General features: G+C 33.2%; 1 protein-coding gene across 1 annotated transcript; it reads left to right on the forward strand.

Moving 5' to 3' along the window:
• The first annotated feature begins 6,350 nt into the window (after window positions 1–6,350).
• Window positions 6,351–57,445, forward strand: LOC145292148 (tRNA wybutosine-synthesizing protein 5-like). Its single transcript, XM_080138277.1, has 10 exons — window positions 6,351–6,848; window positions 23,847–23,913; window positions 29,208–29,330; window positions 33,338–33,384; window positions 39,393–39,485; window positions 41,777–41,980; window positions 46,416–46,485; window positions 48,571–48,636; window positions 49,102–49,173; window positions 56,458–57,445. The coding sequence occupies exons 1-10, from the start codon at window positions 6,421–6,423 to the stop codon at window positions 56,545–56,547; spliced, it is 1,260 nt and encodes a 419-aa protein (XP_079994403.1). The 5' UTR covers window positions 6,351–6,420; the 3' UTR covers window positions 56,548–57,445.
• The last annotated feature ends 14,644 nt before the right edge of the window (window positions 57,446–72,089 follow it).

A 72,089-nucleotide genomic window follows, 5' to 3' on the forward strand; every position in this document is an offset into this window, starting at 1 on the left:
CTATAAGTCGTTCCTTCATTTCTTGGGCATATCAGAATCTGCATTTCATTATCTGTGATTTGCATCTGGTTAGAAAGTCATTGAAATTTTTTGATTCTGTTTTATTTGCATTGACACAGATAAAAACGAACAATGTGGAAATTCACTTGTGGTTGCAACCTTTCTTTGAATTTTTCCTAATAACTTTTGGGTTATTTCTGTCGGCTTCATTTTAAAATGCTCACATTTTACATCTTTTAAGTACTTCGGCTACCGACAGTAATAGAATGTGGTCAACCTACTTTTCTACTGGATAGTTTTGACTGGAAAATAAAGGTTACAATGCTGAATACTCCTGTTAGGTCTGTGGATGTCCAGCATGTAGTTGCTTCGTTTGTGACCATTGTTGTAATATTTAATTGCCAGACGGTAATAATAAATTATTTCCTAACTTGTTTCATTTTTTACAAAGCATGAAAGGAAAACTTACTTTATATTTGTTTTCTATAGTGTCCATGTGATGTGCACATAATGTTTTGTTTATTTTTCCTTTTATGTGTGTGTGTGTATATATGTATATAAATTCGATTAATTTCAATGTATTCTGGATAGTTTAAAACATTACATGTTTTATCACCGTTAAGAAGTGCGCAGGAATAGAAAGAAAAACAAAACAAAAAGGAAAGCAAACAAAGAGGAGGAAGGGGCGCTGTGAATTTAGACGGTTGGAAATACAGTTGACCAGCACCTGTCCAACTTCATTTTGAACTGATCCATTGTTGGTGCAGCGACAGCATCTAGCAGCAGTTTATTCCAGGGAGTCAATATACGGATAGAAAATGCAGCTTTTAGCCGAAATCTCTGATGAAACAGCTTCAGTTTGTGTCCTTTCAGTCCACGTTCAGGTGCCAGAGTGAAGAGAAGATCCTAAGGGAGGTCATAATGAAGGAGGTTATTGGCCAAAATTAAGTCGCTCCTCAGTCTTCGGCACTCCAGCCAGAAAAATTTCAGTTACCATAGACGGGTCTCAACCAAATCACCAACATCACTCCAGATGCTGAATGTCATGAACTAGGTATGGAAACGACGCCTAGATTCTATATTCCAATATAGGTCAGATGAGCGATACATACATAGAGTGGAATATCTCTGGAGTGAGGTTGGCAAAGGAGCATTTGATGAGAAAAAGATGCTTTATTTTCACACACACACACACACACACACACACACACACACACACACACACACACACACACACACACACACACACACACTCTTTCTCTCTCCTTAACTTATTGGCAGCCTGGATGCAGTGACTTGAAGGCTTGAAGGCGGAATCAACCAGCATCCCGAGGTCTCTGGTCTCCTCAACATCTGCCAGAGAGTTTTTTGCAGCGCTAAAAGTAAGTAGCAACTGCAATGTGGCAACATTTACCGACGTTAAGGTTGAAATCCCACGCAGTTAACCACTTCCACTGCTCTATAACAATGGCTTCATAATTGATTAATATATTTCTTCAAAGACATTTTTTAATCATTGCTTTCCTTTGGAGGGGAGGGGACAACATGCACACCGTTCACGTGTTTTTCATTATTTCTTTTCATTGGTGGAGGGCATCGGTTCTTCACTTACTGACCTCGGCATCAAATAAGACAAAGCAAATTTTGCTGAGTCTACAATAATATGCTAGAGAACCATAGTCTCAACTGTTTTTGAGGAGAGGGATCTTTTTACAAATCTGTTCTGGCTTTATATCAACTTCCCACCAGGCAACACCGGTACATGGGTTCTGCTAATTTATAAATAAAATTTTAATTTTCAGCACATCAGGGATATTTTAGATAGGATGGCTTCTAGAGTAAATGTGGTATTGTGGTGACTGTTATGATTCTACCTAATAGTAGGATAGACAAAGTATGATAGACAGAGGGTGATCCCACTTCCTGAACTTTTTATGATATTTTTTAGTTATTTAAAATATCAATTGTATTTTTTTTAAATAATAAATAATTCAAAGTGTAGTATCTGTTCTGATACTAAGCTTCATCTTCATGTTCTCGGTTAATAAAGGAAAATGCTAAGGCAATTGAATTTTTCGCCCAAGTCCAGATTGCGTAAGTGACTTTTTGAATGGTTTTATTTTGGTAAATATGTTCAGAAAATTGTTTTCAAATTGCTTACAGTCAAATAAATTAATGAATTTTAGTTTTTTTTTAAATTCATGAAACAACATCAGATTTAGTTATTTGAAGTAACAACACTCATTTTTTTTTCAATTAATTCTTGTTTTTCTGTATTTCTTGAATAATTACTATTAAATCAAATTTAGTCTTAATATACATCAATTTGTGTTCTATTCTTTTATAAAGTTTTAAGTTTTCTAAAAATAAAAACGGGCTATCATTCATTATCGGCATCCTAACAGTATTTATCAAATAATGATCACGGACTATAATGAATACATTATTTTTACTTAAATCTTAGTGGAAATGTATTATTTTGTTTAAACAAAAAATACCTTTACTAAAGTTATGGTTTTCAGTAGTAAAAAAAACTACATGAATTTATTTTTGCTATGAAAATAAAGCATCGTAAATTGTAACAATATAAAAAAATTACTTTTTACAGGAACATTATGAAAAAAGCCCATAAAGTCTGTATTAATGAATTCGATATACCTTGAAGAAAAATTAATTTCTCGAACTACCGACATCATTGAATTAAGTATTGTTTATTTAATATTGCCACACACAAAATTATAATTGCAAAAAATATTTCTACTTTTTTTTAATTACAGGTTTTGCATAATTTTTATATGTACGATTCTAATATTTTCTTTGCTTACCTGAACGTGAAACTTTCGGTATAACATAATTTTTATATAATCTTGAAAAATAAACCTTTTTTTTATTATTTAAAAGCAAGAACATAGAAAAATAATTAAATTAAAAAATGGTAAAAATTATACAAACGTTCACGATAGGAATGTATGGATGCACATTTGGGGTAAAAAAAGAAAAACAGCACCCCTACCTCTCTTTAATTACCTGACGTCATTTACAGAAAGCTTTTTAATTGTCTGAAATATTGAGCTTCCGTATAATCCATGTGACGAGGACTTTGTTTTTGTTTGGTTGAATGAAGCAAGAATCTCTCGCTTTTAGGAGCTAATTAAGCTATTTCTGTACAAACAAGGTGTTTTTTTTTTATTCATTTAATTCAATATTAAGTATTTTACTTTACTAATTATCTTTGAAATAGACCCAGAAAACTAATATTTATCTTTTAAAGGATTTTTAGAATTAATTTATTTAACTTCAAAATTTAGCTAAATTAGTTAGCTCACCATGAAAAAACATTTTTCATCTTTTTTTTTGTTTCCTTTTACAAATATTTTTTTTCTTTTGAAAATTAACTTTAGTCTTTAATCTTGACCCCAACCCTAACCCTAACCAATGATTTTCTGTAACACAAATATAAATAATCATTATGCTCTTATTTTTTTAAATTTTCTTAACAATCAAGTACTCTGATGGTGTTCTCGCCCACTAACCTTACGCACACACACACACACACACACACACACACACACACACACACACACACACACACACACACACACACATTAACGTAACATTTTTTAATAAATGACAGAGTTAGAAAATGTCAATAAATAATGAAAAGCAAAGAAAACACTATTTTATTATTTAAAAATTATTGATTTGTTTAGTCCACATTTCACATGGTCAGTTAACTTTACTACAACTCACTGTTTTTAGTGTTTATTTTATTATTACTTTTTATTAAAAGATAGTTTAAAAATAATAAGTTGTAGTGGTAACAATGAAACCAAAATTAAATTTATTTCATTGTAATCATACGCCAACGAACCAGTTCCATTTTTGAATATTTTGCAAACCTCATCATAATTCATATTGTTCAACATTTGTCTTATATGTCCGACAGGGTTAATAGGGAGCTTTACGCATTGCACATCTTCAGCTACCAAAGTCCTCATGTACGGCATTTTCTGATTAGGGTTTACAAGGCAATGATTCATCCCCACTTGGAATACTGCGCGAGCCTTTTCTAGTCTCACACAAAAACATGCATTCACATCTCAAGCTATATTACTTGTCATATACATATGCGCACACAAACATACGCGGCCACATCCACACACGTACACATATTCATGTTCGCGTACATACTCACACACACGCACACACACACATGGACAACGTCACTTCCCCTTTCAAAGGAAATCCATACATGCGCAAAAGACCACTGGAAACAATTATAAAAGCAAAAGCAATAAGCAGCATCTTCCTTTTCCAACTCGCCTTCCGAGGTGAGTGGTCGGCGCACCAGCCACCGCCGTTTTGGCAGGCGCGCGCACGCGCGTGCCTCACACCACTTGCTACTATGTGGGACAAAAAGCTAACAAACAGTATGTACACTTTATACGCTTTCTCTCTCCATGAACTGGATTGACATTCTCAGTCTTTCTCTCTATATATATACAACTTGTCCCTGAGAATACCTTCGCGTAGCTGACTGCTAACTACTATCCTTTGTCTTTGTCTACACGGTGGACTATCATTCTCATTTCTACTATATTACTCACTTCTCTTCCCACGTGCGAACAAACAATAGTGAGATGAACACACATTTCCTTTTCTTTCTACACCACCAGTCCCGCAGCAAACGATGGTTACACCCGCGCGGACATGAACACATGTTATATCTAAAACATTCATTCTTTCAACAGTAAATAAACGACACATTTATCTTATCCATCAATTGAGTTTTTGTTTCCTTCATTCCATTCGTTTCATTATTTTCTTTTGTAACAGGATTAGGATTTATATATCCTAGTCCTCTACAATACTGGTCCCTAGTGTTCGTCAGAGTTGGCAAAGTGCTCTTGGATTCTCTTCAGTATCTACAGCATTGTGCCATCAGATATATATACTACATATTTCCTGCCATGATGCCATTCCCACTAGAGTATATGATCTGCTTGGATTAGATCTGCTATATACTCACTGGAATATAACAACTGCTTTTGTTGCCTACAGATTATTTTATGGTTCTTGCCCACCACAATGTTTAAATACTGCTCTGTGCTGTGGTTGAACATTTCAAACCTGTGACAATATACATTCACATTAGACACTCTGCATAATCACACCAGTGTTTGCTCAGAGATGTACCAGCGATTTCCTTTCACACTGTGTTCTGTGCCAGTTGACATGGTTAAGATTCGGATTAAAAATTGTTATAAAAATAAATACAATTTAGGCGCGCAGTATGATTATGATTATGTTGGCGCGTGAAAAATAAAAAATAACTCCCACGCAAATTCCGGCGTGGCCTTATATATTAAATCGACTCAAAACGAGCGGACGTAGTACAGAGCACCCCACGTGATGTTTCCGTCCAATGGGATTTCTTCAAGGACATTTTTCTAAACTTTTCTTCTTAAGTTCGCTGGGAGCCGGTCCAAATAGTATTTAAGCACACACAAACATCAAATCTCTCTCTCAACTGCACTTTCATTCAGACGTTCCACGCGTGTTACTATCACTCTTCCATTTTCACCGCTCCGCGCGCTTCATACAATTTCACAGGCGAAAATTACCTATTGCCTCTCTTACCATGTTTTAACATATGAACAGTTCAACAAAAAAAGACATTCTCCTTTTTTTATACGAACACTTAAAAAGGACTTCTGAACTCATTATAAAGAGAATTATATTTTATTTGTTAATGGTTGGTTTATTTGGATAAACCATCCGTTTGTTTTGCATGTAAGTCTTCTTCTTTTTATTTTTATTTATTTGTGGAGGAAGTTAGTTCCTAAAAAGGCCTGACGACCCCCACAGTTCTGAACCTGCTGCCTCAAAATTGTGTGAGTGAATATGTATCACTGTCACATTTTCAGAGGTCTGTATTGTCTAACTGTCGTGATATTCTTAAGTTTTATGCATTCCCTAATTAGCTTAGTAGCCTTTCTCTATTGGTAATTATTTTATGACCATGGCTTAAAGGAAAAATTGAATTAATAAAATAAATAACAATAATGAAATTAAATATATAAAAGCTAGACTACAACTGTGTTACACGAGATCAGTCTAATCGTGCTAGCAAACGACAATAAATCACTCTTCCTTTTCCAGAAAAGGGTGATAATGCCTTGAAGGATGGTCTTATATTAGGGAATACAATCATGTTCAACTTTGATATTGATCATATAGCCCATGACAGAAGTACACAAACTTCCCGCCGCTTAATAAACGTAGACAATAATTATGAGGTAACTTTTTATAGGCTACACCGCCCTGCAATGTTTGTTAAGTTTATTTTTACACCGGTTAAAGACGGTTAAAGTTATCTTCCCTTCGTTTTACTTTTATCTTCATTTGACAAAACGGAGAATGAAGCAATGTTTATCTCGACAGATATCAATGGTTATGTTCCTCCTGGACTTTGTAAACTTCGCGCGGGCGACTCGGGACCTGACGTTAGAACCGGGACATTTGCAAAAGTTTGGTTCTGGTCGCCCGACCTTTCCTGTCGATGAGATAGAGGGGTTTCCAAGCCCAGAACTTTTCTTCCGCAAGTACGTACAAGCTTCCCGTCCTTTGAAAATGAAAGGAGCCGCACGGGAAACGCCGGCTTTCCGACTTTGGACCGATGATTATTTCATGTCGCTCGACATCGATCCCAACTCCACCGTCTTCGTGGAAAGTGCGAAAAAAGAAAATCGGACGGGAGCTTCAGTTCATGTCCACTTCAAGAAATTCCTTCAAACTTACAATGATTCGGATAATTACATGGTACAAGATGTTCCCGTCTACCTTAGGTCGGTACCTACTATAAAATCTTAGGTACTCGTGCAGTCGTGCACTTATTGATCTGTGCTTAAATAATGTTATTATTTAAAAAGCCATTCTTAACATGGGGAGGGTGTTTTGTATCTATTCTGTGCCCTACAGTTGAATAAAAAAACATATCATAAAACTTTAATTAAACTTGGAAATACGATTTAAAAAAAATAGCGCGGATCAGTAAGTGCATTAGCACCAAATCTTATTAGTGCTTGTACACATCAGTCCCCATGGGTGTTGATATGAACTCGGTAAAATCCGATAACAGATTACGACGACGCAAAATAAAACCGAGGTTCCTGAAAGGGAAACCGAACGAAAAACAATTATTTATTTACATTACTTTTAATTTACGGTTACAGTCAATGATTGTTTGCTATTTTTTAGTTCTGTGGAGGGAGCAGACAGGGTACCGGTGACGACCCAGATATAGTCCATTCTGATTAATGATTATTAGGGCTAGGACATACAGCATATTCTTTTCATTGTTTTGACTCTCGAGTGTGTATCCGTTGATATCTTACATGCTTTTATATAGAGTGATGTGTTTCTCAGTTGATTAACTGTGTCGGATATATACTCGAGAGTCAAAAAAATGATAGGAATATTCTGTTGTCACAGCCCTAATGATTATTTCCTCTCAGCGTGAAAATCCTTCCCTCCCAATGGTTTTTCTAATCAATAACGCGTACTTATGCAAAAGACGAACCGTGCTATCTTTTTTTTTATATAGCATTTTCATGTTAAATTGAAGATTTACGGTATGTTTTGTTAAATTGTTAGGTGAAAGTATAGAATAATTACAAAACGCTCTTCACACTAAAAATGAGTTTCTAAATGCTCTTAAAATATATTTATTTTTTAAATTAAAATTTCGGGCGTCTGCCTGCTTGATCAAAATTTTCATATTTTAAACTATAGAAGCTGGCACCCACCCACCCACCCCTAAAATATCTGTATTTTTTAAATTAAAATTGCAAGTGTCCCCATCGGTTAGATAAAAATTTTGGTACTCCTTGGGTGTTGAGTTCCATGGCGACCAGCATAAAAAACACGCGTCGCTCCCTTCCTGACGCAAGCGCACGTAACACTTTTTTGTAAATGTTTACTTTAACTACAACAGAACACCGACCAATAAAGTGTTTGGTATAGGTTTTCGGGGTCGCTGACAACGAATCTGATATTCAAACCCGTCGCAAATTTACCGTTTGCATATTTGATATTCAAATCCGTCGCAAATTTACCGTTTTGCATTTTGTGCCAATTCCCCGCCATCGTTTATTCTTACATGCGTTCGCGCATGGATGCGAGTAGTAAGGTGACTTGTCACATCGCGGAAGAATTTTTGCAGACATTAGAAATAACAAGTTTTCAGAAACCAAAAAATGTGATTCATTTTTCTGTGATGCGACTGGTGCTGCTGCTGCGTAGTTTTAAGTTTTTTTTTAATTGATCTAAAAAAAATTAAGTTTTTATGAGCGATTTACAAAAGCATTTTTATTTATCGTTTTTTTTTTTTTTGTTGGGGGGGGGGTATTCAATGTACAACATTTAACAGGTGCTTCTGCAGTTTAATTTACCGTTTTTCCGAAAGTAACGCCCTCCCCACCACCACCAATTTACCGTGAGTAACGCGCCGACATACACCGAGCAGAAGAACTGTTTAATTTTTCACAAAATTAAACAGTTCTTCTGCTCGGTGTATGTCGGCGCATTACTTACGGTAAATTGGTGGTGGAGGGGCGTTACTTTAGGAAAAACGGTAAATTAAACTGCAGAAGCCCCTTTTTTACAAGTTCTATAATTGAATACCCCCCCCTTCAAAAAAGAAAAAAAAAAAACGAAAAATAAAAATGTTCGTCTAAAAATGGAGTACTGCTGCCACATCTGGGCAGGAGCTGCTAAAAACAGCCTATCCTGCCTTGACAGAGTACACAATAGACTTCATGGCTTGGTGGGGGATGCCCTTTTCTCTTCCCTGCAACCTCTTTCCCACAGAAGAGACGTAGCGAGCCTGTCTTTGTTGTATCGTTATTTCCATGGCAAGTGCTCGTCTGAGCTCCATTCTCTGGCCCCTCCTCGCCAATCTTTTTCAAAAAACACCCGACTAGCTGAAACCACCGTCAATAATTTTCCCCACTCCTTATCTGTGCCTAAATCAAAACGTAGATTCTACGAACAAAGCTTCTTTCTTAGAACTGCACGTGGCACGCCTGTGGAACTCTGTTCCGCTTGCCTGTTTTCCTCCCGACTTCAACCTGGATGTCTTCAAGTCCAACACAAACAAATTCCTGATGAACCGCCCCCCCCCCTCTAAGTAATGACACCCTTATCAATTCTCCAATACTATTGTGACACTATCCCATTGAGTACTGTACACACAATAACCCCTATCCCCGAGTGGCCATTGGGCCTTGATAAGTGGTGAACTCCATGTAAAAAAAAAAAAATGATTTTGTAAACCGCTCGTGAAAACTTATATTTTTAGATCAATTAAAAAGCATCAAAAACTATGTAACACAGAAAAATGAACATTTTTTTTTTTTTTTTTTTCTGAAAACTTTATTTCAAATATCTGCTAAAAATTTATTCCGTGATGTGACAAGTCACCTTACTACTCGCATCTATGCGCTAACGCATCATGTAAGAATAGTATATAAACGATGGCGGTGAGTTGGCACAAAATAGTGCGAGGGTTCAGCAATGATATTCTTTATATAAAAAGTGGCGACTATTATTGTACGCGCGAACACGCGCATATTTCTGGCACTTGCGCGACAAAAATATGTGCGCTTTTGTGTGTGGTGGCCACCACTTTTTATGTAAAGAATTACGGCGAAAGTGCGCTGGTTGAGGTTGACCACTGGAAGACATGCCTTTAAGAATTTGGGATTAAATCGTTAGGTTAAAGTACAGGAGAGTTATAAAAAAACCCTTCCCTCCCCATGTAAAATAATAGGTTTCTAAATAATTAACCCAAAAACAGAATACGTTTGACAACAAATACCCAACTTCTTAAAGCTGGTCAACCAGCGCATTTTTACCCTCGAAAACTTAAAGGTGGAAACCAAGTAAAAATTTACTAAAAATTCTGACCGGAAAGAAAGCCAATTCGGTTGATTATTTGTTCTAGATGCTTCTTCGTTTTTAGAGCGAAAATCGAAATATTGAATTTCAAGTAAAACTAATGGTATCTACTTAATTGGCATGTCGAAATTAGTGGCATATCCAAAAATTATGAAAAACAATAAAGTAGAAAATAATTATTAATGAAAATAGTTTTCAAATTAAATTGCAAGTTATACACCTGTAAACGGCATGAAGTTAGGGGACGTAACCACCCTCCTCAATGTAAACAGAATTTTTGTGAAATGTTAAATGGTATTCTACTCGGTAAATTTGGCACGTTACTTACGGAAAAACGGTTCATTAAACCGCAAAAATGTGGAGGAGGGGGTGGTTAACACACATGCGCATTAATACTTTTTAGTTGGGAAAAAACATGGCCTCCAGTAAAAACAATGAATTACATTAGATAATAAGTCTTTAATATCCAGAAAACTACTTGTCTGCCTCAAATTTAAATGTGATATTTGTTTCCAGCATACCTGAAAACCTTTAAAAGTTGTCAAGTTAATGGTGAATACTGAGGTGGAAGGAAAGTTGTTTTTTACTTTCTTTTAAAATTTTAAAATTTTCTACTCTATCAAATTTCATAATTTTTGGATATATTACTACTTTCGAGAAGACAATGAAGTAACTAATATTGTTTTTGCTTGAGATAACATTAAAAAAATGACACTGTAGCCTAACCAAAAAATAGGTATGGGCAAAATGAATGTCGATGCTCAAAATGTATAAACATTTTGACCCCTCCCCTTTACTTAAAAATTCACCAAAAATTAGGAAATTAACCAATTTTAATGAAATTTTCAGTATTTATCAAATAATGATCACGGAATATAATGAACGAATTATTTTTATTTAAATCATAGTGAAAATGCATTATTTTGTTTAAACAAAAAATACCTTTACTAAAATTATGGTTTTCAGTAGTAAATAAAAAACACAAGAATTTATTTTTGCTTTTTTTATATAAATAATGCATCGAAATTTGTAACAATAAAATGATTTAATTTTTACAGGAACATTACGAAAAAAGACCCTGAAGTCCATATTAATGAATTCGATAAAACTCAAAGAAAAATTAATTTTTCGAACTACCAATATTACCATTAAATTCAGCATTGTTTATTTAATATTTTCTCAAAAATTATAATTGTAAAAATTATTTCTACTTTTTTTTTACGCTTACATTTTTAACGTAATCTTTGCATGTAAGATTCTAATATTTCCATTGCACACAAAAACGTATAATTATCAACGTAAAATAATGTTCATATAATCTTGGAAAATAAAGTAAAAAATAAAATTAAATTGACAAACAGGAACATAGAAAAATAATTTAATTAAAAAATTGGCAAAAATTATACGAACGTTCCATGTGGGTAAGTACTAGTGTTGTGCCGATGAATCGGAATCGGGAATCGGTTAAATCGGTAATTTTCGGGGAATCGGAATCGGCATCGGAATCGGAAAAATTTGTGTATAATTTCCGATTCCAAAATCGATTCTTTGAATATTTTTCAAAAGTTAATTTTCAATTGCTTGTGCCGATTATAAATATTTATTTCTTTTAAACTATTAGTAAAACTAAACTCTATAGATCTACGTACTCGTTATAGAATGAAGTTCTCATTACAAAATCACGTAATTTCATTAAATAGTTTTTGTTTTACGCTCCCTTGACTAATTATCGCAGTTTTTTTGGGAAGATTCCGAATTTCCCAAATCGTTTTTACGGCATAAAATAAAAACTATTTGATGAAATTACGTGATTTTTTTATGAGAACTTCATTCCATAACGAGTACGTAGAATATATATTTTTTTTATTTTCGTTTTTTAACATAGTGTAAACTGCACAAGCACCCTTTTTTAATACGTGAAGACAGTTTAGAGCTTCATCCTAGATCTAAAAATAATTTGGTTTTTAGTGGGTTTACAAATATCGTCCAAAAGTAGAATTTCAATGAGGGGGGACTTTTAAATGTAAATATAATTTCTTTTTCAATCTGAAAAATTTCTAAATGTTTTCTCTTTATCTATTTTATCCAGACTTTGATAAATTCATTGTGAGATATTCATGTATATTTTTAACTTTTCCGAAACCCCGAGAAAAATATGCGATGGTGTCAGACAATGTGGCTCCAGGAAAATAAAATAAAACTCTATTCGTTTGAAATCTTTTCATATTAAACTCCTTGAGAAATTTGGCAAGTGGGTGTGAAAAAGTATTGTTGTCGAAACCAACGGCATCGAAGGTGTTAATTACCCCATAATACTTTCAACTCAACTTTTGAGTGAGATTGGCGGGCTTCAGCGAGGCCTCCGTGATATATATATACACACACACACACATATATATATATATATATATATATATATATATATATATATATATATATCACGGAGGCCTCGGCTTCAGACGGCATTGGCGCCGTCGTAGCAATCCTTAAGTATAAACTTAAACAATACCGGCAGAATCAAAGAAAATCACACTGGAAGCATATTTCAAATTAAATCAAAGGCCAAGCCTTTTCACAATTTTGCCCATTCCTTGTTGGTCCCCCCGATTTATCGGAGAGGGACTATAGTTTTCAGTGGCGTTCGTTCGTCCGTTCATCCGGATGATTCCCGGATAACCGTCCATTACTTTTTTCTGAAATTTTGCCACAAGTTGTACTCCAATACGTAGATGTGCACAACATCGAGTTTTTTTTTTTGAAGAAAACTCTCGTTGCTCCCCCAGGGGCTGAAAAGGGGTCAAAAATGCCCAAAATGGCAAAAATGACACTTTTGGCCCCATAACTTTTTTCCCGTCCATTAGATTTTACTGAAACTTGTCCAAAATGTGAAGGCAATTGTTGCAAATGTAAATTCAGTATCGCTGACCCTGGCAAAACTCTGGTTTGCGCCCCCCGGGAACTTTTAGGGCTAAAAACCACCCCTTTTTTAGGCTCTTTTTTTCATATTTGTCTAAAATGTGATTATGTATCTCTATTTAGTGTTTTTTTATGGTGCTGAACTCAAATTTACATGTCTTAAGGCCTGAAACATAGCCGTTTGTCCATTTTTACAAGTAATCAGCTTCCCCATGGGGGCAAAAGAGGTAAAAAAAATACCTCAAAATGACTCTAAATAGACAAAATTGACATATTTTTCAGAATAACTTTTCATCCATTCATTAGATTTTTCTGAAACTTGGCAAAACCATGGGCATACCTGATATACACCTGATGGAAGTATCACTGACCCTGGGAAAAATCAGAGTCACAAGCCCTGGAGGTTTTAGGGCTAATATTGGGTGTGGAGCAAAAGTTGAACTTAGTCATTTTTCTGAAAACTTTTGAAAATTTTTTTTTCACTCAAAATTGTTTTTTTATCAGTTATGTATCACTTTTTTATCACTTTATTCGATCCCCCCTCCTCACATAGAGGGGGACCATGCATGCACGGCTTGTTATATTTGTCAATACCGATTGCCGAGTGAGGGAGCAGCAAACATACCGACAAAACCCAACACTTTTATATTCTACTTTTCATTTAATTAGCAATAATGTTTGATATTATTTTTCTGGGCAAAATATTTCTTTAATTTTAGACAATTCTTTCGCTACTTTGAAAATAAACTGCATTCTTCTAAAGGTTACCTAGCGAATTTTCGCAAAGTTTCAATTTTTGTTTTGTTTATTTTACGCATATAAAATAAGTTTAGATCTTCTTTAGTTTTACTAATAGTTTAAAAGAAAGAAATATTTATAATCGGTACAAACAATTGAAAATGAACTTTTTAAAAATATTAAAAGAATCGATTTGGGAATCGGAAATTAGGCACAAATTTTTCCGATTCCAATACCGATTCCGATACCCCCAAAATTACCGATTTATCCGATTCCCGATTCCGATTAATCGACACAACACTAATATAAAACGATTAGGAATTTAAAATAGACGGTCAGTTTCACAAATAAATATAACGTAACATGAGCTGTAGTGTGTTACCAATTTTAAATTATGTGCGCTTATTGGGGATAGGGTGTCTACTTTTTAAGCGATTACACATGGTTTTACAACGTTGCAAACCGAACTTAATTTAGTGGGAAACACTTTAGTTAATATCCATAAAGAATTAGGATGGCCAGAAATGATGATCATTTTACGTTAAATTTATATTCGAAACTGATCTTACACTCTAAATTCTAAATGATCGCTTTTCTTTCCGCCAATAAAAAAAATTTTCTAACACGTAATCTATAAAAGTAATATTTCATTTTGGTTTAGGGATTTAGCTGCGAGAGAAAGCACAGAAAGCTCACGCAATCTCACGTTAAAAATGGTTTTCATAATAGTAATATTATTATTTAGAAATTCGTTCATAACAATGAGATGTGGCTTTGCTAAGTGGCGTTGTTAAATATATTGTTCTTACATCGTTTTCTTATTTTGCCTACCAATCTTCGAATATTTTCCACTATTCATGTAAGTAGCATGTTATACAGTAAATACGAACTGGTACAATATAGCTTTGTTTTAAAATCAAAATAAATGTTTTGTTGTGTTACAATTTTTAATCAATTACAAGGCACACATTTGAGATAAAATATACGCGGACATTAACCAGGGGTTTATGTAATAATTTGAAAATTTACGAAAAAACAAACAAAAAAAACTCTAATTAAATATGTATAAATTTTACAAGAATCGGAATCGGGAATCGGAAATTTTGAACGGAATCGGAATCGGGAAAAATTTTGGCATCGTCCCATCACTAGTAAGTACGGATGCGCAGAGTTGAAAAGAAAACCAGTCTGTTTTGCCCTACCTTCTCCTCTTTTCAACTACCCGCCTGTTTTTGTCCCTCATCTTTAAATGTCACGTAAACATTATGATAAATTTTGACGTAAGTCTTTAGTTTTTTAGTGGGTAATTTTTTCAATGATTATGAATTGTTTTCTTAACCAATTGTAATTCTGTATTAATAAATAATGGTGCTAACTTTTTTTTTTTTTTCAAAGAATAAATTGTCAATAGTATAATTAATGAATTTTTAATGAATTTAATTAACTTTTATGCATTTTTAAATGAAGGAAGGAGGATCTTCGACTCCACAAAAAAAAAAAAAGTCGCTCGGTATGCCGGAATAAAGACATAAATTATGTCTAATTTGTCCTTCCATAGATATTTCAATTTTGCCGCGAGAATAGATTTTGATACGATTGAACGAGTCTCGTTGCTACCAGTGATACATTTTTGGATAATTATTACTATTTTTGCAAAAGTTAAATACATTTATTGTATTAATTCATTATCTTAAGACTTTAACTTAATACTTAACTTGGAAATAATTCCAGAAAGCTTATATTTTTCTTGCCAGAAAAATGTAAACGCGATTTTTGTCATGAATTTTTACGTGAAATTTAGGGTTTTCAGATTTGAGACAAAATTTGTCCATGTATTTTTTTATTTCACACTTTTTTTCTTTGAGAAATTAACTTTAAACTATAATCTTTCAAATACAATAAAAAAAAGTAGTCCAAAATTTAAAAAATTATGATTAACCGGTGTTAAAAAACCATACCCCCCCCCACCAAAACAGCCATTAATTGCCCGTACCTGATAAAAAAGTACCACATATTTAAAAAAAAAAAAAAAAAATTTTTTACAAACAAAGAATTCATATTTGATAAAAAAAAAAGAAAACCTTATATTAGTACAGTGTAACCCGGATATAAGATACTCGAATATAAGAAAACGGCTATAAGAGAGATTTTCTCTCGTCCCAAATTAGAGCCTGTGTTAATGTACAGTGTAACCCTGATATAAGAAACCATGGTACCTGTTTAACCCAGATATGAGCGCCTTGGGGACTGTGTAAGAGGTCTCTTATATCTGGGTTAAACTGTAATAAAACAAAATACGGTTAGTGTGAAAATTTTGTACGAATCGAAATGGACTATATCTGTTAACAGCATCCTCTCTGCAGCACAGAAACCGAAACTCAAAAAACAGCAAACAATTTTAATTTTAACCTCTTCTATTGATATACTTATGCCGTTGCATTATGAAAATGGGGATGACATGTACAATGCACACATCCCTTTATATATTTTTTCTTTTCATCTTTCTTTAATTTTTTTTCAACAGATTATTATTGCTGGGACACTAATCTACCAGATTATCAAAAAAAATTAAAAATGCAAAAATAAAATTTTTTTAATCAATATTTAAATATTTGTAAGAGATCCTCAGTTTCTAATACAACTTTCTAGTAAATTGATCCCCCTTATTGGAACCACCCAACGAAAGCATGTACACTTTTATATTATGTATATTGTTTGCTTTCATCTTTTTTTTTTTTTTTTTTCCAGTGGATTATTATCAATTTCACATAAATTTAATGTAAAATGATTCCCTGTTTCCAGCCATTCAAGCATTTCAGAACAATTAACTGTTTTCTTTTTTGTTACAAGATAAATTCTGTATGTTTTTCTTTTTGGCAGGGGAGTACTTTACTAGAGTTTGCATGTTGCTTTACGACCTTGCTAGTTGAAAGGGTTAATATAAGAAAATTTAGTCATTAGCCCTGAAACGTTTGAATGTCCTGGAATTATTTTATTTATTTATTTTTTTTTTTATTACATTTTCACCCCAAATAAGGCACATTGCCACTTTGGTGTAGGGGGCTACTATCAGGGGCAGCAACTACTGGGGCACTATGTTGGGATTTGGGCAGCAAGATGTCAGTTCACGTTGCACTTGAACTTCTGCATGTCAGTACAGTTAGGGAAGCAGGAACCTGGAATGGAATTCCAGAGTCTCGCGGTTCTGAGGAAGAAACTACGGGAGTAGAAAGATCTTTTACATCTATGGATCTTTACTGTGTGGGGGTGGGATTTAGCAGCCTGTCGGGTTTGTCGAGGGTGTCTACATCGTGGGAGCACAAGTGTCTGCAGTTCGTCAGAGCATTCACCATTAAAATACTTGTAGAACAGGCAGAGGGATGCAACATTTTTTTTTTTTTTTTTTTTTTTTTATTCAATTTTCACCCCAAACAAGGCACAGTGCCACTTTGAAGCAGGGGGCTACTATTAGGGAATTAATTAGCGGGGTCATTATGAAGGGAGAAGAGTAGAAAGATGTTTGTTAACATTACACTTGAACTTCTGCATATCATTGCAGTTGGGAAAGCAGAATCCCGGAAGGGAGTTCCAAAGACCCGCAGTTCTGAGGAAGAAACTATTGGAGTAAAAGGCTTTCTTGCACCTAGGGATCTCCACTGTAAAGGGATGAGACTTAGTAGCTTGTCGGGTTTGTCGGGGGTAGTTACGTCGGGGAGGTACAAGTGTTTGCAGTTCGTCAGAGCATTCACCATTAAAGTATTTGTAGAACAGGCAGAGGGATGCAACATCTCGTCGATGGGACAGAGGTTGAAGCCCAGATGACAGTTCAGGACCTATCAGGTTTGCGACTCTTTTTTGAACCCTGTCCAGGAGCGAGAGACAAGCAGCAGATGCACCAGCCCAGATGTGACAACTCGTTGATGGGACAGAGGCTGAAGCTTAGATGCCAGTCCAGGGCCTATCAGATTGGCGACTTTTTTGAACCTTGTCTAGGAGCGAGAGACTAGTAGTAGATGCACCAGCCCAAATGTGACAACAATACTCCATACATGGGCGAATGGTGGCCTTATAGAGGTAGGATACTTTCAGGTGTCAGTAGTTTTCTAGCACAGTAGAGAGAGCCTACCTTTTTTGCAGCGGCCCTGGCAATGTTTTCAATATAATTGTTCCAACTCATGTTTCCTGTGAACGTTAAGCCAAGCAGTTTGAAAGATGTACTCTCAGACAAGGAGTCACTGGCCATTGCTATTGGTGGCAGAGAAGGTTTCTTGTAATTATTGAAGGAAACCAGTTAAGTCTTGGCAGCATTGAATGTGACCATCCATTTATGTCCCCATTCCACTACAGATTGGAGGTCATCCTCTAGTGTTTTTGCCATTCCTTTAGATATGTGTTCATTTGTTTTCCTGTCATGCCTGTAGTGTCATCAGCATATATATACCCATCTCAGAGGCAGTTTTGTCGGTGAGGTCATTAATAAATATTAGGAACAATAGAGGTCCAAGGATAGACCCCTGAGGCACTCCCGCATTTATATCACACTGTTTAGATGTACAACCGTCGAGGACAACCTGGATTTTTCTCTTATCTAAGAAGGATTTAATTATGTTAAGTATTCTACCAGTGATACCGTATGATCTAATTTTCCTGAGGAGACCCTTGTGCCATACCCTGTCAAAAGCCTTAGATATATCTAGAGCTACCGCTCTGCCCTCCCCCGCTTTGTCCAGTGAATGGTATATACGTTCAGAGATTAAAGTGAGGATGTCAGCTGTGGAACGGGCTTGTCTAAATCCATATTGTTTGTCAGTCAGAAGTTTAGCATCGCTAAGGTGCCGGACTAGAGCATGGTTAATTATGGTCTCAAATATTATGTCGAAAAGTGGGAGGAGGCTAATGGGGCGATAATTTGATGAGTCAGTCCTTTCGCCAGAATTCTTAAATATTGGTACCACAGAAGCAGTTTTCCAACAGCCCGGAAAGCATGATTCATTAAGGCATTTGTTGTAGAGTTTGGAGAGAACTGGAGCTACTTCGGCTGAGCACTTTTTTAATAGCACAGCTGGGATGAGATCAGGTCCATATGCTTTTGAAGTGTCAAGATTTTTTATGATAGCGTGTACCTGAGCAGGGGTGATTTTTGGATCATCTAGCGTGGCGTCTGTCTGCAAAGGAAAGTCAGGCAGAGGGTGGTTGGTAGGGTCCAGTGTGGAGTTCGAGGCAAACCGGCTGGCAAGCATATTTGCCTTGTCGGTTGCTGAGCAAACAACCTCGTGATTGTGGTTAGCGGGGGAATTGTTGATTGCCCATTATTTACTACACTGTTGTAGATTTTCCAGAAGTCACGATTTCCTAATATTTGTGCTTCGATGCGTTTTTTAGTGGCTTCAGTAAATTCTCTCTTAGCTGTCTCTATTTCTTTCTTAACGTTACTTCTAGCTTCTGTATACTTCTGTTTGTTTGAACTGGACTTATGTCGGTTAAATCTGCGGTATACATGCTGCCTTTGAGCAATGGCAGTTGCGCAAGTCGAAGTAAACCATTGGGGAGAGTGGGGCTTACTATAAAATTTCCGCATGGGAACATGTGCTTCCATTGCTGTTTTGAACCATTCAGTGGTCTCATTTGCGCACTGTTCAGCAGGAAGAGAAAAAATATTTCCCCATGGGGCATCTCTGATAAGATCTCTGATGGCTTCCCAGTCAGCCTTTTTATAATATCTCATTGTTTTGAGTACTGGCTCTTTAGTTTTGGGTCTAGAATTTAGGGTGATTTCTACCCTTATCACTGTATGGTCAGTGTTCCCGGTTGGCTGTCAGCATTTGTTGTACAATCCTCAGGAACTGTAGTACGAAACAGATCGAGAAGTGATGCTTGTTGTTCTTGCTGGTCAGGGAAACGGGTTGGAAATGTAACCATTTGTGATAGGGAGTGAGATATAGCAAAACTATGTGTTTTGCTGCCCGCTGCATCTGTGTGAGTAGAGAATCCAAGCCAGTTTTTGTGGTGAACATTAAAGAGGATCATTTTACATTCAGTTTATATACAAAAAACAGATCCCCTACTCTAAATTCTAAAATCATTATATTTTTCTTTATCTTTGCACCAAATTTTTCTGGTGTTCATATGTAATCACCTTAAAAAGTAAAATACCATCTATTTGCATATTATGATAAAGATGCTAATGTACAAATTTTCCATAAAATAGTTTCTTTCTTGAAATCCAATGAAAGAATGCAATAAATTATAAAATGAATAAGCTGTCCACATTATTGAAAAAGTTTTAAAAAAAAACAATAGAAAAAAGTAATAAATAAAAAGCAATTGTTTGCAAAAAAAAAAAAATACAACAATGTAAATATTAGATTGTCAAGAAAGTTCTTGCAAAATTTTTATTTTGATTTCAAATGATGTATTTCCAAATAAGCCTTTGTTAATTTATATATAATTTTTAAGAGCGTTTTTCTCTCTGTCTAATCGTTTTAAAACGATTATCTTTTCAAAACATTTAATACAAAATGGAAAAAAAGTAAATTTGCATAATTTTCTCATTTCAATTCAAGCGAGGCCAAAAAGCTGCTGAAACAGCTCGCGATATCAATGAAATGTTTGATGCAGGAAACACTAGTGAACACTCAATACAATAATGGTTCAAGAAATTTTGTGGTGGCGCCAAGTCTTGAAGATGATGAGCATAGTGGTCAGCCATCGGATGTTGACAATGATCAATTAAAAGCCTTAGTCGAAGCAAATCCACGCAGAACCGTTCAAGAACTTGCTTATTACTATAATTAGCCTAATATGTACAACGATTTCCAAGATTTGAGAGAGATTGAATACAAAAAACTTGTTAGATGTGTGCCTCACGAATTGAACGACAACCAAAAGAAACGCCGTTTTGAACTGTCATCTACTCTTCTTTTACGCAATAAGAACGACACATTTCTCAACCAGGTTGTGATTTGCAATGAAAAATGGATTCTTTATGACACCGACAAAGCTCCACAACACTTTCCAAAGCCAGAGTTGCACCAAAAGGAGGTCATACTGTTTGGTGGTTTGCAATCGGTCTCATCCATTGCAGTTTTTTGAATGCAGGTGGAGTATTGTCAACAAATTGATGAAATGCATCAGAAACTTTGACAACAACACCCAGCATTAGTCAACAAAAAAGGCCCAATTCTCCCCTACGACAATACTTGACCGCACGTTGCTAACCCAACCCTGCAGAAGTTGAATTAATTGGGCTACGAAACTCTGCCTCATCTGCCATACTCTCCCACCCTCTCACCTACCAATTATCACTTTTTTAAGCATCTTGACAACTTTCTGCATGAGAAATGCTTCTGTAACCTAAGCAATATCATTGCCACCAGAATGCAAGTTTTTTACATTACTGGCATAAATACACTTGTTTTGTGTTGGCAAAAGTTTAATTCTGATGCTGCTTATTTCCATTAATAAATTTTTGTTTGAGCTGACAAGATATGTTCATCTGAATTTAAAAATTAAAAACTGCAAGAACTTTCTTGTCAACAGTTTTTTTTTCATGTTTAAAATACCGAGATTGTTTGTATAGATGCAATTAAATAGAACCCACTCCATATTGGCACTTATGCAGAATAGGGACAATGTTATTATCGGCATATTCTGGTCATGTTACATAAATAACTGGAAGCTGCCAAATGAAAACTTAATGTTTTTTTTTGTTTTAGCGAAATTGGTGGCTAATTTTTACGCAAAATCATTGCCAAATTTTTTAGGTGCTAAACAAAAACTTATTTTTTATTTTTATTTTTTTTTTTACTAAAAAAATGAAAATTTCATAAAGAAAAGGAACAGACTTACTATTGAAAGACACAAGCTGGGTTTTAACACAGTTGAATGAAACAATCCAAGTTTTACCCCAATTTACACTTTAACCCAGATTGACTTCTAGATCAATTCCAGATTTTAACTAATCCGAAGAAGATGGACAAGAAACACTAAAATAGAGAATGGTATCATCAGCATAAATGTTAATTTTTTTAATAATATCCTGTGGAAGATCATTTATATAGTGGAGATTATTGTAGATTAGATTCCTGGGGAACATCAGCATTCATAGGAAACACGAATGAGTGGATATCGTACAGAATTAGAGTATTACTGTGAGATACGAATGCACTAAGATTCATTTTTTATTTTAATACAATGATACATTGTATCTATATTTACACCCTAAGATGGAATGGAATGGAAACATCACTAACCCTATGTGAGTTTAACCAGCTTCCACTAAAGTTCCATTAGAGTATGAAATTCAGAAGCAGTCCCCAGTCGCATGCATATCCCCATTAGGGGAGATGACGACGTTAGGTTTTTGCAACTCTTGAAGGGAGGTGTCGACATCCTCCTACATACAGCACCTGAATTCCCAAATTGGTTACCCATCTGGTACTGACCAGGTTTAGTGTTGCTTAACTTCAGTGATCTAACAAGAATTGGTGTATCAACATGATTATGCCATACACTGACAGAGAGCACAGCAAATGATGTATATCAGAACGTATACAACACTTTACTCCTAGCCAAAATGCCAGAGTTTTAAAGCTAAAAAAACTGTCAACGTCGGCTTGAAAAATCATGTGATGCCATAGGTAGATAGCAGTGTTTGTTTGACTTCCAGAGTTGATCTGAACGCTCACCTGGCACAGTATGTTCATTGTCGTTGTATAGAAAACGTGCTGTTGTATGTTTACGATTCTCATTTGTTTTCCTTCATTTTATTAACATTTATTGTATGAACCGTGAGTCATGGGGATGGAGATAAGAAAAAAAACAAAAACAATAATTTCATTGGAAATAAAGCACGAGATGATTAGTAAAAAATGAACAAACAATTTTATTCTTTATTTTTTATTCATCCTTTCTGCTACATTAAGACTTAAATATTAAGCATTTAGTAAGTTTATTCAACATCTTAATTGTGTATTGCCCCTTTTTAGTTACCATATCGTGTGTGTGTGTGTGTGTGTGTATGGTAGCCTTGCTGTTCTCCCTCTCTACTCCTTGCACGCATCCTGTATGATAGCACTCACCTAAGCAGTGAGTACAACTCTATTTTATTATTGTTTTAACATTTATCATTCCATATCAATTTCTGTGTCATTACTGTTGCATAGTGTAATTTAAACATAATTTGAGCCTGTTTTGGGTAAATTTCTTACCTTTGGAATGGGTAATTTTTTTTTTTTTTGTATTCAAATGGGACTAATTATTTTGAGATGTAACTGGACAGAGACAAGGATTGATTAATTTCAAGAGGATAGAAAAAAAGTTCAGGAGCACAACGCTCGAGAATAACAATAAGAAATGAATCAGGACTGGAAAACTTAGACTAGTCAAGATCAGAAAGAATCTTAGAAACCATCTTCAGAATGATAGTCAAAACAGCAATCAATTTTCAAAAGAAAATCAGAAAGAATGGTGCCAGAATCATCAGCAAAAAGACTAGTAAAGAGATCAACCTTATCCTAAAAAGATGAAATAACTTGAAGACTGTCAAAGAGGAATACCAAACTTGCCACCATTAATGGCACTGTTGTAGATTGTTGAAGAATCATAAAATCAAACATTTTGAAAAGAGATAATCATGAATACTTTGAAAATAGGCAACCTCAGCGATTGTTCTTGTGCAGTTCTATTATCATCTTGAGTGTTAGTCTCACAAAGTTTCAGCCAATTTAAATTCTAACCTTCATCAGGTTTATCTTAAACTCTGAAATCTTTCAGTCGAGGTCTAGAATTTGCACAGATGGAACTCTTTTCTTCAACCATGATTGAAGAAATGTCTCAATTCAAAATACTATTAGTATCGCTTGCACTGAGGATTGAACCTTCAACCTCAAGAAGATTGTCACTTAGAACAGTATTTTATCCATTGCGCAAAGATATACCTGATGAAAATTGGAGTTTGCATCAACTGATAAGTTGTGAGAACATCCAAGATAAAAACGGTAATAAGACTAATACAAATTATACGCAAGTTTTTTGTTTTTGCATTTTTTTGCTTTGATTATTTATTTATTTATTTTTTTTATGAGTGTGACAACTGTAGGAAATCAATTATTGACAAAAAATAAGTTACTATTCACCCGAGCAATGCCGGATAAACCTGCTTGTTGTAAATGCTGGATGTCATGTATGTTTGCCTAATTCCTCTTGCCATTCATCTCTTTCTTTTTTTGCAGAAAGGATGTTGTGATCCCATGCAGTATCCAGTGTGCTGATCTTTTCAACAAAGGTCTTGTCGCCACGGTAAGTCTTTCCCTTCCTCTCTTCTCATTTATTGATTTTAATTCTCGCAATAAATAAAAGAATAAAAATTTTCCACGCTTTTGTGGCCGTAAATGTAATCTTTTCAAATTGAACTTCTGAAACAAAATATTTGGTTAAAGTCAAATTACCTCCTCCGACACTTGCCCTATTCCAAATTTGTGTTTGTAGGATGTCATCGGTGAACTGGTTCCCACCAATATAAATGATTGCACTTTAAAAATAATTAAATTTAAAAAAATAAGCCTTTCTTCAAGCAAAGTCCCCTGACAGTTGCTGCAGCCCTGTCAGACTAAGCAGTGAAGACTCAGAATAATTTCTTATTTGAATTTTTATAATAAAAATGTTTATGAAACAAGGTTTTTACTTCTTAGTTTGATAGTCCTGCAGCAACCACCGGGGATTTTGCTTGAAGAAAGCTTTATTTTTTTATTTTTTTTTTTTTAGTGTGCAATTATTTATATTAGTGACAAACAGTCCACTGATGATGTTCTATGAACAAAAATTTGGAATAGGGGTGTCAGCAATCGTCAGGAGACGTAGCCCAAATATTTAGATGAAACCTTAGTAGTGTAATTGACACTGACGTAGACTGTTATGCCAATGAGTCATTACTTATGAAGGCCAAAAGGCACTTGAGGATAAGAGTTAATTCTCAGTTGGATAATTAAGAACACTGAGAGGAGTAAAAACAATGAATGAACTGGACAAGATTTTGAGTAAGTAAACAGCTCAACAAGTAACTGTTGATATTGTTCTTGAAAATGATCATGTAGTTTGCAGTGAAGCAGTCTCATGATAATGTCTTCCATAGATGGGAAGGTTTCTGAAAGAAATTCTGTTCATGGAAATTTTGTTTAGCATTAGGTACACAGAAAAAAAACCCAGTTATTTGTAGCGGTGATAGGGAAACGAGTTCTTACTGTGAACGTTTTAGAGGGAGGAACCAGAGATTGAAGCTTAATCAAGCACCTTTCATGGAAATAATGATAAAGTAGAGAAAGACTAGCAACATCTCTTGTCAAGGTAAGAAAAAGTAAATATCGCTTTCTTGGATGTGGTAGCAAATATTCCTTATGGATCTGATTCTCATGCAGGTATAAAATTATATTAGGAGTCGGATACTTTCTGGAGTGATAGTTGCCACATATGGATCAGTGCATCAACTATTAGTCTCTATTCGACAGGATCCAAAAAAAAGAATCTCCAATCTAGTAGGTCCTGCACTGTCAATCAAACTACAATCTCTCTCCCATCATCGCAATCTTGCATTTGTTCTACAAGTCCTTTAATGGAATGTCTTTTCTTCTTACTCGGTCTTACTTCCCTTTCTTCTTTTGTTCACATATTATCCAATGTGCTGACCTTCTCAACGGAGGTCTTGTCGCCACGGTAAGTCTTTTCCTTCCTCTCTTCTCATTTGTTGGTTTCAATTCTCGCATTAAATAAAAAGAATAAAACTTTTCCGCGCTTTTGTGGCCGTAAATGTAATCTTTTTCAAATTGAACTTTTGAAACAAAATATTAGAAGTTCTGCCATGTTTGACATTACATCTGAGATTAAAGCAAATTTTTATGGCTGGATGCCCTTCCTAACACCAAGGTGATGAGCATTTTGTTGAGACACGAGCTTATCGTGGAGTGTGCTCCAACAAACTCAGAGCATGATGCCCCTTCAATGTAAATATCTCTGACTACCCTGACAAGCAGCAACATTCCACACCTTCACTGTAGAGGTCCACTGATGCCCGAGAGCCTGCTACTCTAATAGTTTGTTCCCTCGAACTGCTAGATTTTAGAATTCCTTCCCTGTTTCTTGCTTCCCTGACTTTACTAACATGCAGAAATTTGAGTGTAATGTAAACATATCTTGCTTATCTTCTTACATCGTGTCTCTTATCAACATAACCCCAAATAGTACCTATTTACTATGCCTCCCCACGGGACAGAGTTAGACACCAGGGTCGTTTTTTAACGTGGAGAAAAGGTACAAAAATAAAAATTGTCTCAGTCGTGAAGGATTTCTCCTCCACCGAAAGAGAACAAGAAATAGAAGTGCAGCATCTGAAGAACAGATACTACACTTTGATCTTGTCCCGAAGGCCAAGTGCATTAGTAACCCCTTATATCTCCCTTCTTAGAGTTGTTTTGATAAGTTATCTTTTCCTGATAACAAGAAGTAACCAAGGCTGATTTCCTCTGATAGCTTTATATTGCAGACATGGGAGCAGCGATTTGCTTTTTGTGTGGATCTCAATAACAAGCTGGAAAATTCTAAAGTGATGACTGCCAGACGAATTATTCAAAACGTAGCATCTTCCTTCTTCATATTAAGAATGGCTTTCTATTTAGGAAGCCATTCATAACATGAGAAAAAGAGGTGATTTCATATTGACATAATGTATTGAAAATGTTTTGTTTTTTGTTTGTTTGTTTAAAAGAAAAACTTGATTTAATGATTTTTATGCATTCATTGAAACTTGTCTTCTGAAAACTGATTGCTTCAACATCTTCTGGTTGTTTACATAACCTGGTTGAAGATGCTGACGTGACATGGGCAGAGATTGGGTTGTAAACTGGATAAGTATCAAAAAGCCTTAGGAAAATAAACATTAGCTGACTTAACTTTAGTAAAATAATTTTTTTTTTTTTTTTACAAGGGATTCACCACTTATCAAGGCCCAAAGGCAACTTGAGGGTAAGGGCTAATGAGTGTATGGTGATCACTGGACAACAAAATTGTCTGTAGTGGAAATTGGGTATGATTTGATTATCTAAAGTGACAGCACAAAAAGAACTTGTTTACATTGGATTTGAAGATAACCATAATATAGTTAGACAGAAAACAAACCAACAGAACAGTTTCAGAGGTGGGCAGATCTAGGAAATAAGTTTTGTTCACAGAATTTGTTTAGATTTAAGCATAGAGAGTGGAGGAAATTGTTGATAGTGGTTGTAACTAGACGAGTGCTTTTTGTGAAAGTTTGAAAGAATGTTTAAGATGGCTTGGATATTTTTGAGTTTGAATCATATCGGGAAAATCAGATGTGAAGAAATCTTTCTCTGATATAGGAACTCGTTTTCTTGTATTCAGCTCATAAAGGGGCAGAACTTCTTTGTGTGTCAGGCTAGAAAACGCTAGCCTAGTCCACTAGCAAATGGACTTAACAAAAGTGGAAAGTTTTGAGTTGTCAAATTTTATAGGAGTTGAGAGTATGTGTCAGGACTAATAAGCTTTTTTGAAAATGTTTGGTTCTTATATAGTATTAGTCACAAGTTAAAATTGAATTCCAAGTAAAAACATTTTGATGTTCGGACGTGTCATGTAGAAATAAATTTCAACAAAAATTAGAAAAAAAAAAAAAGACTAAGTATAGGATCAACTGGAACTTTTTATTAAAAATAAAAATCAGTCATATCATTTTTTTTTTATCCAATACACCATTAATGAGAGCAGAAATACTGGATGTCTAACACATATGCAAATGACGAAGCTGTGGTGTCATAGTGAGATCGGAAGAGGAGGAAGGAAAAAAAAAAAAACAAAGCAAAAAAAAGCATGTGTCAGACAGAGGGAGAAAGGCTTATAAGCACGGCAGAATCTTTTTTGGCCACATGACGGCATGACAGAAACTTTTAAACAATATGCAGGACTCATTTATCCTCCAAACTTTTAAAGATTTTCAGATGATTGTAAACAGTCGAATGAATTACATCAATAGCTGCAGACTAAGAAACTCTTAATTAACCCCGAGGAGAAAAGCTGAAATGTGACCATATTGTCGCTGGCTTGGAAAATATATGTCAGTGGCTTGGTGTGGAAACGACCAGTAATAAATACTTTTTGCTACAACTGGAAAAAAAACTTTGTCCTTTGTTTCTCTGCAAGACTTCCATACACAATGTTGAGTCTGTGTTAAAATGTAACTACAACATTACAGAGGTATTCATAAAGCAAGGGAAATAAATCAGCGCTTTATGTAACCAAGTAAAACTGAAAGACATAATCTGACAAAACTGCAAATTACAATAAAATTGCGCTATATGGGCTTTTGTAGTTCAATTAGCCAACATGGCTGACTGATGCTCACGTTATGTGTTAATTTAACATTTCAAAATCCGATTATAGGAACAAAATGTATTTTAATAGTTTTTGACGCAAAAAAAAGACTTTTTTTTTTTTTTTTGCGTCTTTTTTTTTTTTTTTTTTCTCAAACAAATTTTTACCAAAATCTTTTGCATTTAACAAGAATTTGACTAAAAACAAAACATAGGAATCGAAAAGTTGTAACTACATGCTTTTATTAAATGGGTTCATCACATTAGTCCATTTTGAAGACATTATTTTAATTATTTTTAGTTTTTAAGAATAACTTTTTTTTTTTTTTTTTAAAGTACTTGCAACTCCTTTTTCTTTTAAAAAAATTGATATTTATTTTATTAGTTTTAATAGTTTTTGCATCAAAAACCATTAAAATGCATTTTGTTCTTGCATTCAGATTTCGCAATAAACACATGTAGTCACAACTTCATTTGCTGTTTTCTCTCTTTTAGTCAAATTCTTGTTAAATGCAAAAGATTTCGGTAAAAAATTATCTAAAAAAAAACAGAAGACACAAAAAAAACTTTTTTTTTTTTTTTTTTTTTTGCATCAAAAACTATTAAAACACATTTTGTTCTTATAATCGGATTTTTCAATTTTAAATTACCGTGTGACATCAGCATCAGTCGGCCATGTTGACTAATAGACCTACGAAAGCCCATATAGCCTAAAATGGATATTTACTTGTAATCAAACTTCTATTTGTTTAAAAATGAATAATTTTCAGAGGATACCTATTTCTTCATTCAAGTATATCAAAGAGTTTTTTTGTTTTTTTTTTACTTTGAATCCGATTTTCACTTATGACCAATACTATAGAAGCACCTGATTTTCTTAGATGTGATCAGATACCAGAAAAAAGTGAGGGGAGTTATCAATTGTAAAAGCTAACAATTCAAACATATGATTGATATTTTTAGTTTCAATCTTATTAATATTTTATTTTTTATTTGTTGATGTTAGTTTTTTATTTGTTGATGTTAGTTTTTTATTTGTTGATGTTAGTTTTTGATTTCATTTGTCTTTTTTTTGATTTCATTTGTCTTTTTTTTGATTTCATTTGTCTTTTTTTTGATTTCGTTTGTCTTTTTTTTGATTTCGTTTGTCTTTTTTTTTGATTTCGTTTGTCTTTTTTTTTTTTATTTCGTTTGTCTTTTTTTCTTCTCTCTTTTTAGGTGATGTGGTTCAGCAGTGGCGGCACCAAATCTGTCGTCCATACAGATGCCGTGGATAATCTGAACTGTATCTATCGAGGAGATAAGGAACTTTTCTTTGTCGATCCGAAATACAAGGAAAAGGTATGAACCCGTTCTAATCATCACCCCTTTTTTTTTTATTTGTAGTTATTTTTACATCAGTAAGAAAGAGTAATGTAAAAAAAAAAATTAATGATATGAAAATGATAACTGGAAAACTTTTAATTTCCGTAATATTTCAATTATTCAGACTACTGTTCTTATTTTGAGTGTTATTTTCATGAAGTTTTGGTTGATGTAATAACCAACTTTCTTCGGGTTTATTTTGTTAAAATCAGGAATCTTTCTGTCAAATAGACTCAATTGTTTTCAGCAATTATTTATTTTTTTTTTTATTAATGTGCAATACTTCTATTGAACATGACTTAACACGAACCCTTCTGATTATGATCTGTGGAAAAGACTGGAAATGACCAAACCGTCACCGAACAGTTAATTGGGACAAAAGATCAGACATAAAGTTCAATATATTTAGAGTTTATTTACAGCTGAGGAGTAGGAATGATTTTTTTTATTTAATGATAATTTACAGACTGTCTTCAGTTTGCGACAGTTCATGACAGGCTGTGGCTTAGAGCAGACGAAAAGATGAATTGGTCAACTGCCTGAGGAACATGGTCTCAACAGACAACTAAGATATGGATGTTAACGTTTGGAGGGTCGTTTTCCGTAATGTCTGCAAAATGTGTTCGAGTTGTGTTTTCTTTAGTGAGTTCTCTTGTTTTGTATTTTTATATTTGTGAGCCATTATGCTTGCCCCATCGGCAGTTGTCAATGTGAGAGATGATGACATGGCCAGAATAGATGAAAGACAAAAAGACCACAGCACACAACTGCGTGGATTTGGTGATTATCAGGAGAAAGTACATGGAATCACATCAGCACCTTTTTCAAAAATAACTGCAGATTTAATGTTGCTGATCAGATTGTAAAAAGAAAAAAATGAGATTTGCATTAAGATGACTTTTTTGACGTTTTCAGTCACTCCTCTCGTATGCAAATTATATTCATGATTTTTAAAAATGTAACTAGCCCTTGCTCCACGTCCAGACGTAGCTAGCGCTCGCTCCACACCCAGACGTGGCTAGTCCTCGACACACTATGGCTAACCCTCGACACGTGGCCAGGCACAGCTAACGATCGCCACACAGCCAAACCTAATGACACCAATTCTCAAAAGTTCAACTCAAATTATATTTAAAATTCTTCATAACAGTAAGATAACAATGTCCAACTCTCAAATCCTTGTTTAAACTTCTCTATAACATGATGACAATTTTTAAACCGTCTTGTATTAATAATTCTCCAAAACATGGCAATGCAAACTTTTAAAAAATCTGACTCTCGTCTTGTAATTAAAACTTCTCCATAATCTGACAATTAAATAGTCCAACTCTTGACATGGTTGCGTCAACTTCACTCTTTTTGCCAAAATAATTTGTAATCTAAAAAGAAAAAACTTGAAAGCACTTCTGCAAAATTCGCATTACTAGGACGACTTAACTTCAACGTGCTCGGCCAAACACACAACCTATTCTCATTCACAATTCATCCTTATCACAGCCACTCCTCTCACATGCAAATTATATTTTGAAACCATACACATTTAGAGAAAATCATCTTATTTTCATGCACTAAGGGTTAGGTCCATCTTTATCGTAGAGTGGACACTTACTTTATAGTCGACGATACTGAAATTACTAATTTCTACATAAAGAAAACAAATAGGACACTGTACATTTTAATATGAATGGGAGTCAGTTGCGTTGGGTATAAAATAAGCATGCACATTTTACATGACATTTGTCCAGTCTTGAGAAACAATGGCTATTCCCTGTAAATGTAGCTGTGCATATAATTGTGAAGCAAGGATTACGCAATCTCCAACCACACCTTTCTTAATCGATACTGCTTTTTTTTTCTTTTTTTTTTTTTTTTATTATTACATTTTCCCCCCAAACAACGCACATTGCCACTTTGGTGTAGGGGGCTACTATCAGGGTCAGCAACTACTGGGGCACTATGTAGGGATTTGGGCAGCAAGATGTCGGTTCACATTGCACTTGAACTGCTGCATGTCAGTACAGTTAGGGAAGCAGGATCCTGGAATGGAATTCCAGAGTCTAGCGGTTCTGGGGAAGAAACTACTGGAGTAGAAAGATCTTTTACATCTAGGGATCTCTACTGTGTGGGGGTGGGATTTAGCTTGGTGACAACTGAAAACAATGTCCAGATAAGCAGAGAGCATATGCAGCATCTGGTCACCCATTTAAAACTAGCCAGGCTCAACATTACTTAACTTTGGTGATCTAATGGAAACTGGTGTGTCAAAATGATTACACCAGGGGAGTGTAATAGTGAACTGCATAATAAATACATTTTTCAAAATTTATTTTCATAATCATAGTGTGGTATTTAACAATGGTCTGTACTATTTTTTAAAGTTGAAAAAAAAAAAAAAATTGTCCTTAAGCTTCACCGGAAGTTATTAATTCACAGAAATTCTTCTGATGCTACCAAATCAGGCTGTCTGAAGATACTGACTTCTTGGCCTAAAATGCACCAAACATTGATGCTATTGTTTTTTTTCCTTTCCCTTCACAAAACTCAATCATGTTCTGCAAAATTAAAAATAAAACGACCCTATTCCTCTACAAAACAACCAAACGCCATGAATAAATATTTGAAGATATAATGAACTTGAAGCATAAAAATTCTTTTCAAAATTCCTGAATTCAGTATTAACTCAAAAATGGTTGATATGCCATAACACAAAACCAGAAAACCTATTACAATCTAAATAAGGTAACTATAAGAGGGAACCAGGCCAAAAGAAAAGCAAAAGCATGTGGAAGAACGAGAAGGAGAAAATATATGCAGAATAAAAGAACAGAAATAATCATACCTAAATTTTTTTTTAAATTTTGCACAAACGTTAGTCATAGTTAAAGTAAATTTTTGCTAGAACAGATTTTCCGGGATAACTCTGGTTTCTTCCCTAGGGAGCATTATAGGGGTAAAATTGCCCTCAAATCATTCATCTGTTCGGACTTTTCTCAATAACCACACCTTGGATTTAAAATTTTTGCACAAACATTAGTCAAGGTGAAAGTAAACTTTTAACTCCTGGAGGGAAACCCTGCATGCTCAGCTTGTTCAACTTAACACCTGTCTAGAAAAACATAGTGTTGTCTTCAACTAAATATATACATATTCATTGAAAAAGGAAAAAAAGATTTTTATATATTAGACTTTTTAGCCCCATTAAAATAGGTAAAAGGTTTGTTGACCGAGTGTTTTCTACTAAATTGATGGTTGAATATGGTTAAATTTGTGCTCATTTTTTTTTTTTTTTTTTGCATTAAATACTAATCTTATTAATCTTTAATTGTACATTGAATGGATGCTGTAATACTTAGTTTGCTGCACCTTATCATAACAAAGGCCCATACAAAATTTCAGCTAGATTCGTCCAATAATTTCTGAGAAATTGTGGAATGGACAGAAACAAAGAGAAATATAGATTCATGAATCTTTCATCTTTACTTCTAGGCTTCCTTGGAATGATTGATTTGAAAAAATAAAATATGACAATATTTGAAAATATTTGGTGCATTTGTAAAGTAATATTGCATTTATTTATTCTTTTTTTTTTTTTTTACTCAATTATCTTGAAGTCTTGAAATAAGGACGAAATATAAAAATAATTTTATTTTCCTTTTTCATTTTTTACATCACATTGGAAAAATATTTCCATAATTTTCATCATGTGTATTCATATTTAAGGATTGTTATATCAATCATAATTGTCAAAATAATAGAAAACATATTTTGAAAGAGTGGAGGGAGATTTGTACATGTTTTAAAGAAAAAAAGACTTTCTGACTGAACATTGTACGTGTGTGTATGGATGCGAAAATATGAAATTATGACAGAATAATCTCTGCTGTTATTCTAAAACCAATTTTGTGGAATTGGTTCCAAGTGATGAAATTTAAATTTTGTTTGTCTCAAAATCTTTATTTGCTTTTTCTTTTTTTAAATTTCAGATCGTTTTAAAAGAAAATGGTGCTTATTCTGATATTGATGTTGACAAGTAAGATTCCCTTTTTTTTCTTCCCATAATTCCACTTGTTTTAATCATGATTAAAAGGTATCAGATTGACTCTTTAGGCACAGAAATACAATTTATTTCATTATTTTTGGAGTCTTTTTACTTTCCTCTTCAAATTTTTTGAACAAATCACTATAACTTTGGCAATTGTGGCCTTGTAAACCAACACAAAACTTACCTTTAGAAAGTTGTTTTTTAGGAGTAGTCCGGTGAGCTGAGAACAAATATTGCATTTAAAATGGGTCCGGCAACTAGTTTTCACGATACTGAAAACATACTTTTTCGCATGTTTCATGTAGTAATGTAATACAGCAGCTGTCTTCTATCTTGGTACATAGAAGAAATTCTTGGGGGGGGGGGATTTTTTTAAAGTTTTTTTTTTTTTAAGGTAGGTTTTGTGTTGGTCTACCCAGTCACAATTATCATAATTTTAAAAATCTTTTAAACATCTCTTCTGAAAGTTTCCAATAAAGTCTATAAAAGTTTAAATATTTGAGATCCACTTTGTTGTCATCATTGTACTCTTGTTGGAAATGTATTAATCTCTCTGCATATAGCAACCATTTTTTCTTTTTTCTTTTTACTTTTATTCACCCCAAACAAAGGATATTGTTACTTGGATGTAAGGAGTTACTAGTTGGGACAGTGTCTACGAGGACACTATGTGGGGAGTTGAGAAGCAAGATTACATTTAAATTTCAACATCTTGCTATAGTCAATAAGCAGGGAACAAAGAGGGAATTCTAAATCTAGGAAGAAACTATTAAGGTAGAAAGCTTTCTGATATCTACATACTTCTACAGAGAAGGGGTGGGATTTTGCTGTCTGTTGGGATAGTCGGAGGTTTTTACATCGAGAGGGCACAAGTGCTATGAGTTTGTCAGAGCACATTCCATTAAAGAACTTGTAAACAGGCTGAGGGATGCAACATTGCAGGCAATGGGATGGGTTAGAGTTTGGTTCATAGTGCTGGACCTATTTGATTCGAGACTCTTTTTTGAAGAGAGAAACTAGTAGTAGATGCCCAACAATACTCTATGCATACTGTCATGTATGAATAGAAAGAGCCCATCTTAGCAGCAGCCTTGGTAATGTGCTCATTATATTTGTTTAAATTCATGTTTCCTGTGAATGTTCAACTATTGTTTATATATTATCGTATTAACAAATATGATGTGTCTAAAAGAAAAAGAAAAAGTTGTTTAGCATATAACATTCAAAGTTTATTTACATAGTGACTATGACTGGCCATTAAAGGGTACCTAAAGAAATGTAAATCCAGGAGAGTCTATGCAAACAAGAAATGCAATGTACAATACAAAAATGTTAGAAATAAAAGCATGTGAATGAGTAGACATGTAAAATTAAAAGACAAATCTGTATGCTACATGTACCCGTGGTGGAATGCTACATGTACCCGTGGTGGAATGCTGCATGTACCCGTGGTGGAATGCTGCATGTACCCGTGGTGGAATGCTACATGTACCCGTGGTGGAATGCTGCATGTACCCGTGGTGGAATGCTGCATGTACCCGTGGTGGAATGCTACATGTACCCGTGGTGGAATGCTGCATGTACCCGTGGTGGAATGCTGCATGTACCCGTGGTGGAATGCTGCATGTACCCGTGGTGGAATGCTACATGTACCCGTGGTGGAATGCTACATGTACCCGTGGTGGAATGCTACATGTACCCGTGGTGGAATGCTGCATGTACCCGTGGTGGAATGCTGCATGTACCCGTGGTGGAATGCTACATGTACCCGTGGTGGAATGCTGCATGTACCCGTGGTGGAATGCTGCATGTACCCGTGGTGGAATGCTGCATGTACCCGTGGTGGAATGCTGCATGTACCCGTGGTGGAATGCTGCATGTACCCGTGGTGGAATGCTGCATGTACCCGTGGTGGAATGCTGCATGTACCCGTGGTGGAATGCTACATGTACCCGTGGTGGAATGCTGCATGTACCCGTGGTGGAATGCTGCATGTACCCGTGGTGGAATGCTGCATGTACCCGTGGTGGAATGCTGCATGTACCCGTGGTGGAATGCTGCATGTACCCGTGGTGGAATGCTACATGTACCCGTGGTGGAATGCTGCATGTACCCGTGATTGAAAGAAAATATTGTTTCAAAAATCAGATGAATTGATCAAGTAGTTTTATTTTTAAATAAGAAATAAAATTTTATGACTAACCAAGGAGCAACTGTTTTGTGACATCATTTTAAAAACAGTTTCAAAAAACGAGGAAGATGACTCAACGGAATTCAAACTTGCAAGATTTTTTCATGATACCATTGAATTCCTATTAATTGCCAAAAAAAAATTATTAATAAAAAATCAAACTAATTCATCAATTTACGTGATTTTTAGAATACAACATTTTCTACATCATTCAAACTTTTCTTTACTTTTACTTTTTTCGTTTAGGAGACATTCTGGACGATCTCCAATAATTGCATTCCCAAGACAAAGATGGCAGAAAGGGATACAGTTGATGTAATAGAAATCAGTGTTTGTTGAGATAGTTGACAGATCGATTTTTTAAATATGTCGTTTTAAGCAAAAACAATATTATATACTTGTCATGTCAAAAATAGTAATATATCCAAAAATTATGAAAATTGATCAAGTAAAAAAGTTATTTCTAGTAAAAGTAATTTTTATGGGAAATTGGGTAAAATTGTATTTTTCTTATATGTTATAAAGTAGATGAAGAGTTCATACACAGGGAACATAACTCGGAACACATTGTAGATGACATTCATGGTGTGCAATATTTGTAGTCTTCGCGATAGATATTTTCTTTTTTACCAAAAACCCAATAGCAGTTGTTCTATTTGAACTTTCAACAATTAAGTAATATTGTTTTTGCTTAAAATGACATATTTAAAAAAATCAATCTGTCAATTATCTCAACGAGCACCAAAGTCCCGAAGCTTGAAATGAAATAGGAGTCTTTTATTTCAAAATACTTTTTCTATAAAAATATAAATATTTCTATAGTATAGAAATATTTTATTTCAAAAAAATTTAATTTTAACACGTGTGTTATCATGAAACAATAAAAAAAATTTTTTTATTTTTTACATTTCTTTAGAGTTTTTTTAAAAACTAACGAAATTTTTTGAAATAAAATATTTCCATATGAATGTATTTTAAATATTAAAAAAAATAACAGAAGAAACGTTAAAACTAAAATAATCTTTTGAAATAAAATATTTCTATATATCTGTATTTAGTTTTATGCTTAGTGACTTCCATTCTTGTCAACAGCATCCAATTCCGCCAGCTTTGTTTTTGGAGTGCAATTTTTTTTTTTAAAGATAGTGTATTTATCAAAGTTATATATGTGATGAACACATAGATACATTCTAACCTTCTATAAAAGTATTATTAATACATGTGGAATTGTTGAGATATTTCAACAGCGTGTATGCTACGATTGTAACAAAAGCTGTTTTCCAATTTATAATACTTAATTTCTTACTAGCAAGGAAACCCGACGTCACCCGGGATTTAATGATCATCAGTGAATGTTTCACACTCTCATATTTTTGTCATCAAAATCAGTGAAATCATCCATTTTTCAATCAAATTGTCTGATTTCCTGCTCTAGTTGGGGACTCATTGCAGTGCACAAGGAGAAAGTTTCACATGTCTCCCCACAATAACTTAGTCCACAGTACATTGCACCGTAGAGAACCTACTCTTGATTTTATGAAATTATTTTCCTATATAATGACTTTAATTAATTTAAAATGCAAAAGTCAAGTATCATGGTTCAATTGTGCTCCAAACAGAAACATTCATTTTGAATGTGCCCCTGTCATATCAAAGAACCTATTGTTGCTTTTATATGCCTGGTCTTTCAGCTTGTGCAGTTATAATTGCTTGAATTTAAGTTTAAGATGAAAAGATCAAGTATCATATTTTAATTGTGCTTTAAACAGAAATATTCATTTCGAACACACCCCTGTCATATCAAAGAACCTACTTTTGATTTTATATACCGGGCCTTTCTGCTTGTGTGGTAATAGAACTTCTCAAATGCACTTGTGATGTTAGGCTGTATAAAGTGTTAATTTCGTCAAACTCACTTATTCATTCTTTCATCAGATTTTTTTGATTATTGATACCTATCGAAGACATTCTGATACAAAACCTATCTAAGAACACTGCCAAATACATAAAGTACATTTGTGAAGTTTCATAAAAATCGGGCAGATGTTTTAGAGTTCGTAGGGAATGAACTCACACACACAAAACTCCTTAATATGATAATAGAGATAACAAAGCTAGCTACAAATATAAAAAAAGAAAAACCAAACAAAAAATGGTCCAATCAAGCGAGGCATTCATAATTTGACTTTATGTGAAGTGCAAACATGAAAGAAGGGTGGATCTTGTTTCGGATTAATCATTAAAATGATCTAAATTACAAAGCAAATAACAAAAATGAATTGAAAACGTTAAATGTTTAAAATGCTTATTAAAATATTTAAATATTAAAATGTGAAATAATTATTCCTCTTTAAAAACAAATTTATTCCTTCAAATTGCAATCATTTGCATATGAATCAAATTATGGTAGAGAATGAAGTAGTCTGAAAACAGGAATTTAAAAAAGCTTAAAGCTTAACACAACCCCCAAATAAAATCGTCAGTTTTGGCAAATAGGGACATTGATTTATTTGTTTATTAAAACATTTTTAAAAAATGCACCAAAAAATAAATACTTTATAAAATAAAATATGTATTAGATACATTTGAAGCCAAAACAAGACATTATAATAAAATAAACATTTATTTTTGTTTAAAATTTATAAATATATTTCGAAAGTTATACTTCATCCTCAGTATTTCTTTTTTTCTTTTTTTTTTTTGTCATGTTGTTGTTGGAGCAGAGAATCAGTAAGTAGAAGTCCGTTTGTTGTTTTTCACGGTAGTATTTTCAAATGTCAGAATGAAAAAAAATACTTGGGATGAAGTGTAACTTCGAAATATACTTATAAATTTCAAACAAAAATAAATGTTTTGTAATAATGTGTTGTTTTGGCTTCAAACGTATCTAATATGTATTTTATTTTATTAAAACTCGATCAACGCTTCTATCAAGGAACACTCACCCCTAACAAATAGTTTTCCCTTTTTTTGTCAAAATAAATCTTTCCTGATATTAAAAATCGAGTTTGCAACAAAAAAGCAACACAACTGAGGTTTATTATCCATTTGTTTATCATGTACACGAGTTGATCGGAAGACACCGATATAAATCTGAAGTTGTTTAGATCATTTACTAGGGTCCTTAAATCCTTATTGATCCCTTCATTCCTCTGCTTGTTTTACAAGTATTTTAATGGTAGTTGTTCTGATGAACAAGCCCTTGTACCCCCTCGACATAAATACCCCTAACCCTAACCTGACAAGCAACAAAATCTCACCCCTACACAGTAAAGATCCCCAGATGTAAGAAACCCTTCTACTCTAATAGTTTCTTTCTTAGGACTTCCGGGTCCTGCTTCCCTGACTGTACTAACACGCAGAAATTAAAGTGTAATATAAAGACATCTTGCTGCTCAACCCCCTACATAGTATCCCTGCAAATTATGTCCCAGATAGTAGCACCATACATCAAAGTGGTACTGTGCTTTGTTTGTGGTGAAAATGCAATTTAAAAAAAAATCCCCCCCCCCCACACACACACACTTGGGAGTCACCACTTATCAAGGCTGAAGGCACTCGAGGATAAGAGTTAATGAATTTAAGGTGGTGGTGTAGTAATTACTTATGGTGTAAATTGGGTAGAATTTGATTAAGGAGGACAACTTAACAGGAATTTGTTTACATTAGACTTGAAGGCTACCATGTTGTATTTAACTGGAAAACAATCCAGTAAAATATTGTTCCAAAGGCAGCAATTATTTTCCATATATTATTTTTTTTTTTATTTCTGACTTTCTTTTTTTTTTCAATTTTTCTATTCCAGGATGGATTACACCAAATATCCTGAATTGGCCAACATTGAATATCATCATGTGAATATTTCAGCTGGCGACTGTCTTTATATTCCTTATCTTTGGTATGAAATTATCTTTTTGTATTTTGCAATATAACCACAAATGATATTCTAGTAGGCATTCAAAAAGTAATGTTTTTTTTTGTTTTTTTTTTTCATTCCACTCGAATGGATCAGAGGGGTTTGCAAATTGCATTGTTATGATTACTGAACTCGCGCATTCACAACCTGAAAGTTTAATCTCTTTTGCAAATATTGATGGTGTGAGACTCTAAGAAAGCAACCCCTGTCATGGACATGCTTCAGAAGCAGAGAGGCATTATTAAATTCCTGGCAAAAGTACATTGGGAATGTTGTTGACTATGTAGAAAATTAAATTCTAGAACACAAAAGCGTGCTTGTTTTAATGGCACCACTCCTGCCTTCATAGTTCTTCAACTTTTTGAGTAAAAAAAAATAAGAGGCTTTACTTTTGTCATAACCCTTAGATGACAAAGTGTGCTCCGGATGCCCATGCACAGCCATCATTCATTGCTGGCAAAAGTGCATTGAGAATAATAGCGACTAAAATGTACAAGGGTCGTTCCAAAAGTAATGCGTTACTTTTGGAACGACCCTTGTACATTTTATGTGTAGGCGGTGCAGACCATAACTCTTGCTGAAAATAATTACGTACCTTCATCTGAGATTAAACATAATTATTAAAAATAACAAGCTTTTCTTTCTATATTAATAAAATTGTAAACCAACTTTGTATGTTTTTCTCGCCATTATATAAATCAGATTATTATGCACTAAATTATATTTTTAATTTATTTATTAAAATCAAATGCAAAATGAAATTTTAATATTATTTAAAAAAAAATTTCAAAATGAAATCGACCAGAATGCATTTTGGTGTCTTCCTCAACAATCTGCTCTTGTAATTTTTTGTCAATAATTAAAGAAAACAAAAAGAATGGCTACTTTGTGACCCTTCAAATTTTAAAAGGAATCTGAAAAGAAATAACACTTAGAAAGTCATTTCCACTTTCAAAATTTTTGGCAATTCTTTTATATATTAAAAGATTTAAAGTTTTGGAAATTATTTATATTCAATAATTTTCTAAATAGTAATTCAGACGATATTACTTTAACAAAATTAGTTATAAGAGGTTAATATAGTTTGCTTGAAGTATTGTTTCATGTGCAGGGCTCTACATTGCGAGTGATTTCTTTTCAAAATGGCGACTAGAAATAATGAAACGCTTATCTTTTGGTGATTGTGTTTCTTTTACTGACACTCTTCCAAAGCTCACTACTGAGTGAAAAATATCTTTTCAACTTTTTTTTTTTTTTTTAATAAAACGAGCAAAGTCAAATTATTTAAACAATAAAAGGTTTAACAAAACAATATACTTTTTTGTTAACAAAGGCTGTTTAAAAAACATCTGAGGAAATTCAAATGTTTATTACGTTCAAGTATCAACATAAAATTCGGTGTATATTTAGAATTACACTTATTAAAAAAAAAAAAAAAAATCTTTATGATGTACATACTCGTCATAGAACGAAGATGTCATATTCTAAAAATCATGTAGGTTTGGCTAATTACTTTTCTATTTTGCTAGTAAACGAAAATATTTAGTTGTCAAAGGTCAGCTAAAGATAAATTTGTCCGTAGTCTTGGTGTGTATATAAAGAAAATTTAAATATATAGAAAGCAATACAATGCAGATGTGTAACAGGGAGACACAAACTGAAGCAAATTTAGACATAATCGTGGAATAAGATATACAAATTCACCTTTATTAATACAATATGTATTTATATATGCATTTTTTTAATATTTCACATGTATTGTTTTCTTACTTACATCAGCATGGTTAAATTGGGGATTTGTATTGTAATATTTCAGGAGACATGCCTCTGTCAGACATGTGTTTGACTTTCAAACATGCATATTATGGCTATTGTAAAAATGAGCAATTCTACAGAAATTAACCTCTAAGAACCTAATGTCTTCATCTTCCCTAACGGATATATACATACAGTTAGGGACCGCTTGTGAATTTGATACTTCCATGAAACGTCCTCCTTCGGAGGAAGCTGTTTCAACCTGTGTATGGTGAGTGCTGCTTTGGTATGGGTTGTCAGACACATCCATAATCTCTAGCGTAATTAAACGCTTAGTGATTTTGGATAAGAAATACAATTAAGACTATCATAAAGCTCATCAAATGTCATTATGATGATCGTCGGAGCAGGGGTGCAACAGTGACAACTAATCAGCCGTGCCACAATATTACTTTGATTATTCAAATGCTTTGCATGTTTCACTGTTACGAAAATTCTCTACTTGTCTTGTTTTTCAGGATTCACCAAGTCCGTTCGTATGGCAGCAATGTAGCCGTAAATATTTGGTGGAATCACGACGAGGGCTTGAAACTGGATCCTCAAAAATGCCAAGATGAATGTGATCCAACTCTGAACTTGTCTGATGTCAATTTTGAAGTGGATCATGAAGTTTCAAATGATGATGAGGAGGAGGAGGAAGAGGATGATGAAGAAGACTGGAAGTGAGTCTTTTATCAACATATCATGCTACCCCATCCCCACTCTTTTCTTTCTTATTTCTCCCTTTTTTTGTGTTTTTAACTTCTATTTTCATTTCTATTCTCTTTCTAATTTTGTTATATTGTAATGTTGTCTGTAATCTCTTTTGATAAAATTATTGCATGTAAATAATTTCCAAAAACATTCGCTATTTTAATACATGATGATTTGCTAAGAATTTTAAAGCCTATTTAAATCAAATGCTTTCTATTTGACAGCTTAAATACTTCTAAATTCTTTTCAAATTCCTAAAGGGTCATGCAATAATTTATCATTTGCTTGCTTTTTCAATTATTAACAAGAAATAAAATGGTCAACTTGTTTACAAAACATGGAAATACATTTTGGTAAATTTAATTTGATAATTATTTTAATAAGATTTTTTTTAGCTGTTTTTTTTTTTAGTATATTTTTTCTTGCAATAAATATTCAGTTAATAATAAATTAATAAACGACTCAATTCTTATAATTTTGAGAAAAGACTAAATAGACGTATGAGAAGTTTTATATTTTTGTTAATTTAGACGTTAATATTATGAAAGCATCCAATTATTAATCTTTGTTTTCACAAAATTCTTTCCTTGCTAAGTCTTTTTATATGCAAATTGCTCTAAACAAGACACAAAGCCACTTGATGTAAGGAGCTTAGAAAATAATACTGCTTCAAAGCAAAAACTAGTCAATGATTAGTGTTAGATGAGTAGATTCCAACCAAAATAATAGAAATTCTTCCTCCTTTGTCAGAAACATCACTCATGGAATTTGAGGATTAAAGAAGAAAATATGAAAAGAGAAAGTTACAAGGCTGCCAAAAGTTTTAACTACCCTGGAGAGTTGCAACTTTGTTGATTGACGTTTATGTATTAAATTACCAAAAAAAAAAAAATGGTACTTGTGCAGAAAATGATCCATTTTTCTGTGAACATTGCTTCTGCATATTCTGGCAGCTTATGTAAACCACCAGATTATGGTGAAATGCTCAATCGATGAAAATCGCTTGACCAGATAACAATACAACAAAATAGTCTACTTATGCAGAGAACGGTTTTTCCATGTAAATCTTTCCAAATAAATAACCTAGTGCCTAACCTTAACAGAAAATATATGGAGGAGACCAAAAAGAGACAAAAATGTAAAAAAAAAAAAAAAAAAATCCTTGAAACAATAGCATTTCTTTAAAAACAAAATTACCCCCCCCCCAAAAAAAAAAAATAAAAATATTTTCTTTAAAAAAATATAAAGAAAAAACAAATATTTTTCAAATCTTTTCTCACAAAAACAACAAAAAAAAATGTAAATTATATATATCAATATGATAGTGCGTATGTTATTTATTTCATTGTTATGGATTTCCATTTTTTGTAATAATTTTACCAAGAATTCTTCATAAGTGTTGGTTTCAGTTTCGATTATAGCTGATGATACGCAAGTCATTTATTTTTTTATAAATTATTTTATCAAGAATTCTTCCGAAGTTTTGGTTTTGATTCAAGCTGATGCACTCAAGTTGTATGGATATAGTTTTTATTTTTGAAATCGCAACTATCTAATATATAAAAATCGATAGAACATTAACTCTATAATGATATATACAAAATCTGCAAGAATTAAAATATTATATTTAAGCGTACTTTACGACCGGGCTATGCTAGCTTAGACAAATACTTTTGCAGTTTTAACAAAACAGCTACAATAATATCAGGGCATCTCCATTTACACTGAACATCCACAGAATCCCAACATCAATATATCACATATGAAAGAGTTCGCTGTAGAATTTCTTGCTATTGAAGATAATCGTTCATAAGGAAAGTTTGCTTTGCTTAAAAAATAATTTTTATATTGAATGACAAAATCCATCTTTTGAACATTTCCATCTCCAACCATCAATTGACTGTGAGTAATAGTTCAATGCCCATCATAAATTACGGATTTCATAGAATTGGTTATTAGCCGATGCTTGGCAATCCATTGAATCATTTCGAAATTGGCAGACAATTTCATGACAAGTTGGAATATTGTTATTTATTCAGTCTGCATTAAATCATTGTCATAAACATTGTTTACAAGACTTGTTGGACGCATTCTAAGAACTTGGTGGCCATTTTCTTTCTAGCCTGCTGTGTCTACATATTACTTTATGTGACTATTAAGTTTGCCTTTGTGTAAAGCATCCCCTCTTCCCACAATGCAATGCATAAAAGATGAGTTTGTCTTTGTTTATTATGAGCCAAATACAAAGTAAAAAATGTATTTTTTTTTTTTTTTTTTTACTTTAATACATCCCAATGATAGGCTCATAAGAGTAGTGGTTGATGGGCAGAAATCAGAGGCCCACTGTATTAATGCTGGAGTCCCTCAGGGATCCATCCTGGGCCCAACTCTCTTCCTGATCTACATCAATGATCTCCCAAAACACATACTTAAATCATTCGTTGACATCTATGCTGATGACACGACCATCTATGGCAACACATCAAAGGCCGTAAATGACAAAGTTCTCTCTGATTCTCTCTTCTCTGATCTTGAGCATGTGATACAGTGGGGGAAGAGGTGGCTGGTTACTTTTAATGCATCTAAAACCAAGCTCCTATCTTTACATTATCAATGCTCTGATCCCCATCTGGCATCAATTGAAATGGATGGCTCTTGTTTTGGGGAGGCTCCATGTTTTGACAAGCTTCTGGGTTTGACCTTTACTCCTGATCTGAAATGGAACACATACATCAAGTCTGTTGCCAAGGTCGCTGGGAAAATGGTGGGATCCTTCTACCATTCCAGGAGATATCTCACTACTGATGCAATTCTCTATCTATATAAAACCCGTCTAACTAAAACCACCGTCAATAATTTTCCCCACTGTTTATCTGTGTCTAAATCAAAAAGGTAGATTCCATGAACAGCGCTTCTTTCTTAGAATTGCACACCTGTGGAACTCTCTTCTGTTTGCCTGTTTCCCAACTGACTACAACTTGGATGTCTTCAAGTTTAACATAAACAAATTCCTGTTTAATCACCCCCTTAAATAAGACACTTTATCAAATCTCCAATGCTAAGTATTACTGCGATACTATCCCATTGATTACTGTACACACAATTAAGCTTATCACCGAGTCGCTTCCGGGCCTTGATAAGTGGTGACCTCCATGTAAAAAAAAAAGAAAAAAAGTATATTAAGGAACATAATTCTACTTAAAGTTATGACTTATGTCCATTTGCCTTTGTTTATTATGAGCCAAAGACAAAGTAAAAAAAATGTCTTTTTTTTTTTTCTCTCCCTGCAGGGTATCCTAAGTAGGTTGTGCAGTTTGTTATAACATTTAAATTTTTGCTTTTCAGTACGTTAAAGTAGTAGTAAAACAAGCATTAGGATTGAACCCTGTTGTGTTGCGACAGGAACTGGAACTTGGTAGATAGTGTAGGAACAGTCAGAGGGTTTGTGTTTTTTTTTTTTGTTTTTTTTTTTTTTTTTGTTTTTTTAACCCTATCTGAGGAATCAGATAATAGTTGCCCATATGTAAAAATAATACTCCATTGGCAAATTGTGGCTTTGTAGACATGTATTGATACCCATGGATGTGTAAAGTTTTCTAGCGCAGTGAAGGGAGTTCAATTTCCTGCCAGCAGTTTTAATGTTAGGCCAAGGAGTGTGAATGATGGACTCTTGTGTAGACTGCTATTAGCCATGGTAATTGGTGATCAAGTAGGTTTCTTATAATTGTTAATTGAAAGGAGATTTGCTTCAGTAACATTAAATGTGACAATCAATTTTAGTCTCAATTAAATTACAGATTGGGACTAAAATTCTAAGGATTTTGTTTTGTTGAGAAATGAGAAGATATTCAGAGAAATACACTCTGATTATAGAAACAGGTGCCTTCTATTATATTTGCACATCTTTCTATTAGATGTTTGCATAAGAGAATAGCTTAGAAGAACTTTCCTTATTGCTGGATGAGATGACTGATGAGGAGTTTGATTTTAAAACCTTTCGCTAATCTTTTCTTTTTTTTTCTTTTATTCATTTTTTTCTTTAGTTTTTTTCTTTTCTTTTGTTTTTGTTTTATTCTTTTTCCTTTCCGTTTATTTTTTTTCCGTTTATTTTTTTTCCGTTTATTTTTTTTCCTTTTCTATTTTTTCCTTTTCTATTTTTTCCTTTTCTATTTTTTCCTTTTCTATTTTTTCCTTTTCTATTTTTTCCTTTTCTATTTTTTCCTTTCATTCTTTTTCCTTTTTCATTTTTCATTTTATTCTTTTTCTTTCAATTTTTCACTTTCATTTTTCTATTTTAAAGAATTTTATTTATTTTTTAACCCCTCCTACCCAAATATTATTCATTTTTGAAATGTAATTTTACCATTTTCATATTTTTGCATTGTTTCTTGTATTTCCTTTCAGGGCTTATTTCCTTGATATTCTGGAAGAAGAAGATGTCACTTTAGAAGAGATGTCAGAACTTGTTCTTGGAGTACGCAAGTTTAAGAAAATCACTTTTTGCATTCAATGCTTTTTTTTTCTATGAATAAGAAATCATTTTCGTCCATTGAGAAAGAAGAAAAACGTATTTATAAAAATAAGTCTTTCTTTATTTGTTTTTGTATCCATGTGAAGTCACATTCTTTTTAAATTCTTGAGATGCGGATTGATAATTTGGATTATTTGCAAAGATTTGTGGCATAATGGATGAAGTATTTGGTAAAATTCAGTTCTGAGCAACTCTTCTATAATTGTGAATTAAGACTTCTACCCAGTCATGGCTGACAGAACAAGAGCATGCTACTCTTATGGATTAAATAAAGGATTCTGTTTGAAATTCTGTTCCGTCTGCCTGCTTCCCACCTGACTACAACTTGGATGTCTTTAAGTCCAACGTTAACAAATTCCTAATGAACCGCCCCCTTAAGTAAACACTTCATCAAATCTCCACACTAACATAATGTACTTGCAATAACCCTTATCCCTGAGTGGCTTCCGGGCCTTGATAAGTGGTGACCACTGTGTAAAAAAAAAAAAAAGATTCCTGAGTTCGACAAGATACACTCAAAAAAGGTTGGAGGTTATATCAGCCGAAACGTTGTGAGAATAACTCTCAAGATGAGGTCTGCTGTTGAAATAATTTAAGTAATCTAAATAATTTAAATAAAGTTCTGTCATAAATTATGAACAACTTCAAGTTAAGAACTAATACGAATGATGAAGTTCATGAACTACATTGTTTTTTTGGATGTTCTTTATCGCATGTATTTAATCTTTAGTTTGTGGACAGGGTATGCCTAGTGCAATCTGAGATGTCTTCTGCAATTATATTACTCACTCAAAAATCAGTATAGTTCGTAAAAAATAAAGTATTATTTAAAATTGGGTGCTTGTTAAGATAGTCAACAGATTGATTATTTTTTTAAATGTTTTAAGCAGAAACAATCTTATATACTTAATTGTCATGACGAAAATAGTAATATATCTAAAAATTACGAAAATTCATTGAGTAGAATGTTATTTATAGATAAAAGTAATTTTTACAGAAAATTGGATAAAATTACATTTTTCGTAGACATTATAAAGTAAGGGACATAACTCGGAACAAATATTTTAAATTACTTATTCATGGCATGTAATATTTGTTGTCTATGGCAATAGATTTTGATTTTTACTAAAAACACAATATCAGGTGTTCTACTTGATAAATTTTCGTAATTTTTTAATATATTACTATTTTCGACACCACAAGTAAGTACGTAATATTGTCTTTACTTAAAACGACATATTTGACAAATAGGTCTGTCGTACTTAAAATTGCATTATAAAAAAAGATATTGATATTCTCGACTAACTATGAAAAAGTATTGAAGAATTTTAAAATAAGAATTTTATTTTTTGATGGTTTTATGCAATTACATGAAAGGTGATGAAATTTAATTCTACAGCAAAAAGCTTTAATCGATATGCTGCAAAGAAGGTAGGTTTCCTCTACCGTGCTAGAAAATTACTCTCACCTGAAACACTCTATAGCTCTACAAAGCCACCATCCAACTATACCGAGAGTATTGTTGCCATATTTGGGCTAATACATCTACCACTTGTCTCTGCCTTATAGACAGCGTCCAAAAAAGAGTATCCAATCTTGTCAGGCTCACACTATCAACCAAGCTCCAACCTCTGCCCCATCACTCCAATGTTGTATCCCTGTGTCTGTTTTACAAGTACCTTAATGGAATGTGAGCATTTGTACACTTTCAATGTACATACCCCTGACAAATCCATTTAGCAACAAAATCCCACCCCTTCACTCTAGATGCTGAAAAGCCTTCTACTCTAATAGTATTTTCCTTCATACTGCTAGACTTTGGAATTCCATCCCTGCTTCCCTGACTATACTTTAAAATGAAATGTAAACTGACATCGCACTCGTGTCCCTATATAGTCCCTTGTAAACATTATCCCTAACTCGTTAGACCCAAGTACCAATATGCCTTGTTTTATGTGAACAAAATGAAATGAGTATTAATTCCACCAATTTTTATCTCGTTTATTTTTTGTTTTTGTTTTTCTGCAGGATGCTTTAGCTGCAAAGTTGAAATCCATGAAAGTAGGTCATGGTTACGTCGACATGATCCACAAGGTAAGCATTTTCATAAACAAATTAATTTTAATCCGTTCACACCTCAGATTGTAGATTCTTCGTTCTGGATTTTGCGGAGTATGAATCCATTGATTGTTTCATCTTTGATACTTTAATTTTGTTAAAAATGATTTTGAATTCACAAAGTTTTTTTCTGATTTTTGTTTTTTTTTAATTTATGCTAACCAGTAATATATTTTTTTATTGATTTTTATACTCTGATGAAAAGATATCTTTGCAAGTCCATGGATTAAGGATTATTCTTGGTTGTGATTCATTTGATAGATTAATATTGTGATTTATTCAATTTTTATTTTCATCATCAATTTTCTTATTTTACACACACACACTGCTTATATCTCATACATACATATATATATATATATATATAAACAAATATCAAAATTATCTGATGAGTGTGAAAGACATGAAATATATTTGAATATATGATTGTTTTTCTTTTAGATTTTTAATTTATTTGATACTGACAAGGATGGAGTAATTACTAAATCTGAAGCGGAAGGAATCTCAGAAAAGGTTTGATTTTTCTTTTCTTTCTTTTTTAGTCATCTATATATCTATAAAAGTGAAAATGTCTGTGTGCTTACACTTTCCTACCAAATAACTCTGTCAGTTTTGGTCTACAGACTCGAGATTTGACATAAGGAGTATTGAGATTTGGGAAAATCTTTTTAATCCTTTTTCAACGAGAAATTTGGCTGTCAAGGGGGCAAAGTTCAACGATTTGACCTTTGAAAACTCTACCAAACTATTCTGCCAATTTTGGGTCTAAACACTTGAAATTTTAAATGTAGGTTACTTGGACATCGATCAAACTTTATAATTTGATTTGAGCCAAAAAAAATGTTAAAGGGTCAAAATTGGAGTCAAAGTTAAAAATGTTGACCTCTGCAGTTTCTACCAAATTATGCAGCCAATTTCTGGTCTAAATATTTAAAATTTTACATAAAGGGTATTTAGAGATCGGGCAAGTTTTTAATCGGTTTGGGTAAAAAAATTGAGCTGCCAAGGGGTCAAAGTTCAAAAGGTTTGACCTTTGCGGTGTCTAGCAAACTACTCAGCCAATTTTGGGTCTAAATATTTGAAAGTTATACATAATGGGTATTCAGATATGTAGCAAGCATTTTAATCAGTTTTGGGGCGAAAATTTGGCTGCCTAAAGGTCAAAGTTGAAGGAGTTCACCTTTGCAGATTCTACCAAAGTCCTCCAATTTTGGATCTAAACACTTGAAATTTTAAATGTAGGTAACTTGGACATGGGTAAAACTTTGTATTTTGATTTGAGACCAAAATAATAAATGTTAAGGGGTCAAAATTAAAAAAATCAATTGATCTCTGCGGTCTCTATGAAATTACTCAGACTAATTTTGGTCTAAACATTTGAAATCTTACATAAAGTGTATTCACACGTAGGGCAAGTTATGAACAAGGGCCCGAGCAAAGCCGGGCTGAACTGCTAGTATATATATATAAATAGTGATATTGAGAAGAAAACAAATCTTTGGAGTATTTATAAAAAACTTCTAAATTATGACATCGACAATTAAAAAGAAGCCAAATACAAATAATTTTTTTAAATCTTGAAATAAAAATATTACATTAAGTCATTAGGGGGTAATTCTATGTTATTAAAAAAATAAAATGTGGAAAGAGGATGGAAAAGGGTCATTATTTTAAGAGTACTTGAGGATGAATGCAAGGATGAATGCATGTGATTTCAGGTAAAAAAAATATTTTAAAAAATATGTTTCATGGAATTTTTCATGGACATATATATTAGGTTGACAAGAAAGTTCTTGCGGTTTTTAACTTTAAATTCAGATGAACATATCTCGGCTCAAACAAAAAATTTATTGATCAAAATAAGCACCATCAGAATCAAACTTTTTGCCAACGTAAAATAAGTGTATTTATGTCAGTAACGTAAAAATCTTGCGCTCTAGTAGTGATGAAGTTGATAAAGGCGTTTTTGATGTTGCTTAGGTTTTTGAAGCATTTCTCATGCAGAAAGTTGTCAAGATGTTTGAACAAGTAGTTGAGAGGTCTGGAGAGTGAGTTATGGTGAATGAGGCAGTTTCGTAGCCCAATTCATTCAACTTCTGCAAAGTCAGTTTAGCAACGTGCAATCGGGCATTGTCATGGAGGAGAATAGGGTCTTTTCTGTTGACTAATGCTGGTTGTTGTCAAAGTTTCTGACGCATTTCATCCATTTGTTGACAGTACTTAATAGTTCCACCTGCATTCAAAAAACACTAATGGATGAGATCAGTCGAAGATCACTAAACAGTCAACATGACCTCCTTTTGGTACAACTCTGGCTTCGGGAAGTGTCGTGAAGCTTTGTTGGCATCTAACAACTGAGCTGAGCATCGTCAGTTGTCATAAAGAATCCACTTTTCATCACAAGTTAAAACCTAATCAAGAAATGGGTTGTTCATGTTGCATAAAAGAATGGAAGATAACACTTCATAATGGCGTTTCTTTTGGTTGTTCAATTTGTGAAGGACCCATTTATCAAGTTTTTTTGTCTTTCCAATCTCATCACATGGTTGGAAATTGTTGTATACATAAGTCAGAAGCAATTTCTCAAACAATCGTATGTGGATTGGCTTCGACTAAGGCTCTTAATTGATCGTTGTCAAAATCTGATGGCCGACCACTATGCTCTCATCGCCGCCACAAAATTTCTTAAACCATCATTGTGCTGTGTGTTCAGTAGTGGTTCTAGGACCAAACACTTTGTTGATATCGCAAGCTATTTCAGCACTTTTTGGCCTAGCTTGAATTGGAATAAAAAAATTGTGCAAATTTGCTTTTTTTTTTTTCCATCTTGTATTTAACGTTCTGAAAAGACAATTATTTTAAAATGATTAGGTAGTGAAAAGCGCTCTTTAAAATGAATAAAGAAAAGGTATTATAGCGAAAACTTATTTTAAAATACATCATTAGAAATCCAAATTAAAAATTCCGAAAGGCCTTTCTTCTCAACCTAATTTGCATAAAGTTTTAGGTTTCTATCTTTTTGTTCATTCCTGAATTACTTCTAGGGTCGAGGAGATAGCACCACCCCACCCCCCACCCCACCCTTAAATATTCTGAAAATCTTACCGAAGGTACTTGGATAAGTATATTTAATTTTGATCAAATAATACCATTAGCTGTACATTTATGCTTGACATTGATAAAAGGAAAATTAAAACTATTTTTATTTTTCGACTTAAAAAAAAAAAATGGTAATGTAGGGATTCAGGTGTGACCTACATAAATATAGATTCAGGCCTTTGCACTGAAAAATGATGTCATGTCTGAAGTCCTCGCCAGCAAGATCATTACATTTTTTTTTTTTCGCATAAAAATATCATTACCATAATATTCTGCAAATATATAAGCATTTGTATATATATGTAATACTGTGAAAATATATACTTATAGCAAGTGAGTTACATGTTCGTTTCTTTCTACTAAAAGAATTTGCCAAGCTAACTGTTAGTTTAAGGAATTCCTTCAATGGAATGAAACACTTGTGATAAGTGCATATTTTATACTACTGCAAAGCTCTAGAGTATTAGGCACATATATATATATATACATATATATATATATGTTAAGATTATTGATAATTTGTAATTAAAATTAACAATCGGTTTCACAAGGAAGAACAAACAAAATCAATAAATTGTACGATCGTTTCGGAAACGATGTTTTTATTGAGATAGACAATAAGTCATGGTCAATAATTTTATCATTTAGTTTTTTGAAACAAAGTCTCCTCATCCGCAAAACTATTGGATGTTTTTTTTTTAAAAACACCAAAAATAAAACTAGCATATTTTTTTAAGAAAAGGCAGATGTATCTTCATGGTTCGCCTTTTAAAGCTCGTAAGTATCATCATCAATGCATTCATTGAGATGTTAAATATAGTTTATGAAACTATTGGCGTTTTCTTTGAAAGTTTGTGTATATCAACATTTTCAAGCATTCATAAACTACATATAACATTCCAATGAAAGCATTGACGATGATACTTACGAGCTTTAAAACGCGGACCATTAAAAGATACATCTGCCTTTTTTTTTAAATAATACTAGTTTTATTTTTGGTGTCTTTAAAAAAAAAAAAAAACCCAATATTTTTGCTGATGAGACTTTGTTTTAAAAAACTAAATGATAAAATTATTGTCCAAGACTTGTTGTCTATCTCAATAAAAACATCGTTTTCGAAACGATCGTACAATTTATTGATTTTGTTTGTTCTTCCTTGTGAAAACGAGTTTTAATTTTTAATTTTAATTACAATTTAATGGCAACTTAACAAAATGTCAACTCCGAATATTCAAAAAAAAGCTATCTATACAAGAAAAACAGCTTATTTGTGACCATTATGATGAAAAAAAAGTTTATTGGGGAGATTGCTAAAATATTGAAAAGGTCTAAAAAGCATTTTTCGGGTTATTGAAAAAGGTTTACCATTGACTGAAAAAAAAAAAAAAAAAATCAGGCTGACCGCGAATAACATCTAAGAGGGAGAATAGAAAAATCATCTCATTCTGATTGATTAAAACTGCAGCTTCGATATCCCAGGATATTACATCCAAAACTGGACAAAAAATTTTACGACAAACAATCTCATGAAGATTAAACGAAGTTGGATTATTTTCCAGAAGTTCATGCTCAAAGATTTTAATTTCTATTAAAAATAAAACAGCTAGATTGTTATTCGCTGAAAAACATTTGTTTTGGGAAGAAAAAAAAAATAGGAAAAGGTTCATTTTAGTGATGAATCTAAATTCAATCTTTCCAGATCAGACAACATGTCAGAAGAAAAAAAATGGAGAAAGACTGTCCCCTAAATGCATTAAAAGTATAGTAAAATTTGGAGGGGCACTATAATGGTATGGGGCATGATATCTTCAGAAGGAACTGTCTGCCTTGTGAGGATTCATGGAAAAGTTAATGCCTGAATGTACAGAGAATTGATTAGAGAACATGTAGTTCCTAATCTTTTTGATTCTGATATCAAGACAACGTACTGTGCTATAAAGCAAAAATAGTTTTAGAAGAGCTAAAGAGATCCAATATTTGTGTTATGGATTGGCCAACTTGGAGCCCTGACCTGAATCTGATTGAAAATGTTTGGAAAATTATTGGTGATATTAAAAAAGACAAAAAATCTTGATTTATGGAAATATATATATAAAAAAAATCCCAGAATAATATCTCACCTATAACATGTGAACAATTGGTTCTGTCTTGCAGCAAAAGATGCCATAGTGTGATTGAAAACAAAGGTTTTTCACTAAGTACTGAAAGGATTCTTTATTTTTTCATTAATAATTTCCCCGTTCTTTAACTTTTGGACACTTATAATTTAATTATACTTATTTATATGTAAAAAACTAATATATATATTCAAAATCAAAAATAAAACAAAAATAATTTTTTTATTTAATTACCATTGTTAAACAATGTAAAAATTCACCAAAATTTTTTTTTTCCTTTTTCATAAAGTTATTAAAAAAAAAAAATTTTTTTTTCCTTTTTCATAAAGTTATTCAAAAAAAAAATGATCAACCGTTCCTTAACTTTTGGATGCTACTATATAAATGGGTTTAAAACATGAAATGAGATCTCAAGCAAAATGGAAGAACTGATATATAAGCTCCGTTTTTTTTTTTCGTTTTATTTTTAATAAAACTTATTTACACCAAATAAATAAACAAAATTCCTATTTTAGTCACGTAAGTTATGTGAAATAAGTTTCAACATTGCTCCAAAACTTTTTATTTACTAAAACCATATTTTTAAAAGAAATCATGGTGCTTATGCAAAGATATTGTGCTATTTTTTTTTCTAGTATTTTAAAGTTAAATTGAAGTTTGATAGTATCTCTTTTGTTAAATTGTTAGGTGAAAGTACAGAATAGTTAAAAAAAAAAAAAAAAAAAACACCTTTCTTTCCCCATATTAATAATAGTTTTCTAAATAATGTTATAATTTCAGCACGGTACTTTGTCTACATGAGTACCGAAATATTAAAAACATGTCTTAGCAAGTTACATCGTACATGCAAAACAAAAAAATGAAAACTGTTAAAAAAAGATAGTCTTCATCTTTATGAATTTGATCTATAGTTTTTTGTGGTTTTTATAGCTAGCGCCTACTTGTTTATAAAGATGGCTACTTTATTTTTCCAGCAGAACTTTCATTTATACATGCTTTTCACATGTATGTCCACAAGGTTTGTTTTTTCACTAAAACATAGATTGATAATATTGCCCTAAAACGTTTAAAATTAATACAAGAAAAAATACTAATTGAAAAACTCATTTAAAGATTTATTTGAAGAGTAAATAAACATTTATCTTTAAAGGTAAATAAGCATTTCTTTTAAAGAAAAGAAAAACCTATCATTTTAGCTTTCTTAAATTTCAAATTTTAATATTTATTTCTTAGGTTTATTTAATTAATATCTCTTACTTTACTGTATTTCCCCTGTAAGAAATTGTCTTTTGATTGTACTTGTTCAAATAGAGAATTTTCTATTGTCTTTAGGAAAAGAAAATAGTCAAAATTTTAGAATGATTTTCGTAATTTCCCCCTGCAAGTCAATACAATGAAGGACTTCCGGTCATATCTTCAGATTTTATTCTATGTCATTAACAGGTTACATAATTTTAACTCTTTATTACCCGAATTATTATGTAGATGATTAAAAAAATATTTGTTAATTTCAGTTAGTTTACAGGGTAATGATATCTTCAAAAATTCTGGAAAAATTATGAATTTCAATAGTTAAACTACCACTGAGAATTTTTTCATCCCATAAACTTAACCTAGATTATGAACTACAAGCACTTGTACCCCCTCGACGTAAATACCCCCGACAAGCAGCCAAATCCCACCCCTTCACAGTAGAGATCCCTAGGTGTAAGAAGGCTTTTTACTCCCAATAGTTTCTTCCCTAGAACTGCTAGACTTTGGAACTCCCTTCCGGGGTTCTGCTTTCCCAACTGTACTGACATGCAGAAGTTCAAGTGTAATGTGAACAGACATCTTGCTACTCATCTCTTTTCATAATATCCCTGCAACTTATGTCCCGGATAGTAGCCCCCTTCTTCAAAATGGTACTGTGCCTTGTTTGGGGTGAAAATTGAATTTTAAAAAAAAAAAAATTATTTTCCATAATGCTTGAAATAAAATGTGTTTATGACAATAAACTAAATCCTCCACTCTCTGAGGCCGATGGTGACATACTGAATGTAAGCGATGAACAGTTGCAATCTGGAGATATCTGGCATCTACCCAGATACTGAATTAATACATACAAGGTGTGTTTGAATCAATTCCCACTTTATTTATGCTATTCATTTAATTATGACTGAACGAATTGGTTCAACCAGGTCATAAAGGATTAATGCAAAGATCATCTTTATGTAGGTCACGGTTCAGGGCTGCAAACAGTATGTGAGTTTTTATTAACTTCTTAGAAATGCTGTGTGTGCCTAGATATTAGAAATATAAAGATATATTTATTGAAATCATTTTCTGTATTTACATGCATCTTCACCTAATCCATGCCAAGTTCTCTCTTTGGTCGCACAGAATAAAGAATGTAATTTGCCATTAACAGGTTTTGACAAAAGCGGTTTTCCATTCAGTTCTGGGCAATTCCGGGTCTTCTTGCTTGTTATAAAGTTACAGTATAAAGTTTTAAGATTCTAAAAAAAAAAACAACAAAAAAAACACAAGTTGTTATTGAAATTCCAACATGAGCTGAACTTTTTTGTTTCCCTTCAAACAGATTTGGCAGCATTGTGAAGACTTCATGAATGACTTAGATTTATTGATTGAAGCCATTGAAAAATCAACAAAGTTCCGGGAAGAACTGTAGAAAGAAAAGCCAGAAGAATTATGGGTATCATCATTTGCAGTATCAACATCTTCATCTGTTCAACCTCTTTTGTTTTGTTTTTTTGTTTTTTTATTACTATGTTTGCTCAACAGTTACTCTGCTGACCATTTTGGTAAGACACAGAAAACACTTTTTTTGTGAAATCAAAAAGAAACATTGGCAGACATATGCAACGTACATATTCTAGAATTTTTATTTTACTGTTTTCAAAAAAAAATATTTGAGATTGCTATCAATTAAGCACAAAATTTTCAAATATGTTTTCTGTTGTTAAATTTTTAGATGGGTGTTCTATTTATGTATTTGATGTAAAATGATCTCCTTCGTGTTGGATTACTGTATTGATAAAAAACAAAATCCTCAGATTATTAGAAAAAGTTGTTGCAAAACTTACCATTCAATTCTTCGAGAAAAGTATGCGATTCCGATGTTGAACATAGGATTATCTCCCTTCGCGTTAAGAAATTCTGAACAGGCATTTGTAAAAGAAATTATTTGGCTAAAAATGGATCAAAACACTTTCTTACATAGAAAACTGATCTCCCTTCTAAAAATTGAACAAGTAAATCCTTCAAAATCGATAGTATTCCAAAGAATTTTAAAAACATTGTTAATGAAGGATTAATGCATCGTTTATGTGCAAAAATGAATCGGCTGTAATAATTTTTAGCTTTGAAAAGTGTTTTTAGACTTTTTTGGTAGCAATGTATTTCTAGGCAATCCATTCTCAGATTGTGAGAGACAGGAAGAATTAAAAAATATGGATGTTGGCAATAAGGCAACGACACTCAAGAAATTATTTACATTTTGTCATTTCCATTCTTCAAATAATTCTTTATTTTTGATATCTAATTTTCTAGACAAAGAAAATCAAAAAGGAAATTTTTTTTTTTTTTCAAGATCAAAAAATGTCAACTTCTCATTCATTTTTATTTATTCAACTTCCAAGCAAAGAAAATTATTTTTTTCGTTTGTTTTTATATGATCCTGTTCACACACACACACACACACACACACACACACACCCTTCATGTATCTCCTCTTTTGTTTCCAATTTCACTCAGATAACTAAAAGATTTGTTTTTCTTTATTGTTTGATTTTTACAAATTAGTCCCTGCTTATCAAGACTAAAAGCCACTTGAGAGTGAAAGTTATTGAAATGAATGGATTCTCAGTTGAATGATGAATGTTGAGAGGATTTCTGAATGAAATGTACAAAATTTGATCTGGCATTTCAAACGTTTTAAAAGCATACACTGTATTTGTTTGTATATATGTACATACATTATATATATATATATATATATATATATATATATATATATATATAATGTGTGTGTGTATATATATATATATATATATATATATATATATTATAAGGTAAAATTAAAAGCCAAGAACAATGCGAGATTTTTTTTTTATATAGAGTAAAATTAAATGCAAACAAAAGAAATAAAGTTCTTTTTTTTTTGTTGTTTGTTTTTTCTTTTTCACACAAATTTTAACTCTAAACAACAGTAATTTTTTTTTTTCCGTTGTATTCAATGGTGATATAAATCTCGACGGGAAAAAAAAAAATTACTGTTGTTTAGAGTTAAAATTTGTGTGAAAGAGAAAAAACAAACAACAAAAAAAAAAGAACTTTATTTCTTTTGTTTGCATTTAATTTTACTCTATATAAAAAAAAAAATCTCGCATTGTTCTTGGCTTTTAATTTTACCTTATAATTTTCTTCAACAATGCTTCAAGCAAACTACAACCTACTTATATATATATATATATATATATAGGTTTTTGTGAAAAGTACTCTTTTGTGAATATTTTCTATTAAAGTTTCTAAATTTTTCAGATAAGGGCTGATTGTTTATATTGTATTGATTGGACTATTGTTCTTATCTTAAGTGTCATTTGTGCAACGCTTTGAATGGATTGGCCTTCGACTGTTGGTTGTTGTTTGCATCAAGAGTGAAATACCTTCTGGAGTGGTAGAAAGACCCAACTATTTTGCAAAAGATCTAATACAACGTTTCGATCAGATTGGCCTTTGACCGTCCTTAGGCTTGTTGGTTATTGTTTGAAAAACAAACAACAGCCAACATGCCTGAAGCCAATCTGATCAAAGCATTGCACAAATAATGCTTAAGATGAGAACAATAGTTCAATCAATACAAGTAATATAACTTTTCTATTTTTTATGTATACCAATACTTTTTAAATCAGAAACTCTATAGTTAAGATATAACAACATATATAGTGAATGAATGACAAAAGTCTATATTCCAAAGTTCATGATGTTTACCATTTTATAATTTATTCCTTTAATTCAGTTGATATTTACAATTCTTGAAAGTGTCTGTTTTGTAGCACAAAATCAATCACTAAATTATTATATCAATCAGTGAATCTATTTTGCTCTTAACTCATCAGAAGAAATAGCAACAATCAATCCGTCAAAAAGAAATAAAGTGCGTTTTCACATGATTAAAATCTGAAAATTGGAAGGGAAGCTGTAAATACCTTATAATATTTTTGGATTTTAATCATGTCAAAACGCAACATCATGAACTTTGGAATATAAACTTTTGTCATTCGTTCATTATGTTGCTCTGTAATTACATTTGAGCTTATTAAATAAGGATTGGTATATATTATAAGGAAATAAAATATATATATAAATCCTTTTGATCTTGAATTTGTAAGAAATGCACTATTTCATCTATTTATCTTAATATTTATTTTCTATTATTGTACAATATATGAAGTTCAGTTTTGACTGACTACTCTGTAAACATAACCTTGTACCAGTTCAGTGTAAATTGGTGGCAATCCCCAAACCCCACCCCCACTATGCATTGCAATTGGAAACTGATTAAACTGAAAATTATCTGATCACAAAATAAACGTTCAAATTAAAAACTAAATGCTTTTAATATTCATTCAATTTTTTTTTATTTTTATTTTTTTTTTGTGTGTGGTTTTTAACCTTTCAAGTTTTCAAAACTGTTTTTTGTTTGTATCTTTTACTAATGAGTTCTCACTTATAAAGGTCAAAATCCATTCAAGGATAGGAGTTAATGAAATGGATAGAGAATATTATGAGAGGATTGAAAATGATTAATGTAATGCGCTAAGCCTGTTGTTTTTTTATTAATCAGTCACTGCTCATCAAGGCACAAAGGCCACTCAAGGATAAAGGTTAATGGTTTGTGTCAGGTTGATGGTGAGACTAACAGATTGGAGATTGCAGTTGATGGATTGGATCCAATCAGAATTTTAAAGCATGGCTCAACAAAACTTGTTAACATTGGACTTGAAAAGGACCATGCTGTAAGTGGCAGGAAAGCAGCCCCAACATATTGCATTCCACAGACAGTTCTTGGCTGGAAAAAAAAATCTGCTCAATGAATCTTCATCCAGGTCCAGGCACATAGAGGAAGAAAAGAAAATTCTTTATAGCAGTTATAGCTAGACAAGTTTCTGCTGTTATTATTTTAAAGGAGAAATCAGAGATTGGAATTGAATCGAGCATCTATCATGAAAATAACATCTCTTTTGCGAGAAAGGCTCTAGAGATGAGAAGAAGACATCCCTACTATATTTTGTAGCGGATTTTATACTTTGTCAAGGCAAGAGAGAGTGCTCTGGGCAGCATCTCCCCAGATGTAACAGCACTTCATCTTAGGCTGTATCTGGCTCTTCTAAATATAAAGGATTGCATCAAGAGTGAGATTTTCTGGAGTGATAGAAAGATCCAACTATTTTTCTTGTAACCTTTGCAAAAGATCTAATGTAAGCTTTCCTCTTCAGGTCTGATGTGAAAGTCAGTTGTAGATATTTCAGACTAAGGAGCTTCCTTAAAGGAGACACTATCCATTTCAACTTGAGCAAAGTGTGGATCTGAGCTTTCATAGTAAAAGGAGAGAAGCTTGGTTTTTGTATTAAAAGTAACCAGCAATTTTTTTTCCTCATTTCATAGCATGATTCCAATCAGAAAGAGCTTGATGATCTATGCTCTTTGAAGTGCTGCCATAGATGTTAATGAATGATCTTAGAATGTAATTTGAAAGATTATTAATGAGTATCAGGAAAGATGTTGGTCCTAAAATAGATTTATGAGGCATGCCCTTTATCACTGGCCTTTGATTTATTGATAGCTTTTGCTACAGAAGCAAAGTATCCATTTATAGATTCACTGACCCGGTGTGATACAATGTGCCTCACACTGCTTTTCTGAGCCTATCAGTGAGAAAGGATTTGATGGTTGAGGACATTTCCACATATTCCATAACTAGTAAACATGAATTTTTGTACTAAACCTTATCAACTGCCTTTGATTTATCGATAGCTATTGCTTTAGAAGCAAAGTATCCATCTATAAATTCACTGATCCGGTATTACAGTCAGCACATCAGCAGTTGAATTTGCCATGTCAATTAGCAGATTACAACAACATGATACACAGGAGACTGATTGGTTTATACAGAGATATAGAAGACTGATCTCCAGTATTTTTAAATACTGGACAAACTGACAAAGTTTTCCAAGGTGGTGAATAGTATTTCTCTTTTCGGCAATGATTGAACAGTTTTGTAAGAACAGGAGCTAGTTTCAGTTGAAGCTTCATAGCACTAGGATTGGAATTTGCCAGGAAGTTATTTGATAAGTTTGGCAACATTTCAGACACACACCCCCACACACACACACACCCACACACACACACACACAAGGTGTCTTAAAAAAATTTTCAGACTTTTATTGATGGTACACTCATGAAACTCTTGTCCCCTTTGAAGTAATCTCCTTCAGCTGCAATGCACTTGTTGTACCGTTCTAACAACTTCTGGAAGGTGCCATGGAAGTTCTCTTGTGTCAGCATGCCAATGACTTGTCACAGCTTCTTTCATCTCATCAATTGTCTGATAATGACAACCTCTAAGGTTTTCCTTGAGCTTAGGGAATAACCAAAAGTCACAGGGAGCAAGGTCTGGACTATAAGAAAAGTGAAGAACTTACTTGATGCCCATCTTGGTCAAATAATCTGTGACAATGATGGAACACTTTTGAGACAAACTTTGCGCAAATCTTTTGCATCTTCAGTTCCTTGTGAATAATTGTGTGTACAATTCCTACACTGACATCAAACTTTGCACTTATTGTCTCGATTCAGGCAAGATGGCCCAAAAACAATCTGAAGCATTCCATATGTTTCTGTGGCATTATTTCCAAGTTTAAAACAATTTTATTGCATATTTTTTTTCTAAAGTGTCCTCGCGTCCAGATTACATTTTTAAAATTCATAAGCTGTAACAATCAAGCTTTAGTAGTATGTATTTCGATTCCTGCTGTTTCTTTTCATTTGAACCTGAAATCATAAAAATTGGTCCGTCATCTCATAAGAAGTATAGCAATAATATGCTGAATTTTCAAAAGTCTACGACAATTTTAAATGCCTGTACAGGAAAGTCTGGAAACTTGTTGAAGGCACCTTGTCACTCAGATTGTTTACTCTCATAAGGTCAACTTCAGGAGATAAGTGGCACTGATCACAAAAGGGATGACCTTTACACAAAGTTTTGTTTTGTTTAGAGTTATATCTGTTCAAAAATCTATTATTTGCCAAAACTCATGAGAACCATCCTTTGTTTGGCCACTTTAGATTTAATACATTGGACATAGTGTTCCTTCGCTTTTTACATTGATTTCAGGCAATTTTAAAGGTAGCTTTGGTTTGGGAGTAAAATAGTGATTTCTGTGAGCAATAATACATTCACAGTTGGCTGTTTGGTTTCTTTTGGAATTTCTTCGAGGATATGAAGCTCTCAATAGAATTGATTAACCAATTAGATAAATCAGATGGAATACAGAGCACATTCTTTTCAAACATGGAATGTAGAGAAACTTTGGATCTGAGAATGTTTTAGGCAGAAATAGAGTAATTATACATGCTTCTATAGAAAGAGAGATCAGAGCTTTGTGTTGATCTTGAGATATCTGAGTGATTGGAAAATCACAGCAGAGACAAAACTATAGATGAGTATTGTTCTGGGCAAGGTGTCAGAAAAGGATGTCAGTCAGCATTAGGTATGTGAGTAGGTTTGTCGACAATCTGTGTAATAGAAAAGCATGGCAAAATCTCTCTCCTTCATCGGACTTGTTTGAGTGAATTAACTATTCAACATCGTGATGACTTTAATGTTCACAGACATGCATGTTGGCAGATTTATGGTTAATTTTCTTAGATATACTCTCAAAAGTAGCAACTCCATTTTGGGAATGATAAAGGACAAAGATGAGCAAGTACTACACAGAAATACACAGGGCAATTTTTTTTTTTTTTTACTTGGATTCTACAACATGGAAAGCCATCCCAAATGTAGGCACAAATACGATGTCCATAGAAATTTTGAAGGTCGGGTTTTGATATCCTGTTCACCTGTAATCGTGAAATTGACAGTGGAAGCAAAAAGGATAATGCCAGGTTTACACAGAAAGAATAGGTTCAATTTGGTCTCCCATACCTGGTTTAAAACTACTGGAAGGTTGGAATGCAGACCCCCCTTCATGTTGGAAAAAGAAATCTTGTAATAGGGATCCACATTAGAGATTAGGAGAAAAAAAAAGCTAACATTTTATTTTAGATATTTTCATGTTTTTTTTTTGTTTTAATTTGTGGAAAAGATCATTGAATGAGTAAGCAGATTATCTTTGGAAATTGTTGAAAAAAAACAAAAAACTGTAGAAATCTCCACTAATATGGCATCAAAAACTATGCTATCAGAAACTACTGCATAGTTCAGACTCCATTCACCAAATGATAATATAACATTGCCAATATTTATTCCAAGGTGCACATTCGTGGAAGAACAGGCTTATTACAAGTGTTTGTTGACATTGGATTTGATAATGATCATGTTGTAGTCTGCTGGGAAGCAGTTCCATGCAACTCTGTTCATGATTCTAGTGTAGTCTGCTGGGAAGCAGTTCCATGCAACTCTGTTCATGATTCTAGTGTAGTCTGCTGGGAAGCAGTTCCATGCAACTCTGTTCATGATCCTAGACACAGAAAGAAAAGAAAGATCAGTTGTGTGTTCTGTGTATTTTTTTTCTGTGAATGTATTACTAGGAACCAGAGAGTGGAGCTCAGTCAAGCACCTCCCATGGAAATAATAATCAACTAAGAAATGGGTAGCTCTGAGAGGAAAAGAACACCCATCCCCTCGCCACTCAAGATTGCGCGTCAATTTTGTACTTGGAACAAGAAAAAGTGCCCTTAGCAACAATTCCCCAGCGATGTATTTCATCTTAAGATGCACCTGACTTTAAACGGGTCAAGGATTACATTCCTTTTAATACCATTGTACTGGAGTGAAACTCACCATCTCTTAAGGAGGAAGTTTCATGGAAGTATTAAATTCACCAGCAATCGCATCTATATTTTTTCTAATGCAGTAAATTCTTTCTGATGCTCGAAAATTGGTAATCTCTTCCTTCACATTGCACCACAACACTACCGAATTACAAAAGTAAAAAAAATAAACCAAAACCGTCTAACTAAAATCACTCAATATATACACCTGACTCGGCTGGTAAATTTGCATATAGAACTCATGCCAGACTATAAATTATACTGTCTGAGCATCATGCTTCTAGCCTTGACTTCCGACCCGTTCCGAATCCTCAGGTAAGCCATTCTGTGTTTCTTTTGTTCATTCTACTTTTTTATTTTTCACCACTTATTCCACTACACTAATGCAATAGACGTGTGGCCCAATGACCGCCTTCATGGTTGCACTACAATAAAAACACAAATTGTTAGTATAACTTAGTTGAGCTCTGGATGTGTACATGTGATATTGTCATTTCAAGAAAAGACCTCCTAAACATTGTTCATTAACAGCTGTCTGGTTGTTTCAGCCCCCAGTGATTATCTTTGCTCAATGCTGAGTCATTGAATTTCAAACTCTCAGGACCTCACCAAGCCATCAACTGCTGCAAAAACTTGGTTACAATATATTAACCTCAACTGGAAATCCTAAACACCTGGTCATTGTCTCAGAGTGCAGCTGACTACTGTCTTACTTCCAATCACCTCTTTTGTTATGAAAATGGGGAAAAATGAGTCATATCACCCCCATCCTCTTACTTCTGATTAATTTATGCTTTGTGAACTATTTTCTAACATTCCTCAGGTTTTGGCTTTGGGAAAACAGTTCATAATCGCAGACATGATCCAACCATTTGTTCGTAGCAAAAGATTTTGACATTAAAATTATTAAAAAGTGGAATCTATATATCTATAAAAGTGAAATTGCCTGTGGGTGTGTGTGTACATTTCCCAATGGAACTATTCTTAATTTTCAGTCTACAGACTCGAGATTTGATATAAGGGTATTGAGATTTGTGAAAATCTTTTTAATGAGTTTTCAGCTAGAAATTTGGCTGCCAAGGTGTCAAAGTTCAAAAGATTTTACCTTTGCAGTCTCTAGCAAACTATTCAACCAATTTTGGGTCTAAACATTTCAAATTTTACATAAAGGGTATTCAGACAGGCAAACTTTTTAATCAGTTTTTGGACGAAAATTTGGCTGCCAAGAGGTCAAAGTTGAAAGAGTTGAATTTTGCAGAAGTTATGAACAGTACATAGGGCCTGAGCAAAGCTGGGCTAAACTGCTAGTATATATATAAAAACAAATCTGCAAAAAATAAATATGACCTTAAGATACATCCAGTATTGATGCTGCAATTCGGGAGTTTGGGAAGTGTTGTCAAAATCCTTGGCTAAAGTGAATTTTTTTTTTTTCTAGTAAAAATAGAAAATGAAAAAGGAGAGTGCAAGTCCATACCCCCCCCCCAAAAAAAATAGAATAAACAGAAACCTTTAGAGTGTACATACCCATGACAGAAAAAAAAAATTACACACCAAAATCACATAAATTGATCAAGTAGTTTTATTTTTAAGAAAAGGAAATTAAATTTTATGGCTAAATAATGATCGATCTCTGAATGCCATTTTGCAAATCGTTTAAAAGGATAAGAGTAATCTAAATAATTCAAACTTTCAGATTTTTAGAAAGCCATTCTTAACATAGAGAGAAGGGGGGCATTGGAGAAACTCAAACTCATCACTGGTTAACTCCTTAAAATACTTTTTCCAAAATAGTTTAAACTCAGCTGTTGTATATCATGGTAATGCCTACGAATTCCAATTAATCACTTGAAAATTATTTTCTTTATAAAAGTAAAACTACTTGATCATTTTATGTGATTTTTGATTTAAGATATTTTCTTTCCATCATGGATAGCTACATCATAAATATGTCTTTATTTTTGGGGATTATGGACAAATACTGTTTGGATTTTTTTATAGTGATATCAGGAGAGCTGCTAAGAGAGCGGTCGGCAAAGCTAAGAGATTTGGGAACGTTGAGGAGACAGGATGAAAGAGCTGAATTGTTTAGGATTTCCAAGCAAATAATTTCAACAAGCTGAGATGCTGTTGGAGACAAATGTGTAATAAATAGGGCTATGACAACAGCATATTCTTTTCATTGTTTGGACTCTCGAGTGTGTATCCATTCATATCTTATATGCTTTTATATAGAGTGATGTGGTTATCGGTTGATTATGTCTAACTGTGTTGGCTATATACTCGAGAGTCAAAACAATGAAAAGAATATGCTGTTGTCATAGCCCTAGTTATAAATGATAGAGGGGAATTAGTTACTAGTGAGAAGGAAAAATATTTAACATAGCAATAACATCATGAAAGCTGAATAAGGAGTTGGATTGGAATAAGGACAACTTGATAGTTAATGACCATTCTATAGAACCACAACTGCAATGGAGGCTGTGAGAAGGATTTTAACCAAGATGAAGAGAGGAAAGGCACCTAGGACATTTGGTGTGATGTTGGAAATGCTCTTAGTATCTGGTGATTTGGGTATTGAAAGGATGACAAAACTATTTAATAAGATTTTGATAAAAACAAATACCATAGAATTAGAACACTTGTATGATTGTGAATTGTTTAAAGAATAAGGTTTAGGCAACTAAAAGAGGTAACTTTAGAGGCTTGACGCTATCAAAGTATTTGATGAGAGAATTATTGAGCAAAAAATTTGGATGAATATAGACATTAATGCCAAGCTGTTTGGTTTCATGCCTGGCAAGGGTACTATGAATGTTATATTTATAGCACGCCAACTACAAGAATGATATCTTGAGAAGAAAGATTTCCTTGCTTTTGTTGATCAAGAAAAGGCATTTGACCAAGCTGTAAGGAAAATAGTTAAGTGGACTATGAAAAGATTGGGAGATGATGAGCGGCTAATAAGGACAGTTATGGCTATGTATAGGAATATTAATAACACTATAAGAATGAACAGAATAGCTGTTTGGTGTCAAGGTAGGTGTTAACTAGAGTTCTGTTTTGAGCCCTTTGTTGTTCATTATTCTGGATGCACTTTTGAGAAAATGCAGAAATGGGATGATATTGTATGCTGATAATTTAGTAATCATTAGAGACCTTAGAACTAGGCGCTAGATATGACATATAGAAGAATGCAATGGAGGATAAGGGGCTCAGAGTGAAATTGTCAAAAACTAAGATGATCACTGATGTTAATCAAGGTTTAACATTTACCTCGGGAAAACACTCATGTGGCATCTGCCATAAGGGTGTTGGTGCAAATTTTATATTTTGCACTTATTGCAGCCATTGGGCAGTCAAGTGATGTGAATGGAAGGTTGGATGCTGTGGCAGATTTTAAGTGTAGAACATGCTCAAACCTCTAAGCTAAGAATAAGAACAAGAAAATTGAACTTGATGGCATTGAGTATGAGGTAGTTGATCAGTTTTGCTATCTGGGTGACATGCTCAGTGCAGAGGCAAGTTCTATATAGATCAGGTTGGAAGAAATTTAGGGAACTGCTCCCCCTTTTAACAAATGTTTTCTCTCACAAAGTAAAAGGAAAACTATATGTAGTATGTGTTAGGAGTGTCATGATGTATTGAGACTTGGCTCCTTAAGGAGGACATTAAAAGAATTACTAACAGATATGTGGTGCAAGTCTCAGGGATAGGAAGTCATCAGAAGATTTTAGGAATAGATTACATATTCACACAAGTTGATGTTTTGTGCCAGGATAGATTGGGGTGGTATGGACATGTTGAAAGAATGGATGATGCAAATCCAGTCAGCAGATGTGGGTTTGAGGTTTATGCATTTAAATGGAAGGGTACACCATGTAAGACATGGAGTCAGTCGGTTAGTTAAGAATGACCTTAGGAAGTTGATATTATGATAGAGGGGCCTGGAGAAGACTCATCAGCCAAAACTGTCCAACCGATGCTAGCATGGGAATGGATGTTAAACAATGATGATGATGTCTGACCAAATCTCAAGGACGTATTGGCTAGTGATGATAGCAACACAAGCTTAAATACATAACTGCATAACAAGATCACAACCTTGATTAAAATTTCAGTGGAAGTCACCACAGTATTATGAATCTGCAAGATAGCAGATCAAGGATAACTTACTCTGATTGGGTCCCTTGGTGAATGAAGTACAATGTTCAGACCCCAAACTTAACATTCTGAAATGATGTTGTCTGATGCAATATTCAAGTGTATTTTGATATTCTTCAAACAAAGAAAAACATTCATGTTGTTTGCATTTTTAGTGTTATTTTCACGTTTTGGTAGATGTAAGCTGCAACCTTCTTCAAATGTATCTTGTCAAACTCTGGAATATTTTATGTGTTGCCCACACTGAGGATTGAACCTTTGTCCTTGGCGTAGTGGATAAGATATTTGGTAAAATTTAGTTGTAAAAGTTACATTCATCTGGAGGTTGAAGGTTCAATCCTCAGTGTAGGCAACACTCAAAATCCAATAGTGAATTACTTAAGATTTTTACCGAGTCATGGCTATGCGAGCATGCTAATCCTGTGGATTAAATAAAGGGTTCTGTTCAAAATTCTGTGCAGATTTGCGAGTTCAACAAGATTAACTTAAAGGTCAGTGATTACATCAACCGAAATATTGTGAAAATAACACTTAAGATGAGAATTCACATATGTATAGTGAGCCGTTTACACTTGCCAAATTCGCTTTGTCTAGATCAAACACACACACAGAACAAGCCGTGTGCAGTAGCACACACACACACACATAGTGGGGCACGCGCAAACATGACATGACTTTGATACATATGCATATCCTGTGACCTGAAATAGCCTTCCATTTCCCTTCTCCTCTTTTGTGCTTGGCACCAATCAGTGCACATGTATAAACCCACACGCTTTTTAAGCATGCACTGAAAGCAGCAAACAGACTTGTGAGGTAAGGCGATTGATCCTTCACAAACTGATACCAACCAAAAACAATCGAATATAATGTCTTACCAAGAACAACCAATTATTCATAAAATTCAACGATACTATTGAACTCTTATAAACATTCAGTTACACACATTTTTACGAAACTTACAGTTTATCTCCACCTGTTCATGTTATCTTGTTTGCACGAATAAATGTTTCTTGTATATTTTTGTAACTCTGTATTTTAGATATAATTAATCATGGTCTGAGTTATTGAACACGTTCTTATTTCTTTACTGATCGGTATCACTTCTCATCTCGAAAATGTAGAAACAAAGAAAAAAACATTTAATTCCATGAAAATAAATAATAAAATCAATTTTGTGATCAGCCATTTTATTCACATTTTTGTTTCCTTTTTCCAATCAAGCATGAACAAAATGTATGTACAGTCAATAAATAACAGGTGTAGAAAAAAACATTTTTTTAGCATGAAAATTTATCCTTGAGTCCCCAAATTGCTTGCCAAAGACACAGCCTTTTTGAGCAATGAGGACCAACTCCAGAAACTACCAATTCTGCTGATGTCGCCTTTGTCTTTTTTTTTCTTTAAAGCATGGTGATGGGAACTAAGTTTAAAAAAAATATATTTTAATCTGATGATAGAAATTTTGCAAAGGGAAATGTGGAATGAAACAAAATAAAAATGGTTGAAAGAATCAAATTTGAAACTAAAAAAAATTTTTTTTATAATTTCCAAGACATTTTAGATGTGTTCAAGCATCTTTACTAACAAGCTCTGCCTGAAATATCAATTTCATTAAGAAATATGCCAAATGAATATATTTTAAGAAATATCTGATCTAATTTTAAAAACAAACAAAAACTTATATAAACTTCCTGAAAAATAAGATTATGTAGCAACAAATGTCTGTTTTGAAAATCAACAGTTTCACCCCCCCCCATTAGATAAAGTTAATTTTGGAACCACTCCTTTTAGACAAGTTCTGATAGTTTGTGATAGACGTCTCAAACAAATTATTACCCCTTGCTGATTATTTTTAGGTAATTATTTTCAAATGTTTAACAATCGTTTGGGCTGAACTAATTTTTTTTAATTAAAATTCTAACTGAATATGTTATATTGCTAATAACACTGTACAACAATAACAAATGAAAATTTACAAGTCAAAAGCAAAATTTGATTTGTCAGCTTAAATGCTATTGGGGGCTGACTTTGAAAAGTCGACAAAATAATATTATGTTAAAAGATTTTGTATAAAATTGATTAAAAATACTTGGGGGGGAAATAAAACTGAAATCTGTATTATTTAAAAATGCAATTTTTCCCCCAAAAAAATATTGAATAAGATCAGTGTTTTCCTTTTTACTTTTAGATGAAAAAAGCTCAACTTTGATATCAGTGTTTTTTTTTTGTTTTTTTTAATCTCATTAAATCCCAAATGTTTTGATTTGTCAGAAGTTAATTTTGTTTTTTTATGGAAATCGTCCTAAACAAGGCATGAAGCCACTTAATGTAAGGAACTAACAACAATGAAATATGATTATTGTAAAGACTAGATGTCTATTGACTTTAGTTTTGAAAAAAGAAGGCTAGATGGAAAACAGTCAGCAGCTGGGGAATTCCAGAAGCTTGCAGTTCTTGAAAAGAAGCTACTGGAATAGGAAGCTGTATCATGATGAGGTATCAAAACTGAATCGATGGAAATTTTAAAATAAAAGCATAAAATCAATTTTCCCCTCATGTTAACAAAAGATTGTTTTTTAACAAACATAACTTGAATTTTTTCTGTCAATACAAAGAACTCTAAACAATATCAACAAGACTTAAGTTGAGACTGCAGTTATGATGAGCGTCATCAGACAAGATGTTTTGGTTGATGTTGAATCAAAAATTTTAATTGGAGTCTGACGGAAAGTCACCAAGAAAGGCAGACATTATACATAAAAAACCACGCTTCATACAGAGCAAACCTATGATCCTGCCTAGTGGATTACCCATTATTGCAAAACCTATCATAACCTAAGACTAATGCAAAAAAAAAAAAAAATCTACTGAAGCGAATGATTCCTATATTCTGTGCAGGCTTTAGAAAATAGAATTTGCATTAATCGAAACTATGACCAACAAATATCAGGGTTGGCCCAATGCTATCCAAGTTTTCTTTTTTTTTTTCGTGACTCCAGAAAAAACCTTTTCTGATTCTACACAAATTGTGAATTGTCCAAGATATAAGAACCAAGCGTGAAGCCGTGATTATAAATACCAATTTTCAAGAAAAGAATTATACACAACTATTCAGACAGGTTTTTTTTTTTTTTAATCAAAATGTTTCTTTAGTAAATGAAAATCACACACAAATGTACCCCACTCTTGTGATAACATCAAAACCATTTTCTTTTTTTATTTAAATTTTGGTTTATTGCAAATTCAAAGACAACAAATGTTCTCACAAATACTGACGAAAGATTACTTGACCTTCTCGAATACAGTTTCTTCCATTTAAACTTGATTTTGTGTGTTTAACTAAAACTCACTAAATGCTGCAAAGAACTGGGATGTGACAAGGATATCATAGACTCCCTGAGGAGCAGGCTCCATCCAAGTTGTCCCCTATTTATAACCAATCTTAAACAACTTAGTTGGCCTTTTAGAAATAAATATAAAATAATCCACACAAGGTTTTTTATTGGCGTTAACAAAAAAAAATTATTATTCTTAATGTCTGCAATTTGCTTTCAAAGAAAGATATTCAGCTTTTCTTTGAAGTGAAGATAATTTCAAAATAAAAAAGACAAAATTTAGGAGAAACAGTCAAGAAGGATATTATTTAGTTTTTTGTTAACATTTTGTATTAAGTCAGCATAAAATTAATAATCCTTGTAAAGGATAAGCCAAACCTAATAATCCTAGTATAGGATCGATTAAACCTTATAAATAGCTAGAAGAATCACGAGTTCAGATCTTTTCCAACGATATCAGATATAAGTATCAAAATTGGCTGCGTTCACATTGGCATCTGTTCTGCGATTCTTGAACACTCCATCCCCATCCTATCAAATTTGATATTTCAGATGAAAAGTATGAGGGTAGGGGACGGATATAGTCAAATAAAAATTAAGATATAAAAATTAAAATAAAGAAAAGAAAAAGACATAATTGTTGTTTATACTA

The sequence above is a fragment of the Euprymna scolopes genome, chromosome 13 (genome assembly GCF_053919585.1).
Source record: "Euprymna scolopes isolate OS-2025 chromosome 13, ASM5391958v1, whole genome shotgun sequence".
In the NCBI taxonomy this organism is placed as follows: domain Eukaryota; kingdom Metazoa; phylum Mollusca; class Cephalopoda; order Sepiida; family Sepiolidae; genus Euprymna; species Euprymna scolopes.

Excerpts from the sequence above, each read along its gene's own strand:
- LOC145292148 (XM_080138277.1), top strand. The coding sequence starts at position 6,421 with ATGAAGCAATGTTTATCTCGACAGATATCAATGGTTATGTTCCTCCTG. Across the intron at positions 33,385-39,392 it reads TCTGATATTGATGTTGACAA|GATGGATTACACCAAATATC; the intron begins GTAAGATTCCCT and ends TTTCTATTCCAG. Across the intron at positions 48,637-49,101 it reads ACGTCGACATGATCCACAAG|ATTTTTAATTTATTTGATAC; the intron begins GTAAGCATTTTC and ends TTTTTCTTTTAG.